Source organism: Mixophyes fleayi, chromosome 2 (assembly GCF_038048845.1).
Source record: "Mixophyes fleayi isolate aMixFle1 chromosome 2, aMixFle1.hap1, whole genome shotgun sequence".
NCBI classification, from domain to species: Eukaryota; Metazoa; Chordata; class Amphibia; order Anura; family Limnodynastidae; genus Mixophyes; species Mixophyes fleayi.
The window spans coordinates 254985874-255057962 of record NC_134403.1 but is presented as its reverse complement, the minus strand read 5'-3'; the positions used below and the strand labels follow the sequence as shown (position 1 = coordinate 255057962).

Here is a 72089-nt window from a genome sequence, read left to right as displayed (position 1 = left end):
TCTCCATAATGTAAATCAGTTTGCTTGAAAAAAATCATATAAAATAAACTATTTCCATTTTCTCATACTTGCTTCTTTATGCCTTTCAGTATTTATTTTAGAGATCTGAGCAGACCATTGTATTTTGGTTTTGGTTCTAAAAGCATATTTTTGTTTTGGCTTTAGCTTTGGTTCTAAAACTATTTTCTTGTTTTGGTTTTGCTTTTTCCCAACAATTCTCATGTGTTCTGAATTTGGTTTTGGATTTAATTATAAATTTTGTGGAAAAATAGGTAAAATAATCCATTTGTTGAACTGGAGAATAAATAGGAATTTAAAAAATGTACTAATGGGCTTTTGGCTAACAGTGGCCATCTATCTCACTGGTGACAATGCCATTAGCCTCATTATCATCCTCATCCCAGATGTCTAGATCAATTAATTTGTCATTTTAGAAACGAAGATAGACCAAGTAGGACAGCAATGGCAGTAATTAGATGGAAAGTGACATCACTACTGTGCATCAGTAGACATTTTACACTAGATGATAGATCAAGGTTATAATCATCATCATCATCATCATCATTTATTTATATAGCGCCACTAATTTGTAAAATAGTGCAAGAGGGCATTGTCCTTGGGCCCTCCCACCTGGGTGTGATACATATGTTTAACAGTTACATGATTGACATTTATATGATAGACACCCCAATAAAGTCAGGGTTGGAAAGTCGACAATAATGATTTTGACAGTATTATTAGGTAGAAAGTTCAAATGTCGACAGCATTATTAGGTTGACAATAGTATCCCTAACCCAATAATACTGTTGACATTTGAATTGTCAACCTATTAATACTGTAGACCCCTTAATTGTCGACCTAATATTTTTGATTCTGAAAATCGACCAAATGAATGCTTAGCTGTTGACAGCGTAGCATTTAACACAAGATGATAAAGCAAAGCAACAATGTAAAATAGAGCACAATGGAATTGTCCTTGGGCCTAAGCACCCTCCCACCCATATGTTAAAAAGGACTTGCATAGTATAACAAAACAAGTGCTTCAGCGACAGGGAATGCCAGTTTTTTGGCTGAAGTGCTTGATTTGTTTGAGCCCCACAAAAGAGAACATATTGGTTGTTGGTTGCTGAACTGAAGACTAGATAGGGATTTTAACAATTTACTAATGGGCATTTTCCTAACTGTGGTCAACATCTTGTATTTTGACAATGTTATCACTCTCATCATCATCCTCATCAATAATGTTGGAAAGAAAGACATTACATATGGCTTAAACCTAGGACCAAACACGGTTTCCAAAATGTAGTGATCCAATTTCAAGATTCAGCAAACCCTTGGGTCCTGGTGAAGTGAATAAATAACTTTATTTACAAATTTAAAAATCTAGGCATAATTGCTAAATTTCATCTTCTCCTTTACCTTCTCTAGCTGTTTATCCAGTAGTTTAATTAGGGGTATGACTTGACTCAGGCTTGCAGTGTGTAAATTCGCTTCATGTGTTACAATTATAAATGGTTTGAGTAGCTTGCATAAAACAGAAAAGATTCTCCAGTTTCCTGGAGTAAGGTAACATGTCCCTTCTCTCCTTACTTCATGACTTGAAGTGTAGGTCAGTATGACTAGTTTCTGTTCCTCTAGGCCAGTGTTTCCCAATCCTGGTCCCCAGGGAACCCTAACAGTTCTTGTTTTCTATACCTCTTTGCTGGAGCGCAGGTGTATTCATTACTGACTGATACGCTTTAAGAGATGTACAGGTGGTACTAATTATTCTATTTGTGACCTGGAAAACATGCAATGTTAGGTATCCCTAAAGACTGGGTTTGGGAAGCACTGCTCTAAACGCTGAAGCATATAAAGTTTGGAACTCCACTTTGATACTACCTCTTGCTTCAGGTGGTGGCAAGGAAGATGTTATTTTTTTGCAGCTCTGCAATGTTCTACATGCAGTCTCTGAATGTCAAAAATGCCCAAAATGTTTTACATGACAAGGACAGCATCTCCTGCACTAACCTCTCATTTTTGTATGAAACTCTGCACTATCAAGTTTATTGTGTGTGCAAACCCTGGTATGTGTTGAAACTCACTTAGTCGTAGTGTACACACAATGTTCGTTCTGCTATCGGCAATGAGGTCCTAAGGAGAGTCCTAGCAGGGTGAGCCATTTTACTATGACATTCCTGAGCTCTTACAACACCAGTAGGTTTCTTTGTGAAAACAACAATACATAGATTAGCTGGCCTGTGAATGACCTGGCATTGTGTGGTATCACTGATATGCTGATGGGGGTGCCTAGATGATCAACTCTCCTACCTCTACTTATTGTGGTATCACAAATGCTACAGATGTCTACAAATGTTTTCTGGGTTGGGATAAAAATGTTTCCAATAACAAGAGGTGATGTTTTGGTCTTATGCCCTTGGGCATGATGGGGTAACACTGGTGGCTGCTTTACTTCAACACAATCATCCTCCTTCTCATTATCTTGTTCAAGTACAACACATTCACTTTCAGATCCACAATTATCTCCTCACTTTATGGGGGGTATTCAATTGTTCGGCTTGACGGCCGAAAAGCTTGCGCTCTAAAACTATTATCATTAATACGGTAAAATTGCGCTTAAAAACCGTTCATACGGTAATTTACTCGCTGAATTTCAGATCCCAGCTCAGGGAGCTGCGAGCTGAAATTCAGCGAGTAATTACCGTATTAACGGTAATAGTTTTAGGGCGCGAGTATTTCGGCCGGCAATCTGAACAATTGAATACCCCCCTATAAGTTTAAATCACCATCATTACTACTCATCCTCACATTTCCAAATGGTTGAGGAATTTAGAAAGGAGGCAGCTCTATTACAGTGTCATAATTACAGTGTCAGAATCTGAAACATCAGACTCTCATGTAGCATAGACCCCCTTAGACTCTTCTCAGGATTCTTTGAGTGTCCCAGTTGCTCTGCAGCCTTAGTGTTCTTCTCGTGCACTGATGTGGCTGTGTTGGAGGTGACAGACCTAAACTCTGAGAGAGAAGGTGGGGCATGAGAAGTTAAGGAAGATGCATGTCCATTTTGGATGCTCTTGGATATATGGACATTCTAGCACGTGTACCAGCAGTAGATGGAGCCAGACTAGCAAAAAGTGGGAATGGTCTTAGCCTTTTCTTGTCTCTTGTCACTTTGGATGGTGTATCTGGAATGTTACCTATTTTCATTTTTTGGACAAATCACCACATTTATCAGAAACTACCCTCCTGATTCCTTACATCAAGAATTGATGTTTTCTTTTAGATTGAAAAAGAGTGTCTGGATTTTGAACACGCTACAATTATTCTGACACTGCTCCACAATATATTTCAAATGTAAACAATTGGTTCTTTAAAAACCTATTTTTTTATGGGGCAGGGGGACTGCTGCTCAGAGTCGAAGAACACTCTATTTTTTTGTCCACTTACTAAATTTTCAGTGATAGTGCCTCTCACACAATTGCATTTCGATTGGAACATATGGAAATGTAAAAGCAAGAAATATATTGGGGGTTTTTTGGGTGGGGTGCTGCTCAGAGTCAAAGAACACCCTGTTTTTTGGCCTCTTACTACAGATGTTACTGATACTGCCCCTCACACAATTGCATTTAGATTAAAATACTTGGGATGTTAAAAGCAAGAAATATATATTTTGTTTGTCGGGAGGCTTGCCTCTTAACAACAGCAGGTGGATTAGGCAGCAAGCCTCCCGAAAATGCTGAGGCGGAGGAAAGTGAAAGTATTTTCACTTCCATTGGCTAAAAAAACAAAATGGAGCATTGTGCACATGTGAGCAGGCATCCGCTACCACTGGTAGGTGTTCACGAATTGCGTGTACAGGCACCCGCGAATCACGTGCACTTTAGGTCACGTGGGCACATCAGAGCACTACTGATCAGATTTTTCAGAAGCTCACTGTTGGCAAACCAGTCCTTGAAAGGAAAAGTGTAAAATAAAGAAAAAAGGTAACCCTTGAGCCTGACAGTTCTAACACCTTTAAATTGTGGATAAAGACCAAAGAACACATATGTTCTTAACCATGAAACAACAATTTATTTGAACTTTAACTGATTTATGGTAAAAGTTTATATGCTGCTGTTAGAACTAGAAGAGTGAGAGGCTGGAAAAATAACTTTGTCACCTAAATTTAGGAAAGAATTGTGATGCCGGGTAATAGATTACTTCTGTTCCTTTTTGGTGGCAGCCTGAGGCTTCTTTTGGTCTCTTGCTGCACCTAGAGCAGTGTTGGCTAACCTGTGACACTCCAGGTGTTGTGAAACTACAAGTCCCAGCATACCCTTCCAGCAATAAGCTGCTATATATTGGCAAAACATGCTGGGACTTGTAGTTTCACAACACCTGGAGTGTCACAGGTTAGCCAACACTGACCTAGAGGGATGATAGTAGGAAAGATTATTAATACCCAAAGTCTTCAGTGGAAGCAACAGTCCTAGCAAAAAAGGAGAAAGGGTGGGTAGGGTGGGAGATTTTGTTAGTTTGCAATCATTTTCCCTAGAACAAATCCAGTTTGCAAAACCATAGATTCCTGCAAAGTGGTGTTTTGTTCTTCGGGAGGCTTGTCACCCAGCTACAGCAGGTGGGCGGACTACCACATACCTGGTGGTTGCTCTGAGAAACTTGATCTTTTGTAGATCGGTTGGTCTCCAATAATGCTCAGCAAAGGTGCGAGCTGAGGACCATGTAGCTGCTAGGGGTGCGATACGTTTCATCATCATTTATACACTGACACAGACAAAACCTACATAAAAACAAACAGTATGGCAGCGACATAAGCAAAATATAGACTTACCAAGTAATAGCCAGAGAAGATTTTTTCTGAAACGCCTTTTACTCGTCTTCTATGACCTGCGACTAAAGAAATTTCCTGCACTTCAAATTTACACCAGTTAAATATACTTTCACTTCCCTCTACCTCAGCATATTCAGGAGGCTTTCTGCCTAACCCACCTGCTGTTGATCGGTGGCAATCCTTTTCCCTAGAACAAATCCAGGTTGCAGGTCATAGATTTTTTGGATGTGTGTTCTGCTAAGAGTCAAAGAACAGCCTGTTTTTAGTCCACTAATTCAGATGTCACTAATACTGCCTCTCAAACAGTTGCTCTTAGATTAAAACATTTAGGATGTTAATAGCTGTTTCATTTTTTTGGGATGTGCTGCTCAGAGTCAAAGAGCACCCTGTTTTTTGGCTGCTTTCTAAAGATGTCACCGATACTGCTCCTCATACAATTGCATTCATATTGAAACACTTGGGATTTTAAAGCAATTTTTAATAGCTTTTGGGATATACTGCTCAGCTACAAAGAACACCCCAGGCCTGATTCATCAAGGCATGTATCTGGCGATTTTGACCGCATCGTTTGCAAAATCACACTGTGCATGTCCAGAAAAGAGAGCTATGGCTGTGAACGCAGCCCTGTTCCGTGCACCTGGGAGCGCTTAGAGAGCTTACAACACTTAGTAAGGAGTAAATGGGAATGTGAAAGGGGAGGAGACCGGAAAGAAATGTGCAATGATGGCATTTACCTGCAAATATGTGTGAGTTGTACTCTAGCACACGCAGAAATTCACATATCATCAGACGTAAAGCATGCGCCACCTCAGGGTCTAGTTTACAGTTTTGGAGCTCTCCCAATTCTAAGAGGTATATTTATATTATGTTTTATATATGTTTGTCATGCACTGCATACTAATATAAATGGTGCAAATTGCTACAAGCAGTATGTGTTATCCACCTACTTTTAATGTAAGTAATTGTTACAATCTTGTATAAATGTCATTACACAAGATTGGATAAAAAAGAGACTCGATTTTGAGCATCATCAAACAAGTGTATTAATCAAACAAACATCAAAAAACAAAACCAGAGTAAAAACATGCTTGTGCCCGGTATATCTAATATTATATATGGTAGAAGCACCATGGCAATAAGCCCGCGCTCAGTATATCCCATATTGTATATTGTATATACCCAAATGTGCCTTAAATAGGCTTGATCTACAGTTGCTACTTGATGCTGGGATGCAGGCTTAAATGTTTTGATCAAAATATGAACTAATACCTCATGTTTTCATTTTGCTAGATACACACAGATATGCAGTGTTAACCACAAGCACTGACAATTGTCTTTTTTGTTTTATAAACATCAAAAAACACATGTCATCCAAAAAAAAAATAATATATATATATTTTGTTTCCACACCGCCTGGCCCTTGGATGCATGGTAGTGGGTTTATGGACCTAGCTTACGGTTACCAGTGATGTGAAAGACAACAGTGTAGAAGAAGCAGAGGTCATTGAGGCAGCAGAGAGTGAGGGTGTGAGACACAATGTAGGTGCAGAGGTGGCTGGGGTGTGTACTGAAGTGGCTGGGGGGTGTGCTGAAATCGCTGGCGGATAGGCAGAAGTTGCTGGGGGGTAGGCAGAAGGGGCTTGGGAGAATGGAATTGGGTTACAAAACTGCAAGTACATTTTTGGGAAAAGAAATATTGACCAAACTAAATTAATACATCTTTCATGAGATCATTTTAGCCCAAAAGAAGACTTAGATACAAAAAAAGGCTAATGTTCTAAACTCTCCTATCTTTTGAAAAGTGTGTTTAATACAATTTTGGTAAAAAAAAACGAAAACATTCCTGAGTTACTGCAACTCTTAACAGATTCAATATGAAAACATAAATCAACTCAATGCAGCTTCAATTTATATACAATCTTATATGTTCTGCAAAAGTCACTTTGAGTTGTTCATTGATAATTTTAATATTTAAAGGTAACGCAAAAATATAATACTATACACAGTAACTACAACTCTTAACAGATTGTAGCAGAAAATATAAAAGAAGTCCCCCTCACGTTGTAAACATTTTTTTTGCAGAGTTAGTAGAACTGCAATCATATTATTGATGACAATAGAGGGAGTTATCAAAGGCTGTGAATTGTGAAGAAGTAATATAAATTGGTGTCAGAGTCATGGTAATAAAATGGCATAGTAGTGTGATCATTATTTATTATTTTGTACCCTTGTAGAAATAAGAAAAACTTGATTTGGTTTGAAAAATCTTACATTACAGTGTAATGTTTTTCATTTTTACAACAGACAAATTAGTGTTTCAAAACATATTTGTCAACATAAAAAGCAGTACACCAGCCAGTGGGTATGGTAGTTATTATAGGTTAAGAACACACATGAAGTTTGGTGTGAAAAAACAAGTACAGTCCTGGAATAGACTGCTCTGGATAGGGTATGTTTTTATTTTTAAATTTAACAAAAAAGCCTCTCAAATATGAATGTCCAGTGTACTGCAGTAAACATTTATTTTGTAACCAGACCCCAGAGTGCTTTGTATATGTTAATCATTTTAATCTAAATAGGTAATTGTTTAAAAAATAAAGATAAAGTTTTGGATGTACACATTGCAGGCATTTTCTTGTGTAACATAAGTATGTAGCCATGCTCCTCTTTGCAGAATTACATTCAACATCATAAGAATGGTTGAAAGAGGCTGCTTTTATTGCTAGAAATAAAAATATCACCTACTTTCTCCAACTGTTGTCCTTTATTTTGTGAAACTATTAATCAATAGATTTCTAAATAAATGTGATAGTGTGATTGACATAATAAAACTGGAACAGTTTTGTGTATAAGTTGTTATTGACATTGTCTACCATGAATACTCTTTTCACCTGTACATATTTTAACCATTTAAATCCAGAACTACATTGCTGAACAGGCTATCTTACTCTTATGTTTATGGATATGTAAATAATTTAATTATTTACTACAGTTATTGTGCAAGTACTGAAAGGTTGCTTTTGTTACAGCAGATTACTGTTAAAAAAGCATCAACCTTTTTTTTAGATTTAACCAAACAGCTATAGTAATATGAATTAATGATAGCGATTACACCCAAACTGATTTAGGGTTAGGGTTAGGTTTATATTTAAATTTCTAAATAATACAATTTTACTTAAGAAAGGACAAAATAATAATACATAATAATACTTAAGAAAGGACAAATATATGTATTCATTTAACCTGAAAGAAAAACTTGCAAGACCCAGTTTCTTTAGTATTACTTTCTTCACAAACAGCCTTCTTTCTCTTCTGACACCGGGTTGATGGTTTCCTCTTCTGCCTCTTCTTACAGCAATCTCCTTTTTGCTCCCTCAGGTATTCTTAATTAAACCACAGGGGTGTTCAGTTCCACTGACGTCCTCTGCTGTGGTGTTGGGGGAACCAGTCCAGAAAGGTTCCAATCGGGAAAAGAGAGTGAAACATTCCCTGAGCCTCGCCGCCCCATCAGCTCTTCCAAAATTGATTGAAGATGCATTGACATGACTTGCAAATGCACTGTTTGTTGCTGTTGTTGAACATTCATCTGTGCCATGGATTGATTCATTTGATAATGGAGTGCTGTTTTCTGCTCCATTGACAGTGCCATCCGCGCTTGAATGGTGTTATTCAAGCGCAGAGTTGCTGCAATATCCTCTTGGACTGAGACCAATCACTCAAATAATGAATTTGTATCATTATGGCCGCTTTGTACCTCTTCCACAACAGACGTCAAACGGTCTACTAAATCATCAATTCTCTGGACTCTGCCTTCCATATTTCACCAAGCTGTTTCCTGTCTTCTTTTCATCTGTCTAGCAAAGTTTGTGATGGAATCAAACTGAGTGCTTTCTTCTTGTAGACCATGCACCACTTGTGTTGGAAGACGGGTGCCTGTGGAGGGTACCTTTGCTTGAGATGGACCTTCACCTGCGGTGGCTGGAACTTGAAGGTTGGTGAAGATTTCTTGTAGCAACTCAAATCTTGTTGCAGCACCTTCGTGGACTGAACTTGCAGCTGGCGAAAAATTATAATGACTCAGTATCATGGTCAATTTCTTCTGTAAAGAAAAAAACTAATAAAAAATAAACTATTAAACAATTAAATACTGTTTAAAATTATATCATTTACAGTCACATGTATTTATTAGACCATTTCAATAATTCAACTTATATTCACCCATTTCTACATATTAACATAGTAACATAGTTGATGAGGTTGAAAAAAGACACCAGTTCATCAAGTTCAACCTATTTTGGATCTCCTGCGATCCTGCACTTATATTTGAAATTAATCCAGAGTAAGCAACTGCCAATCTGTTTCAATTGTGAAAAATCCCCCCAGACTCAATATTGCAGTCCTATTTTTACCCTATATCCACTACTATCCTTCTTTTTAATTAACGGTCGTATCCCTGGATACACCTTTCCGCTAAAAATTTGTCTAACTCTTTCTTAAACATATCTATTGAATCTGCCATCACAACCTTCCCTGGCAATGAATTCCACATCTTGACTGCCCTTACTGTAAAGAACCCTTTCCTTTGCTGGTTGTGAAATTTTCTCTCCTCTAACCTTGGGGGATGACCACGTGTCCTGTGTAAGGTCCTTGGGGTAAAAAGTTCCCATGAAAGCTCTCTGTATTGACCCCTAATGTATTTGTACATAGTAATCATATCTCCCCTTAGACGCCTCTTTTCTAAAGTAAACATGCCTAAACTGGCTAACCTTTCCTCATAACTTAATGACTCCATACCCTTTATAAATTTTGTCTCCCTTCTCTGAACCCTTTCTAGTTCCAAATTATCTTTTTTATAGAGTGGTGCCCAGAACTGTACTGCATATTCAAGATGAGGTCTTACCAATGATTTATACAGTGGCAAAATTACACTGTCTTCCATTGCATCTATGCCCCTTTTTATGCATGCCAATACTTTGTTTGCCCTTGCAGCTGCTGCTTGACATTGAGCACTATTGCTAAGTCTACTGTCTACTAGAGATGAGCGCACTCGGATTTATGAAATCCGAGCCCACCCGAACGTTGCCGATCCGAGTCGGATCCGAGACATCCGGGTATTGGCGCCAAATTCAAATCTGAAACTGAGGCTCTGACTCATAATCACGTTGTCGGATCTCGCGATACTCGGCTCCTATAAATTCCCCGCTAGTCGCCGCCATCTTCCCTTGGGCATTGATCAGGGTAGAGGGAGGGTGTGTTAGGTGGTCCTCTGTCCTGCTATATCTCGTGCTGTTCAGTTCAGTTCTGTGCTGTGCTGTGCTCAGTCCAGTGGTGCTGTGTCCTGAGCTCTGTCCTTCTGAGGTCAGTGGTGCTGCTGGGTCCTGTGCTGTGTCCTGTTCAGTCAAGTGGTGCTGTGTCCTGTGCTCTGTGCTTCTAAGGGCATAGTTATTTCCCCATTATTCCCAAGTTTTTATAAAATAAAAAAAAAGTTATAAAAAAAATAAAAATAAAGAAAAAATAAATAAAATAATTATAACCAAATTTGCAAAACCAATCCAGCAGTAAAAGCCCATCGGTACTGCAATATTACCAAGTTCACACATTCACCAGTAAAAGTCCAGTGAAACTGCAATATTACAAAGTTCACACATTCTGCAGTATCAGTCCAGTGGTGCTGTGTCCTGTGCTCTGTCCTGCTGAGTTCAGTAGTGCTGCTGGGTCCTGTGCTGTGTCCTGTTCAGTCCAGTGGTGCTGTGTCCTGTGCTCTGTGCTTCTAAGGGCATAGTTATTTCCCCATTATTCCCAAGTTTTTAAAAAATAAAAAAAAAGTTAGAAAAAAAAATTAAAATAAAAAATGAAAAAAAAAAATAATTATAACCAAATTTGCAAAACCAATCCAGCAGTATAAGTCCATTGGTACTGCAATATTACCAAGTTCACACATTCTACAGTATCTTGTGCTACATATAATGGAGACCAACAATTTGGAGGATAAAGTAGGGAAAGATCAAGACCCACTTCCTCCTAATGCTGAAGCTGCTGCCACTAGTCATGACATAGACGATGAAATGCCATCAACGTCGTCTTCCAAGCCCGATGCCCAATCTCGTAGTACCGGGCATGTAAAATCCAAAAAGCCCAAGTTAAGAAAAAGTAGCAAAAAGAGAAACTTAAAATCATCTGAGGAGAAACGTAAAGTTGCCAATATGCCATTTACGACACGGAGTGGCAAGGAACGGCTTAGGCCCTGGCCCGTGTTCATGACTAGTGGTTCAGCTTCACCCACGGATCTTAGCCCTCCTCCTCCTCCCCCCCCCTACAAAAAATTGAAGAGAGTTATGCTGTCAGCAACAAAACAGCAAACAACTCTGCCTTCTAAAGAGAAATTATCACAAATCCACAAGGCGAGTCCAAGGATGTTGGTGGTTGTCAAGCCTGACCTTCCCATCACTGTACGGGAAGAGGTGGCTCGGGAGGAGGCTATTGATGATGTAGCTGGCGCTGTGGAGGAACTTGATGATGAGGATGGTGATGTGGTTATTGTAAATGAGGCACCAGGGGGGGAAACAGCTGATGTCCATGGGATGAAAAAGCCCATCGTCATGCCTGGTCAGAAGACCAAAAAATGCACCTCTTCGGTCTGGAGTTATTTTTATCCAAATCCAGACAACCAATGTATGGCCATATGTAGCTTATGTAAAGCTCAAATAAGCAGGGGTAAGGATCTTGCCCACCTAGGAACATCCTCCCTTATACGTCACCTGAATAACCTTCATAGTTCAGTGGTTAGTTCAGAAACTGGGGCTAGGACCCTCATCGGTACAGGGTCACCTAAATCCCGTGGTCCAGTTGGATACACACCAGCAACACCCTCCTCGTCAACTTCCTCCACAATCTCCATCAGATTCAGTCCTGCAGCCCAAGTCAGCAGCCAGACTGAGTCCACCTCAATACGGGATTCATCCGAGGAATCCTGCAGCAGTACGCCTACTACTGCCACTGCTGCTGTTGCTGCTGTTAGTCGGTCATCTTCCCAGAGGGGAAGTCGTAAGACCGCTAAGTCTTTCACAAAACAATTGACCGTCCAACAGTCGTTTGCCATGACCACAAAATACGATAGTAGTCACCCTATTGCAAAGCGTATAACTGCGGCTGTAACTGCAATGTTGGTGTTAGACGTGCGCCCGGTGTCCGCCATCAGTGGAGTGGGATTTAGAGGGTTGATGGAGGTATTGTGTCCAGGGTACCAAATCCCCTCGAGATTCCACTTCACTAGGCAGGCGATACCAAAAATGTACAGAGAAGTACGATCAAGTGTCCTCAGTGCTCTTAAAAATGGGGTTGTACCCACTGTCCACTTAACCACGGACATGTGGACAAGTGGTTCTGGGCAAACGAAGGACTATATGACTGTGACAGCCCACTGGGTAGATGCATCCCCTTCCGCAGCAACAGCAACAGCTGCATCAGTAGCAGCATCTACAAAATGGCTGCTCATGCAAAGGCAGGCAACATTGTGTATTACAGGCTTTAATAAGAGGCACAACGCTGACAACATATTAGAGAAAATGAGGGAAATTTATTTCCCAGTGGCTTACCCCACTTAGACTCTCATGGGGATTTGTGGTGTCAGACAATGCCAGTAACATTGTGCGGGCATTAAATATGGGCAATTTCCAGCACGTCCCATGTTTTGCCCACACCATTAATTTGGTGGTGCAGCATTACCTCAAGAGTGACAGGGGTGTGCAGGAGATGCTTGCAGTGGCGCGCAAAATTGCTGGACACTTTCGGCATTCAGCCAGTGCCTACCGCAGACTAGAGGCACATCAAAAAAGCATGAACCTGCCCTGCCATCACCTCAAACAAGAGGTTGTGACGCACTGGAACTCCTCCCTCTATATGCTGCAGAGGAAGGAGGAGCAGCAAAAGGCCATTCAGGCCTACACAGCCACCTACGACATAGGCAAAGGAGTGGGGATGCGCCTCAGTCAAGCGCAGTGGAGACTGATTTCCGTGTTGTGCAAGGTTATGCAGCCATTTGAACTTGCAACACGAGAAGTCAGTTCCGACACTGCCAGCTTGAGTCAGGTCATTCCCCTGATCAGGCTGTTGCAGAAGCAGCTGAAGAAAGTGAGGGAGGAGCTGGTAAGCCATTGCGATTACACCAAGCATGTAGCTCTTGTGGATGTAGCCCTTCGTACGCTTTGCCAGGATCCGAGGGTGGTCACTCTTTTAAAGTCAGAGGAATACATTCTGGCCACCGTGCTCGATCCTCGGTGTAAAGCGTATGTTGTGTCAATGTTTCTGGCGGACACAAGTCTACAGAGGTTCAAAGACCTGCTGGTCAGGAGATTGTCCTCTGAAGAGGACCGTGACATGCCAACAGCTCCACCCTCATTTTCTTCCACATCTATGGCTGCGAGGAAAAAGCTCAGTTTTCCTAAAAGAGGCGCTGGCGGGGATGCTGATAACATCTGGTCCGGACTGAAGGACCTGCCAACCATTGCAGACATGTCTACTCTCGCTGCATTGGATGCTGTCACAATAGAAAAAATTGTGGATGATTACTTTGCTGACACCATCCAAGTAGACATGTCAGACAGTCCATATTGTTACTGGCAGGAAAAAAAGGCAGTTTGGAAGCCCCTGTACAAACTGGCTCTATTTTACCTGAGTTGTCCCCCCTCCAGTGTGTACTCGGAAAGAGTTTTTAGTGCAGCGGGGAACCTGGTCAGTGAGCGGCGAAGGAGGTTGCTTCTTCATAACGTTGAAAAAATGATGTTTATAAAAATGAATAATCAATTCCTCAATGAAGTACAGCACTGCCCTCCAGATAGTACAGAGGGACCTGTGGTTGTGGAGTCCAGCGGGGACGAATTGATAATGTGTGATGAGGAGGAAGTACACACTGTAGGGGGAGAGGAATCAGAGGTTGAGGATGAGGACGACAGCTTGCCTCAGTAGAGCCTGTTTAGTCTGTACAGGGAGAGATGAATAGCTTTTTTGGTGTGGGGGCCCAAACAAACTAATCATTTCAGCCAAAGTTGTTTGGTAGGCCCTGTCGCTGAAATGATTGGTTTGTTAAAGTGTGCATGTCCTATTTCAAAAGTAAAACCAAATTTAAACAAATTCAAGAAATTAAACCAAAAGTAAAATGCCCTGTCATAATTTAAAACAAGAGGTATTGACGTGCTCTAAAACTACTGTATTGTTGTTTATATATATTTTATAAACACTACACTTGAAAGCTTGAGTCTTTCAATGAAAAAGTAACTCTCCATTGCACGAATATTTGCAACAGGGACAATTTTAGGGTTAAGAAAGTCAACTAATAACACTTCGACGCTGTCTGTCTTTATAAACACTACACTTGGAAATTGGAGGAGGTATTGTGGCCCCGGCACCAAATTTACTACCGGGGCCACTCCACTGTGCAGTCCATATTTAGGTGTATCAGATATTAAACAACGGTGACAGTTGATGCCCAATTTTTTAATTATATTGTTGGCGCTGTAAAAAATTGTGTTCCGGGCACACCACACTACGCAGTTCATACCCTTTTTTGGTGGAATTCTGACCCGTGGAGGGATTTTTAATTATATTGTGGCCTCGGTACCAAATTGTGTACCGGGGCCACCACACTACGCAGTCAAGAAAGATAGATGCATATCATAGATAAAGTACATTCAGTGTTGTGGGGCAAATTAAAAAATATTCACTGACATTATCAAAAACAAGAGGTTTTCACACGCTGAAACTCCAACATGTATATGATGGAGAGGATGGAGGAGCAGCCGTATGTGTAGTGTAATGCAGACCTGTTGAAGGTTTTTTATATATTTTATTGTGGTGGCCAGTGGCCAGTCCTCTACGCAGTCCAGATACTATTTTTGGGTGTAATTCAGACCTGTTGAAGGTTTTATATATATTATATTGTGGTGGCCAGTGGCCAGTCCTCTACGCAGTCCAGATACTATTTTTGGGTGTAATGCAGACCTGTTGAAGGTTTTCTATATATTTTATTGTAGTGCCCAGTGCCCACTACTCTACGCAGTCCAGATATTATTTTTGGGTGTAATGCAGACCTGTTGAAGGTTTTCTATATATTTTATTGTGGTGCCCAGTGCCCACTACTCTACGCAGTCCAGATACTATTTTTGGGTGTAATTCAGACCTGTTGAAGGTTTTCTATATATTATATTGTGGTGGCCAGTGGCCAGACCTCTACGCAGTCCAGATACTTTTTTTGGGTGTAATTCAGACCTGTTGAAGGTTTTCTATATATTATATTGTGGTGGCCAGTGGCCAGACCTCTACGCAGTCCAGATACTATTTTTGGGTGTAATTCAGACCTGTTGAAGGTTCTCTATATATTTTATTGTGGTGCCCAGTGCCCACTACTCTACGCAGTCCAGATACTATTTTTGGGTGTAATGCAGACCTGTTGAAGGTTTTCTATATATTTTATTGTGGTGCCCAGTGCCAACTACTCTACGCAGTCCAGATACAACTTTTGGGTGTAATTCCGACCTGTTAAAGGTTTTCTATATATTTTATTGTGGTGCCCAGTGCCCACTACTCTACGCAGTCCAGATACTATTTTTGGGTGTAATTCAGACCTGTTGAAGGTTTTCTATATATTATATTGTGGTGGCCAGTGGCCAGTCCTCTACGCAGTCCAGATACTATTTTTGGGTGTAATTCAGACCTGTTGAAGGTTTACTATATATTTTTTATTGTGGTGCCCAGTGCCCACTACTCTACGCAGTCCAGATACTATTTTTGGGTGTAATGTAGACCTGTTGAAGGTTTTCTATATATTTTATTGTGGTGCCCAGTGCCCACTACTCTACGCAGTCCAGATACTACTTTTGGGTGTAATTCAGACCTGTTGAAGGTTTTCTATATATTTTATTGTGGTGCCCAGTGCCCACTACTCTACGCAGTCCAGATACTATTTTTGGGTGTAATTCAGAACTGTTGAAGGTTTTCTATATATTATATTGTGGTGGCCAGTGGCCAGACCTCTACGCAGTCCAGATACTATTTTTGGGTGTAATTCAGACCTGTTGAAGGTTTTCTATATATTTTTTATTGTGGTGCCCAGTGCCCACTACTCTACAAAGTCCAGATACTATTTTTGGGTGTAATTCAGACCTGTTGAAGGTTTTCTATATATTTTTTATTGTGGTGCCCAGTGCCCACTACTCCACGCAGTCCAGATACTATTTTTGGGTGTAATGTAGACCTTTTGAAGGTTTTCTAAAAATGTTATTGTGGTGCCCAGTGCCCACTACTCTACGCAGTCCAGATACTATTTTTGGGTGTAATTCAGACCTGTTGAAGGTTTTCTATATATTATATTGTGGTGGCCAGTGGCCAGTCCTCTACGCAGTCCAGATACTATTTTTGGGTGTAATTCAGACCTGTTGAAGGTTTTCTATATATTTTTTATTGTGGTGCCCAGTGCCCACTACTCTACGCAGTCCAGATACTATTTTTGGGTGTAATGCAGACCTGTTGAAGGTTTTCTATATATTTTATTGTGGTGCCCAGTGCCCACTACTCTACGCAGTCCAGATACTATTTTTGGGTGTAATTCAGACCTGTTGAAGGTTTTCTATATATTATATTGTGGTGCCCATTGCCCACTACTCTACGCAGTCCAGATACTATTTTTGGGTGTAATTCAGACCTGTTGAAGGTTTTCTATATATTATATTGTGGTGGCCAGTGCCCACTATTCTACGCAGTCCAGATACTATTTTTGGGTGTAATGCAGACCTGTTGAAGGTTTTCTATATATTTTATTGTGGTGCCCAGTGCCCACTACTCTACGCAGTCCAGATACTATTTTTGGGTGTAATTCAGACCTTTTGAAGGTTTTCTATATATTTTATTGTGGTGCCCAGTGCCCACTACTCTACGCAGTCCAGATACTATTTTTGGGTGTAATTCTAACCTGTTGAAGGTTTTCTATATATTATATTGTGGTGGCCAGTGGCCAGTCCTCTACGCAGTCCAGATACTATTTTTGGGTGTAATTCAGACCTGTTGAAGGTTTTCTATTTATTTTTTATTGTGGTGCCCAGTGCCCACTACTCTACGCAGTCCAGATATTATTTTTGGGTGTAATTCAGACCTGTTGAACGTTTTCTTTATATTCTTTTATTGTGGTGCCCAGTGCCTACTACTCTACGCAGTCCAGATACTATTTTTGGGTGTAATGCAGACCTTTTGAAGGTTTTCTATATATTTTATTGTGGTGCCTAGTGCCCACTACTCTACGCAGTCCAGATACTATTTTGGGGTGTAATGCAGACCTGTTGAAGGTTTTCTATATATTTTATTGTGGTGCCCAGTGCCCACTACTCTACGCAGTCCAGATACTATTTTTGGGTGTAACTCAGACCTGTTGAAGGTTTTCTATATATTTTTATTGTGGTGCCCAGTGCCCACTACTCTACGAAGTCCAGATACTATTTTTGGGTGTAATTCAGACCTGTTGAAGGTTTTCTATATATTTTTTATTGTGGTGTCCAGTGCCCACTACTCTACGCAGTCCAGATACTATTTTTGGGTGTAATGCAGACCTTTTAAAGGTTTTCTAAAAATTTTATTGTGGTGCCCAGTGTCCACTACTCTACGCAGTCCAGATACTACTTTTGGGTGTAATTCAGACCTGTTGAAGGTTTTCTATATATTTTATTGTGGTGCTCAGTGCACACTACTCTACGCAGTCCAGATACTATTTTTGGGTGTAATTCAGACCTGTTGAAGGTTTTCTATATATTATATTGTGGTGGCCAGTGGCCAGTCCTCTATGCAGTCCAGATACTATTTTTGGGTGTAATTCAGACCTGTTGAAGGTTTTCTATATATTATATTGTGGTGGCCAGTGGCCAGTCCTCTACGCAGTCCAGATACTATTTTTGGGTGTAATGCAGACCTGTTGAAGGTTTTCTATATATTTTATTGTGGTGCCCAGTGCCCACTACTCTACGCAGTCCAGATACTATTTTTGGGTGTAATGCAGACCTGTTGAAGGTTTTCTATATATTTTATTGTGGTGCCCAGTGCCACTATTCTACGCAGTCCAGATACTACTTTTGGGTGTAATTAAGACCTGTTGAAGGTTTTCTATATATTTTATTGTGGTGCCAAGTGTCCACTACTCTACGCAGTGCAGATACTATTTTTGGGTGTAATTCAGACCTGTTGAAGGTTTTCTATATATTATATTGTGGTGGCCAGTGGCCAGTCCTCTACGCAGTCCAGATACTATTTTTGGGTGTAATTCAGACCTGTTGAAGGTTTTCTATATATTTTTTATTGTGGTGCCCAGTGCCCACTACTCTACGCAGTCCAGATACTATTTTTGGGTGTAATTCAGACCTGTTGAAGGTTTTCTATATATTTTTTATTGTGGTGCCCAGTGCCCACTACTCTACGCAGTCCAGATACTATTTTTGGGTGTAATGCAGACCTGTTGAAGGTTTTCTATATATTTAATTGTGGTGCCCAGTGCCCACTACTCTACGCAGTCCAGATACTATTTGTGGGTGTAATGCAGACCTGTTGAAGGTTTTCTATATATTTTATTGTGGTGCCCAGTGCCCACTACTCTATGCAGTCCAGATACTATTTTTGGGTGTAATTCAGACCTGTTGAAGGTTTTCTATATATTATATTGTGGTGGCCAGTGGCCAGTCCTCTACGCAGTCCAGATACTATTTTTGGGTGTAATGCAGACCTGTTGAAGGTTTTCTATATATTTTATTGTGGTGCCCAGTGCCCACTACTCTACGCAGTCCAGATACTATTTTTGGGTGTAATGCAGACCTGTTGAAGGTTTTCTATATATTTTATTGTGGTGCCCAGTGCCGACTACTCTACGCAGTCCAGATACTACTTTTGGGTGTAATTAAGACCTGTTGAAGGTTTTCTATATATTTTATTGTGGTGCCCAGTGTCCACTACTCTACGCAGTGCAGATACTATTTTTGGGTGTAATTCAGACCTGTTGAAGGTTTTCTATATATTATATTGTGGTGGCCAGTGGCCAGTCCTCTACGCAGTCCAGATACTATTTTTGGGTGTAATTCAGACCTGTTGAAGGTTTTCTATATATTTTTTATTGTGGTGCCCAGTGCCCACTACTCTACGCAGTCCAGATACTATTTTTGGGTGTAATTCAGACCTGTTGAAGGTTTTCTATATATTTTTTATTGTGGTGCCCAGTGCCCACTACTCTACGCAGTCCAGATACTATTTTTGGGTGTAATGCAGACCTGTTGAAGGTTTTCTATATATTTAATTGTGGTGCCCAGTGCCCACTACTCTACGCAGTCCAGATACTATTTGTGGGTGTAATGCAGACCTGTTGAAGGTTTTCTATATATTTTATTGTGGTGCCCAGTGCCCACTACTCTATGCAGTCCAGATACTATTTTTGGGTGTAATTCAGACCTGTTGAAGGTTTTCTATTTATTATATTGTGGTGGCCAGTGGCCAGTCCTCTACGCAGTCCAGATACTATTTTTGGGTGTAATTCAGACCTGTTGAAGGTTTTCTATATATTTTTTATTGTGGTGCCCAGTGCCCACTACTCTACGCAGTCCAGATACTATTTTTGGGTGTATTGCAGACCTGTTGAAGGTTTTCTATATATTTTATTGTGGTGCCCAGTGCCCACTACTTTACGCAGTCCAGATACTATTTTTGGGTGTAATGCAGACCTGTTGAAGGTTTTCTATATATTTTATTGTGGTGCCCAGTGCCCACTACTCTAAGCAGTCCAGATACTACTTTTGGGTGTAATTCAGACCTGTTGAAGGTTTTCTATATATTTTATTGTGGTGCCCAGTGCCCACTACTCTACGCAGTCCAGATACTATTTTTGGGTGTAATTCAGACCTGTTGAAGGTTTTCTATATATTTTATTGTGGTGCCCATTGCCCACTACTCTACGCAGTCCAGATACTATTTTTGGGTGTAATTCAGACCTGTTGAAGGTTTTCTATATATTTTATTGTGGTGGCCAGTGGCCAGTCCTCTACGCAGTCCAGATACTATTTTTGGTTGTAATGCAGACCTGTTGAAGGTTTTCTATATATTTTTTATTGTGGTGCCCAGTGCCCACTTCTCTACGCAGTCCAGATACTATTTTTGGGTGTAATTCAGACCTGTTGAAGGTTTTCTATATATTATATTGTGGTGGCCAGTGGCCAGTCCTCTACGCAGTCCAGATACCATTTTTGGGTGTAATGCAGACCTGTTGAAGGTTTTCTATATATTTTTTATTGTGGTGCCGAGTGCCCACTACTCTACGCAGTCCAGATAATATTTTTGGGTGTAATTCAGACCTGTTGAAGGTTTTCTATATATTTTTTATTGTGGTGTCCAGTGCCCACTACTCTACGCAGTCCAGATACTATTTTTGGGTGTAATTTATACCTGTTGAAGGTTTTCTATATATTTTTTATTGTGGTGCCCAGTGCCCACTACTCTACGCAGTCCAGATACTATTTTTGGGTGTAATGCAGACCTTTTAAAGGTTTTCTAAAAATTTTATTGTGGTTCCCAGTGCCCACTACTCTACGCAGTCCAGATACTACTTTTGGGTGTAATTCAGACCTGTTGAAGGTTTTCTATATATTATATTGTGGTGGCCAATGGCCAGTCCTCTACGCAGTCCAGATACTATTTTTGGGTGTAATGCAGACCTGTTGAAGGTTTACTATATATTTTTTATTATGGTGCCCAGTGCCCACTTCTCTACGCAGTCCAGATACTATTTTTGGGTGTAATTCATACCTGTTGAAGGTTTTCTATATATTTTTTATTGTGGTGCCCAGTGCCCACTACTCTACGCAGTCCAGATACTACTTTTGGGTGTAATTCAGACCTGTTGAAGTTTTCTATATATTTTATTGTGGTGCCCAGTGCCCACTACTCTACGCAGTGTAGATACTATTTTTGGGTGTAATTCAGACCTGTTGAAGGTTTTCTATATATTTTATTGTGGTGCCCAGTGCCCACTACTCTACACAGTCCAGATACTATTTTTGGGTGTAATTCAGACCTGTTGAAGGTTTTCTATATATTATATTGTGGTGGCCAGTGGCCAGTCCTCTATGCAGTCCAGATACTATTTTTGGGTGTAATTCAGACCTGTTGAAGGTTTTCTATATATTATATTGTGGTGGCCAGTGACCAGTCCTCTACGCAGTCCAGATACTATTTTTGGGTGTAATGCAGACCTGTTGTAGGTTTTCTATATATTTTATTGTGGTGCCCAGTGCCCACTACTCTACGCAGTCCAGATACTATTTTTGGGTGTAATGCAGACCTGTTGAAGGTTTTCTATATATTTTATTGTGGTGCCCAGTGCCCACTACTCTACGCAATCCAGATACTACTTTTGGGTGTAATTAAGACCTGTTGAAGGTTTTCTATTTATTTGATTGTGGTGCCCAGTGCCCACTACTCTACGCAGTCCAGATACTATTTTTGGGTGTAATTCAGACCTGTTGAAGGTTTTCTATTTATTATATTGTGGTGGCCAGTGGCCAGTCCTCTACGCAGTCCAGATCTTATTTTAGGGTGTAATTCAGACCTGTTGAAGGTTTTCTATATATTTTTTATTGTGGTGCCCAGTGCCCACTACTCTACGAAGTCCAGATACTATTTTTGGGTGTAATGCAGACCTGTGGAAGGTTTTCTATATATTTTATTGTGGTGCCCAGTGCCCACTACTCTACGCAGTCCAGATACTACTTTTGGGTGTAATTCAGACCTGTTGAAGGTTTTCTATATATTTTATTCTGGTGCCCAGTGCCCACTACTCTACGCAGTCCAGATACAATTTTTGGGTGTAATTCAGACCTGTTGAAGGTTTTCTATATATTATATTGTGGTGGCCAGTGGCCAGTCCTCTACGCAGTCCAGATACTATTTTTGGGTGTAATTCAGACCTGTTGAAGGTTTTCTATATATTTTTTATTGTGGTGCCCAGTGCCCACTACTCTACGCAGTCCAGATACTATTTTTGGGTGTAATGCAGACCTGTTGAAGGTTTTCTATATATTTTTTATTGTGGTGCCCAGTGCCCACTACTCTACGCAGTCCAGATACTACTTTTGGGTGTAATTCAGACCTGTTGAAGGTTTTCTATATATTTTATTGTGGTGCCCAGTGCCCACTACTCTACGCAGTGTAGATACTATTTTTGGGTGTAATTCAGACCTGTTGAAGGTTTTCTATATATTTTATTGTGGTGCCCAGTGCCCACTACTCTACACAGTCCAGATACTATTTTTGGGTGTAATTCAGACCTGTTGAAGGTTTTCTATATATTATATTGTGGTGGCCAGTGGCCAGTCCTCTATGCAGTCCAGATACTATTTTTGGGTGTAATTCAGACCTGTTGAAGGTTTTCTATATATTATATTGTGGTGGCCAGTGACCAGTCCTCTACGCAGTCCAGATACTATTTTTGGGTGTAATGCAGACCTGTTGTAGGTTTTCTATATATTTTATTGTGGTGCCCAGTGCCCACTACTCTACGCAGTCCAGATACTATTTTTGGGTGTAATGCAGACCTGTTGAAGGTTTTCTATATATTTTATTGTGGTGCCCAGTGCCCACTACTCTACGCAATCCAGATACTACTTTTGGGTGTAATTAAGACCTGTTGAAGGTTTTCTATTTATTTGATTGTGGTGCCCAGTGCCCACTACTCTACGCAGTCCAGATACTATTTTTGGGTGTAATTCAGACCTGTTGAAGGTTTTCTATATATTATATTGTGGTGGCCAGTGGCCAGTCCTCTACGCAGTCCAGATCTTATTTTAGGGTGTAATTCAGACCTGTTGAAGGTTTTCTATATATTTTTTATTGTGGTGCCCAGTGCCCACTACTCTACGAAGTCCAGATACTATTTTTGGGTGTAATGCAGACCTGTGGAAGGTTTTCTATATATTTTATTGTGGTGCCCAGTGCCCACTACTCTACGCAGTCCAGATACTACTTTTGGGTGTAATTCAGACCTGTTGAAGGTTTTCTATATATTTTATTCTGGTGCCCAGTGCCCACTACTCTACGCAGTCCAGATACTATTTTTGGGTGTAATTCAGACCTGTTGAAGGTTTTCTATATATTATATTGTGGTGGCCAGTGGCCAGTCCTCTACGCAGTCCAGATACTATTTTTGGGTGTAATTCAGACCTGTTGAAGGTTTTCTATATATTTTTTATTGTGGTGCCCAGTGCCCACTACTCTACGCAGTCCAGATACTATTTTTGGGTGTAATGCAGACCTGTTGAAGGTTTTCTATATATTTTATTGAGGTGCCCGGTGTCCCTAATCTACGCAGTCCAGATACTATTTTTGGGTGTAATTCAGACCTGTTGAAGGTTTTCTATATATTTTATTGTGGTGCCCAGTGCCCACTACTCTACGCAGTCCAGATACTACTTTTGGGTGTAATTCAGACCTGTTGAAGGTTTTCTATATATTTTATTGTGGTGCCCAGTGCCCACTACTCTACGCAATCCAGATACTACTTTTGGGTGTAATTAAGACCTGTTGAAGGTTTTCTATTTATTTTATTGTGGTGCCCTGTGCCCACTACTCTACGCAGTCCAGATACTATTTTTGGGTGTAATTCAGACCTGTTGAAGGTTTTCTATATATTATATTGTTGTGGCCAGTGGCCAGTCCTCTACGCAGTCCAGATACTATTTTTGGGTGTAATTCAGACCTGTTGAAGGTTTTCTATATATTTTTTATTGTGGTGCCCAGTGCCCACTACTCTACGCAGTCCAGATACTATTTTTGGGTGTAATGCAGACCTGTGGAAGGTTTTCTATATATTTTATTGTGGTGCCCAGTGCCCACTACTCTACGCAGTCCAGATACTACTTTTGGGTGTAATTCAGACCTGTTGAAGGTTTTCTATATATTTTATTCTGGTGCCCAGTGCCCACTACTCTACGCAGTCCAGATACTATTTTTGGGTGTAATTCAGACCTGTTGAAGGTTTTCTATATATTATATTGTGGTGGCCAGTGGCCAGTCCTCTACGCAGTCCAGATACTATTTTTGGGTGTAATTCAGACCTGTTGAAGGTTTTCTATATATTTTTTATTGTGGTGCCCAGTGCCCACTACTCTACGCAGTCCAGAAACTATTTTTGGGTGTTATGCAGACCTGTTGAAGGTTTTCTATATATTTTATTGAGGTGCCCTGTGTCCATACTCTACGCAGTCCAGATACTATTTTTGGGTGTAATTCAGACCTGTTGAAGTTTTTCTATATATTTTATTGTGGTGCCCAGTGCCCACTACTCTACGCAGTCCAGATACTACTTTTGGGTGTAATTCAGACCTGTTGAAGGTTTTCTATATATTTTATTCTGGTGCCCAGTGCCCACTACTCTACGCAGTCCAGATACTATTTTTGGGTGTAATTCAGACCTGTTGAAGGTTTCTATATATTATATTGTGGTGGCCAGTGGCCAGTCCTCTACGCAGTCCAGATACTATTTTTGGGTGTAATTCAGACCTGTTGAAGGTTTTCTATATATTTTTTATTGTGGTGCCCAGTGCCCACTACTCTACGCAGTCCAGATACTATTTTTGGGTGTAATGCAGACCTGTTGAAGGTTTTCTATATATTTTATTCTGGTGCCCGGTGTCCCTACTCTACGCAGTCCAGATACTATTTTTGGGTGTAATTCAGACCTGTTGAAGGTTTTCTATATATTTTATTGTGGTGCCCAGTGCCCACTACTCTACGCAGTCCAGATACTACTTTTGGGTGTAATTCAGACCTGTTGAAGGTTTTCTATATATTTTATTGTGGTGCCCAGTGCCCACTACTCTACGCAGTCCAGATACTATTTTTGGGTGTAATTCAGACCTGTTGAAGGTTTTCTATATATTATATTGTGGTGGCCAGTGGCCAGTCCTCTACGCAGTCCAGATACTATTTTTGGGTGTAATTCAGACCTGTTGAAGGTTTTCTATATATTTTTTATTGTGGTGCCCAGTGCCCACTACTCTACGCAGTCCAGATACTATTTTTGGGTGTAATGCAGACCTGTTGAAGGTTTTCTATATATTTTATTGAGGTGCCCGGTGTCCCTACTCTACGCAGTCCAGATACTATTTTTGGGTGTAATTCAGACCTGTTGAAGGTTTTCTATATATTTTATTGTGGTGCCCAGTGCCCACTACTCTACGCAGTCCAGATACTACTTTTGGGTGTAATTCAGACCTGTTGAAGGTTTTCTATATATTTTATTGTGGTGCCCAGTGCCCACTACTCTACGCAGTCCAGATACTATTTTTGGGTGTAATTCAGACCTGTTGAAGGTTTTCTATATATTATATTGTGGTGGCCAGTGGCCAGTCCTCTACGCAGTCCAGATACTATTTTTGGGTGTAATTGAGACCTGTTGAAGGTTTTCTATATATTTTTTATTGTGGTGCCCAGTGCCCACTACTCTACGCAGTCCAGATACTATTTTTGGGTGTAATGCAGACCTGTTGAAGGTTTTCTATATATTTTATTGTGGTGGCCAGTGCCCACTACTCTACGCAGTCCAGATACTACTTTTAGGTGTAATTCAAACCTGTTGAAGGTTTTCTATATATTTTATTGTGGTGCCCAGTGCCCACTACTCTACGCAGTCCAGATACTACTTTTGGGTGTAATTCAGACCTGTTGAAGGTTTTCTATATATTTTATTCTGGTGCCCAGTGCCCACTACTCTACGCAGTCCAGATACTATTTTTGGGTGTAATTCAGACCTGTTGAAGGTTTTCTATATATTATATTGTGGTGGACAGTGGCCAGTCCTCTACGCAGTCCAGATACTATTTTTGGGTGTAATTCAGACCTGTTGAAGGTTTTCTATATATTTTTTATTGTGGTGCCCAGTGCCCACTACTCTACGCAGTCCAGATACTATTTTTGGGTGTAATGCAGACCTGTTGAAGGTTTTCTATATATTTTATTGAGGTGCCCGGTGTCCCTACTCTACGCAGTCCAGATACTATTTTTGGGTGTAATTCAGACCTGTTGAAGGTTTTCTATATATTTTATTGTGGTGCCCAGTGCCCACTACTCTACGCAGTCCAGATACTATTTTTGGGTGTAATTCAGACCTGTTGAAGGTTTTCTATATATTATATTGTGGTGGCCAGTGGCCAGTCCTCTACGCAGTCCAGATACTATTTTTGGGTGTAATTCAGACCTGTTGAAGGTTTTCTATATATTTTTTATTGTGGTGCCCAGTGCCCACTACTCTACGCAGTCCAGATACTATTTTTGGGTGTAATGCAGACCTGTTGAAGGTTTTCTATATATTTTATTGAGGTGCCCGGTGTCCCTACTCTACGCAGTCCAGATACTATTTTTGGGTGTAATTCAGACCTGTTGAAGGTTTTCTATATATTTTATTGTGGTGCCCAGTGCCCACTACTCTACGCAGTCCAGATACTATTTTTGGGTGTAATTCAGACCTGTTGAAGGTTTTCTATATATTATATTGTGGTGGCCAGTGGCCAGTCCTCTACGCAGTCCAGATACTATTTTTGGGTGTAATTCAGACCTGTTGAAGGTTTTCTATATATTTTTTATTGTGGTGCCCAGTGCCCACTACTCTACGCAGTCCAGATACTATTTTTGGGTGTAATTCAGACCTGTTGAAGGTTTTCTATATATTTTATTGAGGTGCCCGGTGTCCCTACTCTACGCAGTCCAGATACTATTTTTGGGTGTAATTCAGACCTGTTGAAGGTTTTCTATATATTTTATTGTGGTGCCCAGTGCCCACTACTCTACGCAGTCCAGATACTACTTTTGGGTGTAATTCAGACCTGTTGAAGGTTTTCTATATATTTTATTGTGGTGCCCAGTGCCCACTACTCTACGCAGTCCAGATACTATTTTTGGGTGTAATTCAGACCTGTTGAAGGTTTTCTATATATTATATTGTGGTGGCCAGTGGCCAGTCCTCTACGCAGTCCAGATACTATTTTTGGGTGTAATTCAGACCTGTTGAAGGTTTTCTATATATTTTTTATTGTGGTGCCCAGTGCCCACTACTCTACGCAGTCCAGATACTATTTTTGGGTGTAATGCAGACCTGTTGAAGGTTTTCTATATATTTTATTGTGGTGCCCAGTGCCCACTACTCTACGCAGTCCAGATACTACTTTTAGGTGTAATTCAGACCTGTTGAAGGTTTTCTATATATTTTATTGTGGTGCCCAGTGCCCACTACTCTACGCAGTCCAGATACTATTTTTGGGTGTAATTCAGACCTGTTGAAGGTTTTCTATATATTATATTGTGGTGGCCAGTGGCCAGTCCTCTACGCAGTCCAGATACTATTTTTGGGTGTAATTCAGACCTGTTGAAGGTTTTCTATATATTTTATTGTGGTGCCCAGTGCCCACTACTCTACGCAGTCCAGATACTATTTTTGGGTGTAATTCAGACCTGTTGAAGGTTTTCTATATATTTTTTATTGTGGTGCCCAGTGCCCACTACTCTACGCAGTCCAGATACTATTTTTGGGTGTAATGCAGACCTGTTGAAGGTTTTCTATATATTTTATTGTGGTGCCCAGTGCCCACTACTCTACGCAGTCCAGATACTACTTTTGGGTGTAACTCAGACCTGTTAAAGGTTTTCTATATATTTTATTCTGGTGCCCAGTGCCCACTACTCTACGCAGTCCAGATAATATTTTTGGGTGTAATTCAGACCTGTTGAAGGTTTTCTATATATTATATTGTGGTGGCCAGTGGCCAGTCCTCTACGCAGTCCAGATACTATTTTTGGGTGTAATTCAGACCTGTTGAAGGTTTTCTATATATTTTTTATTGTGGTGCCCAGTGCCCACTACTCTACGCAGTCCAGATACTATTTTTGGGTGTAATGCAGACCTGTTGAAGGTTTTCTATATATTTTATTGAGGTGCCCGGTGTCCCTACTCTACGCAGTCCAGATACTATTTTTGGGTGTAATTCAGACCTGTTGAAGGTTTTCTATATATTTTATTGTGGTGCCCAGTGCCCACTACTCTACGCAGTCCAGATACTACTTTTGGGTGTAATTCAGACCTGTTGAAGGTTTTCTATATATTTTATTGTGGTGCCCAGTGCCCACTACTCTACGCAGTCCAGATACTATTTTTGGGTGTAATTCAGACCTGTTGAAGGTTTTCTATATATTATATTGTGGTGGCCAGTGGCCAGTCCTCTACGCAGTCCAGATACTATTTTTGGGTGTAATTCAGACCTGTTGAAGGTTTTCTATATATTTTTTATTGTGGTGCCCAGTGCCCACTACTCTACGCAGTCCAGATACTATTTTTGGGTGTAATGCAGACCTGTTGAAGGTTTTCTATATATTTTATTGTAGTGCCCAGTGCCCACTACTCTACGCAGTCCAGATACTACTTTTAGGTGTAATTCAGACCTGTTGAAGGTTTTCTATATATTTTATTGTGGTGCCCAGTGCCCACTACTCTACGCAGTCCAGATACTATTTTTGGGTGTAATTCAGACCTGTTGAAGGTTTTCTATATATTATATTGTGGTGGCCAGTGGCCAGTCCTCTACGCAGTCCAGATACTATTTTTGGGTGTAATTCAGACCTGTTGAAGGTTTTCTATATATTTTTTATTGTGGTGCCCAGTGCCCACTACTCTACGCAGTCCAGATACTATTTTTGGGTGTAATTCAGACCTGTTGAAGGTTTTCTATATATTTTTTATTGTGGTGCCCAGTGCCCACTACTCTACGCAGTCCAGATACTATTTTTGGGTGTAATTCATACCTGTTGAAGGTTTTCTATATATTTTTTATTGTGGTGCCCAGTGCCCACTACTCTACGCAGTGTAGATACTATTTTTGGGTGTAATTCAGACCTGTTGAAGGTTTTCTATATATTTTATTGTGGTGCCCAGTGCCCACTACTCTACGCAGTCCAGATACTACTTTTGGGTGTAATTCAGACCTGTTGAAGGTTTTCTATATATTTTATTGTGGTGCCCAGTGCCCACTACTCTACGCAGTGTAGATACTATTTTTGGGTGTAATTCAGACCTGTTGAAGGTTTTCTATATATTTTATTGTGGTGCCCAGTGCCCACTACTCTACGCAGTCCAGATACTATTTTTGGGTGTAATTCAGACCTGTTGAAGGTTTTCTATTTATTATATTGTGGTGGCCAGTGGCCAGTCCTCTACGCAGTCCAGATACTATTTTTGGGTGTAATTCAGACCTGTTGAAGGTTTTCTATATATTTTATTGTGGTGCCCAGTGCCCACTACTCTACGCAGTCCAGATACTATTTTTGGGTGTAATGCAAACCTGTTGAAGGTTTTCTATATATTTTATTGTGGTGCCCAGTGCCCACTACTCTACGCAGTCCAGATACTATTTTTGGGTGTAAATTAGACCTGTTGAAGGTTTTCTATATATTTTATTGTGGTGCCCAGTGCCCACTACTCTACGCAGTCCAGATACTATTTTTGGGTGTAATTCAGACCTGTTGAAGGTTTTCTATATATTATATTGCCGTGGCCAGTGGCCAGTCCTCTACGCAGTCCAGATACTATTTTTGGGTGTAATTCAGACCTGTTGAAGGTTTTCTATATATTTTTTATTGTGGTGCCCAGTGCCCACTACTCTACGCAGTCCAGATACTATTTTTGGGTGTAATGCAAACCTGTTGAAGGTTTTCTATATATTTTATTGTGGTGCCCAGTGCCCACTACTCTACGCAGTCCAGATACTACTTTTGGGTGTAATTCAGACCTGTTGAAGGTTTTCTATATATTTTATTGTGGTGCCCAGTGCCCACTACTCTACGCAGTCCAGATACTATTTTTGGGTGTAATTCAGACCTGTTGAAGGTTTTCTATATATTATATTGTGGTGGCCAGTGGCCAGTCCTCTACGCAGTCCAGATACTATTTTTGTGTGTAATTCAGACCTGTTGAAGGTTTTCTATATATTTTTTATTGTGGTGCCCAGTGCCCACTACTCTATGCAGTCCAGATACTATTTTTGGGTGTAATTCAGACCTGTTGAAGGTTTTCTATATATTTTTTATTGTGGTGCCCAGTGCCCACTACTCTACGCAGTCCAGATACTATTTTTGGGTGTAATTCATACCTGTTGAAGGTTTTCTATATATTTTTTATTGTGGTGCCCAGTGCCCACTACTCTACGCAGTCCAGATACTATTTTTGGGTGTAATGCAGACCTTTTGAAGGTTTTCTAAAAATGTTATTGTAGTTCCCAGTGCCCACTACTCTACGCAGTCCAGATACTACTTTTGGGTGTAATTCAGACCTGTTGAAGGTTTTCTATATATTTTATTGTGGTGCCCAGTGCCCACTACTCTACGCAGTGTAGATACTATTTTTGGGTGTAATTCAGACCTGTTGAAGGTTTTCTATATATTTTATTCTGGTGCCCAGTGCCCACTACTCTACGCAGTCCAGATACTATTTTTGGGTGTAATTCAGACCTGTTGAAGGTTTTCTGTATATTATATTGTGGTGGCCAGTGGCCAGTCCTCTATGCAGTCCAGATACTATTTTTGGGTGTAATTCAGACCTGTTGAAGGTTTTCTATATATTATATTGTGGTGGCCAGTGACCAGTCCTCCTCGCAGTCCAGATACTATTTTTGGGTGTAATGCAGACCTGTTGAAGGTTTTCTATATATTTTATTGTGGTGCCCAGTGCCCACTACTCTAAGCAGTCCAGATACTATTTTTGGGTGTAATGCAGACCTGTTGAAGGTTTTCTATATATTTTATTGTGGTGCCCAGTGCCCCCTACTCTACGCAGTCCAGATACTACTTTTGGGTGTAATTCAGACCTGTTGAAGGTTTTCTATATATTTTATTGTGGTGCCCAGTGCCCACTACTCTACGCAGTCCAGATAATATTTTTGGGTGTAATTCAGACCTGTTGAAGGTTTTCTATATATTATATTGTCGTGGCCAGTGGCCAGTCCTCTACGCAGTCCAGATACTATTTTTGGGTGTAATTCAGACCTGTTGAAGGTTTTTTATGTATTTTTTATTGTGGTGCCCAGTGCCCACTACTCTACGCAGTCCAGATACTATTTTTGGGTGTAATTCAGACCTGTTGAAGGTTTTCTATATATTTTTTATTGTGGTGCCCAGTGCCCACTACTCTACGCAGTCCAGATACTATTTTTGGGTGTAATGCAGACCTTTTGAAGGTTTTCTGTATATTATATTGTGGTGCCCAGTGCCCACTACTCTACGCAGTCCAGATACTATTTTCGGGTGTAATTCAGACCTGTTGAAAGTTTTCTATATATTATATTGTGGTGGCCAGTGGCCAGTCCTGTACGCACTCCAGATACTATTTTTGGGTGTAATTCAGACCTGTTGAAGGTTTTCTATATATTATATTGTGGTGGCCAGTGACCAGTCCTACTCGCAGTCCAGATACTATTTTTGGGTGTAATGCAGACCTGTTGAAGGTTTTCTATATATTTTATTGTGGTGCCCAGTGCCCACTACTCTAAGCAGTCCAGATACTATTTTTGGGTGTAATGCAGACCTGTTGAAGGTTTTCTATATATTTTATTGTGGTGCCCAGTGCCCACTACTCTACGCAGTCCAGATACTATTTTTGGGTGTAATTCAGACCTGTTGAAGGTTTTCTGTATATTATATTGTGGTGGCCAGTGGCCAGTCCTCTATGCAGTCCAGATACTATTTTTGGGTGTAATTCAGACCTGTTGAAGGTTTTCTATATATTATATTGTGGTGGCCAGTGACCAGTCCTCCTCGCAGTCCAGATACTATTTTTGGGTGTAATGCAGACCTGTTGAAGGTTTTCTATATATTTTATTGTGGTGCCCAGTGCCCACTACTCTAAGCAGTCCAGATACTATTTTTGGGTGTAATGCAGACCTGTTGAAGGTTTTCTATATATTTTATTGTGGTGCCCAGTGCCCACTACTCTACGCAGTCCAGATACTACTTTTGGGTGTAATTCAGACCTGTTGATGGTTTTCTATTTATTTTATTGTGGTGCCCAGTGCCCACTACTCTACGCAGTCCAGATACTATTTTTGGGTGTAATTCAGACCTGTTGAAGGTTTTCTATATATTATATTGTGGTGGCCAGTGGCCAGTCCTCTACGCAGTCCAGATACTATTTTTGGGTGTAATTCAGACCTGTTGAAGGTTTGCTATATATTTTTTATTGTGGTGCCCAGTGCCCACTACTCTACGCAGCCCAGATACTATTTTTGGGTGTAATGCAGACCTGTTGAAGGTTTTCTATATATTTTATTGTGGTGCCCAGTGCCCCCTACTCTACGCAGTCCAGATACTACTTTTGGGTGTAATTCAGACCTGTTGAAGGTTTTCTATATATTTTATTGTGGTGCCCAGTGCCCACTACTCTACGCAGTCCAGATAATATTTTTGGGTGTAATTCAGACCTGTTGAAGGTTTTCTATATATTATATTGTCGTGGCCAGTGGCCAGTCCTCTACGCAGTCCAGATACTATTTTTGGGTGTAATTCAGACCTGTTGAAGGTTTTTTATGTATTTTTTATTGTGGTGCCCAGTGCCCACTACTCTACGCAGTCCAGATACTATTTTTGGGCGTAATTCAGACCTGTTGAAGGTTTTCTATATATTTTTTATTGTGGTGCCCAGTGCCCACTACTCTACGCAGTCCAGATACTATTTTTGGGTGTAATGCAGACCTTTTGAAGGTTTTCTGTATATTATATTGTGGTGCCCAGTGCCCACTACTCTACGCAGTCCAGATACTATTTTCGGGTGTAATTCAGACCTGTTGAAAGTTTTCTATATATTATATTGTGGTGGCCAGTGGCCAGTCCTGTACGCACTCCAGATACTATTTTTGGGTGTAATTCAGACCTGTTGAAGGTTTTCTATATATTTTTTATTGTTGTGCCCAGTGCCCACTACTCTACCCAGTCCAGATACTATTTTTGGGTGTAATTCAGACCTGTTGAAGGTTTTCTATATATTTTTTATTGTGGTGCCCAGTGCCCACTACTCTACGCAGTCCAGATACTGTTTTATGGTGTAATTACGACCTGTTGAAGGTTTTCTATTTATTATATTGTGGTGGCCAGTGGCCAGTCCTCTATGCAGTCCAGATACTATTTTTGGGTGTAATTCAGACCTGTTGAAGGTTTTCTATATATTATATTGTGGTGGCCAGTGGCCAGTCCTCTACGCAGTCCAGATACTATTTTTGGGTGTAATTTAGACCTGTTCAAGGTTTTCTATATATTTTTTATTGTGGTGCCCAGTGCTCACTACTCTACTTAGTCCAGATACTATTTTTGGGTGTAATGCAGACCTTTTGAAGGTTTTCTATATATTTTATTGTGGTGTCCAGTGCCCACTACTCTACGCAGTCCAGATACTATTTTCGGGTGTAATTCAGACCTGTTGAAGGTTTTCTATATATTATATTGTGGTGGCCAGTGGCCAGTCCTCTACGCAGTCCAGATACTATTTTTGGGTGTAATTCAGACCTGTTGAAGGTTTTCTATATATTTTTTATTGTGGTGCCCAGTGCCCACTACTCTACCCAGTCCAGATACTATTTTTGGGTGTAATTCAGACCTGTTGAAGGTTTTCTATATATTTTTTATTGTGGTGCCCAGTGCCCACTTCTCTACGCAGTCCAGATACTATTTTTGGGTGTAATGCAGACCTGTTGAAGGTTTTCTATATATTTTATTGTGGTGCCCAGTGCCCACTACTCTACGCAGTCCAGATACTACTTTTGGGTGTACTTCAGACCTGTTGAAGGTTTTCTATATTTTTTATTGTGGTGCCCAGTGCCCACTTCTCTACGCAGTCCAGATACTATTTTTGGGTGTAATTCAGACCTGTTGAAGGTTTTCTATATATTATATTGTGGTGGACAGTGGCCAGTCCTCTACGCAGTCCAGATACTATTTTTGGGTGTAATTGAGACCTGTTGAAGGTTTTCTATATATTTTTTATTGTGGTGCCCAGTGCCCACTACTCTACGCAGTCCAGATACTATTTTTGGGTGTAATTCAGACCTGTTGAAGGTTTTCTATATATTATATTGTGGTGGCCAGTGGCCAGTCCTCTACGCAGTCCAGATACTATTTTTGGGTGTAATTCAGACCTGTTGAAGGTTTTCTATATATTATATTGTGGTGGCCAGTGGCCAGTCCTCTACGCAGTCCAGATACTATTTTTGGGTGTAATTCAGACCAGTTGATGGGTTTTTAATTATATTGTGGGGAACACTCCTCTACGCAGTCCAGAAAGATACCTCGTTGCAACGTTTTGTACAAAAAAAATATTGTGAGGTGGTAGGTGTTTAGAATAGCCTTTAAATTAGTGGAAATTATTGTTATTGAATGTTATTGAGGTTAATAATAGCGTAGGAGTGAAAATAAGCCCAAAAACTTGATTTTTACACTTTTTAGTTTTTTTTCAACAAAAATCCGAATCCAAAACCTTAAATCCGAACCAAAACCTTTCGGCAGGTGTTTTGCGAAACAAATCCGGACCCAAAACATCGAGAAAATCCGGATCCAAAACACAAAACACGAGACCTCAAAAGTCGCCGGTGCACATCCCTACTGTCTACAAGTACTCCCAAATCCTTTTCCATTATAGTTTCTCCTAAATTAATTCCATTTAATTTATAGATTGCGCTCTTGTTTTTGATCCCTGAATGCATAACCTTACATTTATCTGTGTTAAACCTCATATTCCATTTGGCCGCCCAATCCTCCAGTTTATTTAAGTTCCTCTGTAGAGAAGCTACATCTTGCTCTGAATTTATTACCTTACAGAGTTTAGTGTCATCTGCAAAAATAGAAACTTTACTCTCTAAACCATCACCAAGGTCATTAATAAATATATTAAAAAGGAGTGGCCCCAGCACGGAACCTTGAGGTACTCCACTTAAGACTTTTGACCAATTAGAAAATGTTCCATTTATCACAACTCTCTGTTCCCTATTCTCTAACCAGTTTTTGATCCAAGTACAAATTTTGATTCCTAGACCCAGTTCCCTTATTTTGTAAACCAACCTCTTGTGTGGCACTGTATCAAAGGCCTTTGCAAAATCTAAGTAGACCCCATCCCACTAACTTCCTCGTAGAAACTAATTAGATTAGTTTGACATGACCTATCCCTCACAAATCCATGTTCATTCCCATTAATAATTTTATTGCGTACCAAGTAATCCTGAATACTGTCCCTTAAAATACCTTCCAGTAGTTTCCCCACTATTGATGTCAGGCTTACAGGTCTATAATTCTCTGGTTGTGATCTCGTCCTCTTTTTAAACAATGGCACCACATCTGCTATTCGCCAATCCCTTGGTACTGAGCCTGATAAGATTGAATCTCTGAAAATTAAGAATAGCGGTCTAACTATTTCCGAGTTTAACTCCATAAGGACCCTTGGGTGTATGCCATCTGGACCTGGAGCTTTATTTATCTTAATATTCAGTCGCCTTTGGACTTCTTCCTCTGACAACCAAGTATTAATTAATGGCATAGTTTCATTTCCATTTTTATGTATTACTTCTGCCATTTGTTCCTCTCTGGTAAATATTGAAGAAAAGAAAGTGTTTAATACCTCTGCTTTTTCCTTAGTATCATTTATCAATTCACCCATCTCACTTCTTAGGGGTCCTATATTATCTTTTTTAATCCTTTTGCCATTTATATACTTAAAAAACTTTTTGGGGTTTGTCTTACTTTCTTTCGCAACGTGCCTTTCATTTTCTAATTTAGCCAAACTAATTTCCTTTTTGTATGTTTTATTACATTCCTTGTATCTACGGAAGGACTCCTCTGACCCTTCAGACTTAAACAATTTAAATGCACGCTTCTTCTTTTGCATTTCTTCCCTTACCTTTTTATTTAGCCACATTGGTTTAGACTTAATTCTTTTACATTTATTTCCCATAGGAATGAACTTATACGTGTATGTTTCCAACAACATTTTAAAGACAGCCCACTTTTCTTCCGTATTTTTTCCTTCAAAGGCTTTGTCCCAGTCTATGCTCTTTATAGACTCCTTTAGCATATTCAAATTTGCCTTTCTAAAGTTTAAAGTCCTAGTTGATCCCTTATACCGTTGTTTCTGGAAACTAATTTCAAATGAGACCATATTATGATCACTGTTTCCCAAGTGCTCTTTTACTTGAATATTTGATATTACGTCTACATTGTTTGTTATTACTAGGTCCAGTATAGTCCGGTTCCTAGTTGGTTCCTCTACTAATTGGGACATGTAATGGTCTTTTAGCATGCTCAGAAACCTATTTCCCCTAGCTGTACCGCAGGTCTCAGTACTCCAATCAATGTCCGGATAATTAAAATCCCCCATAATTAAAATTTGACCTAGTTGTGTAGCCTTTTCAATTTGCTGTAGAAGTTGGGCTTCCTCAATCGTACTAATATCTGGCGGTTTATAGCATATCCCTATCAGCAACTTCTCTGAACTTTTTTCATCCGCTGGATATTTCCACCCACAAAGCCTCTATATTATCACCAATATTCTCGTATATAACTTCCTGAATACTTGGTTTTAATTCTGGCTTAATATAAAGACATACTTCTCCTCCCTTTTATTTACCCTATCCCTCCTGAAGGGAGAATAGCCTTCCAAGTTGACTGCCCAGTCATGTGTATCATCCCACCAGGTCTCCGTAATACCTATAATATCATACTGCTCATTCATTGCTACTAGTTCTAACTCCCTCATTTTACCTGTCAGGCTTCTTGCATTTGCAAGCATACACTTAAGTCTATTGCCTCCCTTAGGTATTTCTTGTTGCTTTAAAAAGTGCCTCTCTGTCACGGACACTAGGAGTTTATACCTGAGTTTCACCTGACATTATAACTGACAGAGGGGCGGTGTTGACCACGGACCTCAGGGCAGTTAGGTGAATGGTTGGAATGATGATAACAGCAGGAAAGTAGAGAATGTCTTATGAAGTCAATGACTTGCAGCTGTTGATGGTGGAAGGTCAGCGACTTGGAACTGTAGAGAAGAAGCGATATAGCTTCAGACGAGATGAGAGGATGTGAGTAGGTGAAGGTAGCTCGTGGAGGAGTCAGTGGTCTGCGTACAGCAAGTTGTACCACTGTAGTGATGAGGAGGTTGTCCTGGTGCAGGTAGGTAGTAGGGTAGTCGGTGGTCTGCGTATAGCAAGTTGTACCACCGCTGTGATGGGAAGAGTAGTACTGGTGCAGGTAGGTAGCGGGGTAGTCGGTGGTCTGCGTATAGCAAGTTATACCACCGCTGTGATGAGGAATGTCCAGGTGTAGGTAGGGAGCAGGAGAGTCAGTGGTCTGCGTATAGCAAGTTGTACCACTGCTGTGATAGGAGGACTTGTCCAGGTGCTGGTAGGTAGCAGGGAAGTCAGTGGTCTGCGTGTAGCAAGTTGTACCACTGCTGTGAGGAAGAATGAGGACTTGTCCAGGTGCAGGAGAGTGGTGTGGAAACGGCAAACTGTAGCTGTGTGGAAACAGCGCGAGTAGAAAGGAGTTTTGTACAACACAAGTAGGTAAGTACAATGAATAGTCTGTCAATATAGTAGCTGGCTCTGCAGTGTGGAGAAGCGGGTCAGCGCGGATATGCAAGTAACAGCAAAGTCAATATGATGAGAGCATACCGCAGCTGAGTGAGAAGTTTTCCGGGTAAACAGGCAATGTAGCATAGACAGTCTATCATAGGTAACTGTACCTTTGTGCAGTAGTCACGTATAGTTCAATAGGTATGCAAGTAAACAATAATAGTCAATAGTGGTTATGCATACCAAGTAGAGCAGGAATCAGCTGGGAAGCTGAAGAAGCGATCAGCTGAGTAGACTCGCTGTAGCGGGTATGGGAACCGCCGTTGAGTAGAGCAGGGAACAGCTTGGAAACTGCAGACGATCAGCTGAGCAGACACGCTGTAGCGGGTATGGGAACCGCCGATGAGTAGAGCTGGAAGCAGCTTGGAAACTGCAGACACGAGTAGAGCTGGAAGCAGCTTGGAAACTGCAGACACGAGTAGAGCTGGAAGCAGTTTGGAAACTGCAGACACGAGTAGAGCTGGAAGCAGCTTGGAAACTGCAGACACGAGTAGAGCTGGAAGCAGCTTGGAAACTGCAGACACCTATAGAGAATCACTGGGAATGAGACTCCAAGATCAGGCCACTACCTAAGGCTGCAGGTGCCTTAAGTAGGGTGAGGTGATTGATCCATCAATCACATTAGTGGTCAGGTGTAGTTGTTAAAGGGACCTGCGCATGCGCAGTGCGACAGGATGGCAGACGCAGCGGTTCAACACAGATGTGAGCGGGAAAGATGGAGAACCACGTACCAGAGTGGAGGCACTCACACTCCGGTGAGTGACACTCTCCTTATCGGCTATGCTTCCCTTTCCCCCCTCTCCACCCCCTTGACTCTTGTTAAGTTCCTCCTTACTACTCTCAATGTCTATCCCATAAATACTTGGTTGCCTCTCCCCCCCGGAGCCTAGTTTAAAATCTCCTCCAACCTTCTAACCATCCTCTCCCCTAGCACTGCAGCCCCCTCCTCATTCAGGTGCAATCCATCACGACAATAAAGATGGCAACTGACCGAGAAATCAGCCCAGTGCTCTAAGAATCCAAAACCCTCCTGCCTACACCAATCTTTAGCCATGCATTAACCTCCCTAATCTTCCGCTGCCTCCCTGGACTAGCGCGTGGCACAGGTAGTATTTCCAAAAATACTGCCTTGGATGTCCTTGCCTTAAATTTGCGACCTATGTCCATGAAATCATTCTTTAGGACCCCCCTTCTTCCTCTAACTCGTTAATTGGTGCCAACATGCACCAAAACCGCTGGGTCATTCCCAACAATCTGTCCACCCGATCCGCAATATGCCGAGCCCGAGCACTCGGGAGACAACACACTGTTTGGCACGCACGGTCCCGGTAACAGATTGCCCTATCTACCTTCCTAATAATTGAATCCCCTACCACCACAATCTGCCTGGGTCCCTGAGTAACTTTGGTCCCCTCTATGCTGGAAAGACCATTCCCCTGGTTGTTAGAGGAAGCAGTCTCACCCAACTCTACCAATTCTGAACTGCCTTCCACAGTATATTCATCCAATCTGGCAAATCTGCTGGGATTCCTTAGCTCAGAACTGGCCTGCCTCTTCCTTCCTCTGCTACCCCTAGTAACTGTTACCCAGCTGCCTACCTGTGCATCATCCTCTGTCTCAGCTCCACCCTGCTCAGCTAACGCATCAACGGTGAGCTGTAAACTCTGCTCCAGGTTGGCAATGTCTCTCAATGTTGCAATGGTCTGCTTTAGATCAGTTACCTGGGCTTCAAAAGAGACCAATTGCTCACATTTCTCACAGAGGTATAAACCTATGAACACTTGCTCCAAGTGTGCATACATATGATAAGATATGCATTGAGTGAGATCATCAAGCCTGCTACCACTCATCTTATTAGGGCTAACCTAACTTTTTATAGCCTACAATGAACTCGAGAGTACTAACCTTCGCTAGCCACTTACCAGATTAAACCGCTTCCTGGATTCAACTCCTTACTGGATCTAACTCCACACTTTAAACAAAACAGCACTTGAAATAAAAAAAGCAGTGAAATCACAAGCTTAATTAAATCGCTTTCTGCCTCCTCTTAAATAGAGCTTGCATTAACCAGCTGTATCAACTATGCAATTAAACCACACCCACTAGCTCTAACAGAGAGAAGAAAAAAAAGAGAAAAGAAAAAGAAAAAAGGGACACTTAATAACACACAGAAAAACTAATCCCGTTAAATAAACACACAAAATAATTCCCCAAACTATATCACTCTCTCAGCAAAGCACAGCAATCCTTACTGGATCTAACTCCACACTTTAAACAAAAAAGTACTTGAAATCAAAAAAGCAGTGAAATCACAAGCTGAGACAACAGATGCTATTTCTTCCATGGCATCAGACAACTGATACGTGGTGAGCGGTGTTACAACACGTTCTGGAGGAATTAATTCTAAAACCCAAAAATAAAAATAATTCCTACATATATTTTTTGTCTATGTATACATAATGTATATCTAATATATAAATGCTTAGTGGCGTCTGTCTGTGTGTGTGTGTGGGAGAAAAAAAACAAGTTGCAGCGCCACCTGCTGGGCAGAGTTATACACTGACCTACTAAATTCTTAGGGGCATATTCAATTAGCTTTTAGATTCGCGGTAACGCGCCGGAACAGCCGCGAAACGTAATACACGGTACCGCAATAACGTGGATTTTCGTTCGCAGCCCATAGGGTTGCGAACGAAAATCCGCGTTAATGCGGTACCGTAATAACCGCAAGAACGCGCACTTTTCGTGGCAACGCGCGTTACCGCGAATCAAAAAGCTAATTGAATATGCCCCCAAGTGTGTGTGGGAAAAAAAAATCAAAAAGGGCTGAAATTTGGTAGGGCTCAAACTCATTTTCGTGAGGTAATTTTACCTCATAAACACACATGTGTAGAGGCGTGCGTTAGTGTGTGTGTGTGTGTGTGTGTGTGGAAAAAACTATTTTCTCAGAAAGGGCTCATCCAATTGACCTGAAATTTGGTATACTGACATTATTTGACAAAAAAAATAGAATAGTGAAGTCAGTTTCCATCATCCCCCCTTCTCCCCGTGGGAGGGGTAGTAAAGGCTAAATTTACGAGTTGAGGGCTCAAACTCATTTTCGTGAGGTAATTTTACCTCATGAACACAAATTAAAAAGGGCGCTTGCGTCGGGAAGTAACGCTCTTCCCCTGAGGAGGCCTGGGCTAGGACCAAATGCATGACAAGAACCTTTTTAAGGCCTTAAGTAGCTTGATTTGACTAGAATGCATGAGTATCATGCACGGGTTAACTTGTATATATATATATATATATATATATATATACATAAATATATGTGTGTATATACAGTCAAGTACATAAATATTGTTGCATCGACACAATTCTCATATTTTGGGCTCTATACACCACCACAATGGATTTGGAATGAAATTAACAAAATGTGCTTTAACTGCAGACTTTCAGCTTTAATTTGAGGGTATTTACATCCCAATCAGGTGAACGGTGTAGGAATTACAACAGTTTCTATATGTGCCTCCCCCTTTTTAAGGGACCAAAAGTATTGGGACAATCGACTCAAAACCTATTTCATGGACATGTGTGGGCTATTCCCTCATTATTTCATCATCAATTAAGCAGGTAAAAGGTCTGGTGTTGATTCTAGGTGTGACATTTGCATTTGGAATTTGTTGCTGTCGACTCTCAATATGAGATCCAAAGAGTCGTCACTATCAGTGAAGCAAGCCATCATTAGGCTGAAAAATCAAAACAAACCCATCAGAGACATAGCAAAAACATAAGGTGTGGCCAAATCAACTGCTTGGAACATTCTTAAAAAGAAAGAATGCAGCTCAGCAACATCAAAAGACCCGGAAGACCACAGAAAACAACTGTGGTGGATGACAGAAGAATTTTTTCCCTGGTGAAGAAAAACCACTTCACAACAGTTGGCCAAATCAAGAACACTCTCCAGGAGGTAGGTGTATATGTGTCAAAGTCAACAATCAAGAGAAGACTTCACAAGAGTGAATATAGAGGGTTCACCACAAGATGTAAACCATTTGTGAGCCACAAAAACAGGAAGACCAGATTAGAGTTTGGCAAACAACATCTAAAAAAGCCATTACAGTTCTGGAACAACATCCTATGGACATGTCGAAGTCAGCAAATTGGATAAAGTCATTTCAATTAAAATCGAGCAAACTTGGTTGTCTTTGTCTGAAAAGATGCGTAGAGCACGCTATGGCGTGGAAGGGCGTGCCCAGCCGCAAAACACGTGGCAACAACAGCATTTACGCTTTTACATACATTCGCACAAACACGCACATTTGTATAATAGTACACATTAATCGTAGTTGCAACACATAGTTATTTATGTAGAAATATAGTAGTGTAATGTTTGTCACCCGCCGGGGTATCGGGCAGCTCACCCAACCCCCGGCAAACTTACCTGCGGTCCGCTCCGTCCCGGGCGCCGCCATCTTGGATTCGGGTCTCCGCAACTTATGAAGATTATGGCTGCTCTCCTATTGGCCAGGCAATCCTGGCGCCTAATACAAAAAAGCACTTCCTGTAAACCTTCAGTACCTGTTCCTCATTTGCCTTTTGGGTAACTTAGACGTAGCTACTCTGTTCTCCTTGTCTGCAAAGCTGACACTCTACTCACGTACCTGCTACTAGTCGTCTGCATAGCTGACACTCCGTTCAGGTACCAACCATCTATTCTACTCGTCTGCAGAGCTGACACACGATTCACGTACCTGCTACTATACTCGTCTGCAAAGCTGACACTCCATTCAGGTACCAACTATCTATTCTACTTGTCTGCAAAGCTGACACTCTACTCCCGTACCTGCTACTACTCGTCTGCAAAGCTGACACTCCATTCAGGTACCAACTATCTGTTCTACTTGTTTGCAAAGCTGACACTCTACTCACGTAACTGCTACTACTCATCTGCAAGCTGACACTCCATTCAGGTACCAACTATCTCTTCTACTTGTCTGCAAAGCTGACACTCTACTCACGTACCTGCTACTACTCGTCTGCATAGCTGACACTCCATTGAGGTACCAACTATCTATTCTACTTGTCTGCAAAGCTGACACTTTACTCACGTACCTGCTACCCTACTCCTCTGCAAGGCTGACATTCTATTCTAATACCTGCTATCCTACCTGCTGGGTTCCAAACTTCCCAAGAGGGCCTCGCGCAGTACTCTAGTAGGGGCCGCGACCTGCGAACAAGACGCAGCTAAGACCATACTGCTTTGCGGCAGTTCCTGGTGAACACCGTCTGCTCGTTAGACTCCGCGCCCTGTTGGTGTAGCGCTAAACTGTACAGACCCTAGGATTCGCATCGTAAAGACCTGCTATCGCTTGAGACCGTGACAATGTTATAAGTTATATGCATATTAGTGATACATATGGTTCAGGTTCAAAGAAATGTGTCATGTCTAATATCATATTAATCCCCTTTACATCAGCAGCTGTTCGGTGCATTTGGCGAAGAGATCGCACATTGCATACTCTAGTTATTGATGTTAGGAAATAAACCTTTAATATGATATTAACTGTCAAATGCTAATGGACTGATTGTAATTGGAGTGTGGCGGGAAGAACAGAGCAGTTTGGCGGGAAGAACAGAGCTCATCCCCTGGAGAGACCCCCGCGTTTGGGATTCCTTCAGATTAAATCAGCCTATGATGTGTAACCCCCTGGACCCTCCTGATGCCTGGACCAATAGAAGCAAGCTATACCATCTGCATTGTTTCACTGTATCCCTGTTTGCATATAAGCAGTAGCTCTCATGTAGTGTTCAGTCACCTTGACCACAGACTTCAGGACTGAAAGACTGTTCACTGGATCCAGAGCGCCTGCGATAAGTAACGGCTGTACTTACTATTATTTTGCTTGATTATTCTGCTACTTTTTGAGAATAAATATTTGTGCGTTGAAAACACAAATCGAGATTCGACAATTGTTATTGAATAGCGACAAAACGCAAAATTTGGGGCTCGCAGCAGAGGTTTCGTTGCCCGACGATACGCAAGACCAACGGATTTCGGTTCCTCAACAAAGGGTGGAGACGCGTCATATACGGGTAAGAATGCAATGTGTTCAAAACCTGAATTTTACTCTGTGTTGTGAAACCGAATGTCCGTTTTGCATTATCTAAGGTACGCTAACTGAATCTAGGGACAAAAGAGAAAACTGTTTCTTTTTCTGTCATATTGCGTTTTGATATATTGTATCGCATAGCGTATGTGTAATTCCTGCTTAGCATATGTGAACTTCCGTTAAGATTTGCCACGTGGTTAAACAATTGTTTTGATATTTATTATATGTGCATAGTATAATTACTTGTGAAAACCTCTGGGACATTATTACTATTGTTGGGAACTTTGATTTTCTGCGCAGAAAAGGTGTATGTCATGTGATTTGTTGACTTTAAATACACTAAGGTTTGATCTATTGTTGAATAGAGTGTCAGTTGCTGTCTGACGAGGCAGGTGCCCAACTGGTGTACGGTATACAAGGCAGGTATACCGGGGGCGGAAACTAAGCGAGTTTTCGCGACGTGCACCCAAGGGTAATCGCATCACTTACTGATAAGCTTTAAGCGTTGCGATTGCACCACACGGCAAGGAAAGCCGTGATTGCGACTTGGGGGTAACGGGGAGGAATTACGTTGGTAAGGCTGGTAATTGACTTTACTGGATGCTACCAGGCATAATAAAATCAACAGATTTTGTTGGAGAGTCAGGGGTAATCGAGGAGCTGATAACCCTTTAGTCCGCATTGATATTTCTGTATTAGGGGTCCTCGTTCAATACGAGAGGAAGCGAGTGGACGCGGCTTGTAGCAAATACGTTCACGGGCCAGTAAAATATCTCTAGCGGTAGATTGCGAGTAGCAGAGTGTTGAAATTAGTGGCAGGATATTGTGATATTTCTGGAACCCTATTTTTGTGGCAGGATATTGTGATATTACTGGGACCCTATTGTTCAACATGGGTGCTAAGCAGACGCTAGAGATGGCCGAGGTGCTGCCTAAGGAAGGGCCTATTGGTTCAGCGAGATTTTTCATGTGTAACAAGTATGGTGCATACGCAACTGCGTATTGCGACACGTGGGTCAAGATGACCAAAGATTGTGTTAGGTCTTTCCCAACAATAGGGAGTTTTAATGCAGAGGTACTAAATACTGTAAAGGATAAAGTATGGTTGATTAAGTCAACGAAAGTGAGGAATAAACATAATGATTGTTTGAAATTGTGGCAAATGGAAGGTAGCACGTGGCAGAGCATCGAATGCACAGCGGAAGTAGGCATGGCAAAAAGCGCGCGCACGGCGGAAGTAGCTGTTGAGAAGCGTGGAGAACTCAGCGCAAGCGCGCCCCTGCCACACTATGTGGCGGGGAGGGGGGGGGGGTAAGTACAGCCGTTATTAAAAATGAAAAAAAGGAAATTGCTAAGTTATATCCTGTTTTAAGTCAGTTTAAAGCAAGTGTTTCTGAAGAAGAGGATGATCCCACTGTAATTTCAGCCATTGCCCATGCTGTTAATATGTTAGAGGTTCAGCGTAAGTATGGAAAGGGGGCAATGGCTGAGATAGGTGAGAGTAGTGTGACCACTAGGAGAGATAATATACAAAGTACTGAAGTAGCTAACCCTGAAGATAGTGAACCGGAGGGTACGTATCCAGTCCGCACAATATCATTTCCCAATGGGAAGGCGGATAAGGATGGTGTAGTTCCTTTAAGAAATGTTACAATGCATTGTCCCTGGACTAGATCAGAATTACGTTCCATTAATTCCCAGATCCTAGAAAAGAGTTGGCTAAGTGTCAGAAGTTTGTTAAAGACTTGGGAAATGCACACGAACCAACCGATAAGGATTGGCGTGTAGTGTTGAGGGCGTGTCTTCCTCCCAATACTAACGTACAACAATTTATTAAAGATTGTTCGTTGGAGGAAGACGACACCTTGACAGATGAGATTAATCAAGAAAATATAGAACAGATTGTCAAACATTTAGCCATCTATTTTCCAGTAGTAGCGAACTGGAGTAAGATTTTCACCATAAAACAAAAAGATAGTGAAACAGCATCAGATTACTTTAGTAGAGCTATAGCAGCGATAACACGGTTCACTGGGATATCAAACATAGGTAAGGACCCACATCACAGGGAAGTAGCTGTAGGAGTACTAATGTATGGTCTTAGGGAAAATTTAAAAACCAAAGTACAAACTTCATTACCTAATTGGAGAGGCATCACGGTAGATTCCCTTAGGGAGTCTGCTGTGGAGCATTATAAAAATATCTTTAGGAAAAGAGAAGAAAAGAGTAACAAGTTGATGACGATGAGTATACAAGCATTAGAGGGAATGCATACACGACCACCAGCCTATACCCCACATAACAGGAAATGCAGAATGTTGAGATGTTACAATTGCAAAGAAGAAGGACATATGAGGAAAGATTGTACTAAGGGAAGATATAATCCTAATGAAGGGTCGCATAGATATCCTCCAAGGAGGGATTCACATAGACTAGAAGACTCACACCTGCCCGCGCATATTACAGCAGAAAATGCTACGCGGGAAAGCAATAGTCAGCGCTAGGGGTCAGGTCATACCTGTAGTCTACAGCCAGTGAGGTTAACTGAGAGTCTGAGAGAAGAACCAACAATGATAGTTGACATAGCTGGTAGGAAGCAAACTTTTCTTGTAGATACAGGGGCGGCCAGATCTGTGATAACCTGTCCTTTTATTCTACAGGTGACCAGTAAAACTATTCCAGCTATTGGGGTAATGGGAGGATTGTTACATTATCCTCTAACTAAACCCGCTGAAGTTACTATCGGACCCCTGCATACTAAGCATTCGTTTCTCTTGCCGTCCCTGCGTCTCATCCTCCGCACAGGAACAGGCGCTCTCCTCCGATATCAGACAGCCGGTTGTTAGGCAACCGGTCGTCACTTCCGGGTCCCGGCAGCCGCGCGTTCTGTTGCTTAGCAACGGGACGCGATCCACAGTATCCAGCGGTGGTGTTCAGCATCACCACCACCGTAGGCAGCCCTGCCCCTGTCTCCCCCTATAAAAGGCTGACTCTGACACATGATGGGTGCCAGAGTATTAGGTCCCATCCTTGCTCCAGTGTTCCTGTTGTTTGCTATCTGCTTCTCCAGTGTATTACCCGGCTTGTCCTGACCATTCCTTCTCTGTGCTCCCTGTGAATTGACCTCGGCTTGTTATTGACCATTCTCCTGCGCTTTTGATACCTGACCCGGCTAGATCCTGACTACAAATATTGGACTCTCCCCGTGGCATCTATTGACATCTTTGTTCTGACCCGGCCCGCCTGACACCGCTTCCATCCTTGCTTCACTGGTTGCTCCCTCTGAGGACCGCGACCTGCGTGTTTCCGCAGCTAAGACCATACTTCCTTGCGGGGGTTCCTGGTGAAGACCTGGAACACGTTAGACTCCGCGCCTCTTTGGTGAGTAGTGCCAAAACCAGTAACAAATACTCTTGAATCGTGACAGTATACTCTGGCCATGACATTAGATGGAGCAGGTGAGCCCTCAGCTCGAGATCTCCTTATCCATCTGGGCCGCCGAGTGGAACAACAGGAGGCGGACCAAGCTCGTTTACTCCAGTGTGTCCAAGGAATTATGTCATGGCTGGACACCTTACAGGCGGTCCAACTCCCCCCGGCTGAACCCCCCGCTGTGCCCTCTGCTGCGGCCACAGTAGCTCCATCTCCTTCCCTGACTTCGTCTACCGGGCTTAGAATTCCTGCTCCGGAGATGTACGACGAAGATCCGAAGAGGTGCAGAGGGTTCCTCAACCAGTGCGCCATCCACTTTGAGTGCAACTCTTCAGCCTTCTCCTCTGAGCGTACCAAGGTGGCTTTCATAATATCTCTTCTCAGTGGGCAAGCCTTGGCCTGGGCCTCACCGTTATGGGAGCGCAATGACCCCTATTGCCTTGTGTTCTTATTCTCTAAGCATCATATGATCCTGACTCGGCTAAGTCACGTGCCCAGGCCTTCGTGGGAACCGCCCACTAGGCCTGACATTATTCCAGTCCATAACAAGGCTAAGATGGAGAGGAAGACAATCAGGATTGTGTGTAGAATTAAGGACGGCCTACCAGGGATTAAACTGTTTTTTTGATAATTTATTAGCTTTAGAATTACCTTACTTATCCAAGAAACAGGTGGAGCACTAAATTAGGTTATTTTAGCCCCCAAAAAATTGATTTTTAAACAAAATTGCAAAACAAAACCAAAACATGCAAGGGCGGTTTTGCCAAAACCAAAACACGAAGGTAATCTAGATCCAAAACCAAAACACGGGGGTCAGTGACCATCTCTAATAGAAATACAACCTTTCGATCACAATTCACCCACACAGTTGTCAACATTCAGTTTTTAGACATTTTAACTGGGTTTGGGATTGATGGAAAAGGGAGTAAATCAGGGGAGGAGATAGACACATATGGGAATAAGGGAGGGAAGGGGGTGATTTGGGGAGACAGGAAGTTCAAGATGTTGAGTTTTCAAATGGTTCCTGGGAGAGTAGTGTTATGAAATTGGAACCAAAGGCTCTGAAAGGCAGCTAACCAATCAAATAAGTCATTAAATAAGCTATTTAAATATTCCATAGAGGAGAAATACCATCTGTGATTATCAAAGACTCTACTGGGAGGGGGGAGGGGACCGCTTTTTCTATTCTCTGGCGATTAATATATTAGCTGCATTACTTATGAGTGATGAGTCTGTCCCCATGTTTAGTATGTGAAGAAATTATTTATTTAAGAGTAGAAAGGCAGGGTCAGCAGGTATCTGGAAATCTGGTATTTGATAGATTAAATTGATAACCATCTCTCAGAATTGGGCTATCTGAGGGCATTTTCACCAGATGTCAAACAAAAATGCTGATATCCCCAAAACCTCTCCAGCAAAGGTCAGAGGACAGGGGATACATCTTCCGCAATCTACTTGGAACAAAGTACCATCCGGTATATATTTTATATGCATTTTCTTTCAGAGCTACATTAATAGAGGATTTAGCCATCCTGTGTTTGATTGCATCCCAGTCCTTTACCTCTAAAGTGGTGTTCAGATCTCTTTCCCATTTGGGTGAGTTTCCAAATTTTGTGCGTCCTGGTGAAGTACAGAGAATGAAAATGAAACCATTGAGATTTACAGTATAAATACAGGTGCACTCAATTTGAGTTTATTCTGTTAGTTTATGTGATCTTATCTGCATCTGAATAAAAATTATAATTTGTCTGTATTGGAAATACGCTGATTGCGCTAAATCATATGTCTCACATTAATCTGTAAAGTGGGGGGGGGTGCAAAATCTTTTTTAAGATATGAAGAAACCGGTTAATACCTGAAACGGGGTGCTACTGGACTAAGAACTTTTTATTCATCACCCATTTCTCACAGTTTAATGTACTTGTTAATCCTTGGCCCAGTCTAAGTATATCCACCAGAGCATCGTGTATTATTATTTCATGTTATTAGGTACATTTTGCCCTTGCTATTACCTGCAATATTGTATATATTAGAAATAGAAAGAATATTGCTCTATTGTGTGAAAATAACAGGACAGCAGAAGTCATTTTGCTTGTATTAGCTAAGGTAATTACCATTTGTCTCAGAACAATGTCTGAGTGAGTTGACATAGCTAGCTGGCAGCCCACATTAATTAGATAGCTCAACAGGTAATCTGAGAGGTAATTAGGTTATACCTTCTAGATGATATGCAGTGTGCCTCCACAGTATTACACTGGCTGAAATAACATTGGGAAATGTATTAACATTTATCAATATAAATGTTATTGTATCAAAATGTATCACAGACTCAGATTGTGTAATGTTGCAGATACAATATGTCAAATGCAATGTTGTTTCACGCAAACGTGAAGCGTTTAATATGTCCAGCTAAATGGCTAATTGAGTCAAGCCAATTCCATTGTATAATCAAGGTAACAGACACTGTATGTCTAAGTTTTAAAATGTCCACTGAGAGACCCCTGCTGCAAGGGGGAGGACTGAGACAGTGGACCCTACTCCCTGTGTATACAGCAAAGAATATAAGGAGAGCAGAATGCCAAGAGAGCTATTCTAGCTTGGAAGATCCTGGTGTACAAAACATCAGCAAAAAGGACTCTGGGCAGGCATTGAAGTGCTGCTGGAGGAAACCCTACCAGGACAGGGTCTGTGTGAGACAGCAACCCAAGCTGGGTGACATGGTAACTGTCTATCTAAACGAAAGGTGGTCACACTGCAAGAGGCTGCTGGAGGGCACATGCTATCATTTACCCTGTACCTTGTGAACATCTTGTGGTGTTGTGCTGTCGTAATAAAGCCTTATTTTGTATATACTCTGGTCTACCCGAGTGAGTTGAATCCCACAGAGTAACTGCCATCCCAGCTAAGGGTGGTATCCTCCCACCTGCTTTAAGCCATTGGTGTAAAAAGCTGATGGCCTTACCTGGGGGAAACATTGGGTGGTGCCAGATTGAGGTAAGTGGTGAAGGGTATGGTGAGAGCTTCTAGTGAGAATTAGATTTGTCCCAGACAGTCAGTGTTAATTTAGCTGTCGGATTGTCGTTAGCCGAGATCGGTCAGAGATTTCTAGTGAGTCAAGGGAGGTAGCAGAGAAACATTGGAAGAAGGTACAGCAGTCGATGCAGGACATTCATTTTTATGGCATTAATTCTGACTCCGAGAGATCAACATAGGGTGCCAGGTTTTCAAATCTCTTTCAATCGAGTCAATCAGTGGAAGATAATTTGAGTGGAATAGTTGATTAAAATGTTTAGTTATAGAGATGCTTAGGTACTGGATTGCATTAGGCCTTCAGAGAACACAAAAAGTGATCTCTAATTGTTTTTTAGTCTGGGTAGATAGGTGAAATGCCAAAACTTCTTATTTGCTATTGTTGACCTAGTAACTGGAGAGAGTGCCAAAAATGTGTGAGGGAAGTATGTGTGCTGGTAAAAGAAAGCATTACATTGTCTGCGAAAAGCGGGACTTTGTAATTGTGGTGGCCTATTTGAATCCCTTAGATATCTGGGTTGGCACGTATTCTAGCTACTAAAAACTCAATACAGAAGGCCCATATCAGTAGGGAAATGGGACATACCTGTCTTGTGCCATTTTTTATATTAAATTTTGGGGAGATTAGACTGTTGGAAGAGAACTAGGAGGAAGGATTATAATATAGTGCCTGTATAGCGTGTAGGAAAGTTCCATGAAGGACAAATGTTGTTAAGGTCTGATGTATGAAAGGCAAAGATAGACTGTTGAATGCCTTGTTGGTAGGTCTAATATTGTTTTAAGTGTACATTGTCCTAACCAAAGCGAGAGGGACACCATGTAATTTCCTGCTTTAGGCATCTCAGTGACAGGAAATGTAACAATGAAATCTTCAATCATCAAACGTTGGAAAGAGGATGTGTTGAGCTGCAGACACAGGCAAGTATATAATAACTATTAACATTTATTGACTTTTAGCCACAATCTGGTTAGTCCTCATAGAGTCTCAGATATGCCACTTTCTCTCTGTTCTTCCTTAGTAGCTTGTCTGTTATCAGCTGGAAAGGAGAATGAGAAAAACAAAGTGAAAAACTTTTAACCAAGACACAGTGTAACCAGTGTAAATTCATTGTTATAGACAACATTATTTCATTATTCACTGCCAAGCACTAGTGAACACTCCATGCTTATTATGTTTAAACACCTAAGCACACCTAAACTCTCTGGTCACGAATGTCACACCCATGCCATAACCGGAACAGAGGAGGATGGCAACAGAAAGTGGGTACCACATCACAACATGGTTACCAAGTAAGTGACCGCACAACACCAGTACCAGAGGGGTTTCACATTAATACAGTTAAACAGCAATATAATCAAGCAGTGGGAATAGTCAATAGAATACTGGGTTGCCTAGAAAAAGATACTACTAGCAGGAAGAGTGAGGTTATATTGCCAGGTTATAGGTCACTGGTAAGATATCACATCAGGTATTGTTTCCTGTTCTACAGGCTCTGTATCCAAATATAATAAAATATAAAATAAATCTAAGAAGTGCTACTAAAATGGTGCATAGGCAGCATAACAAAATTTACCAGGAAGGACATCAAGAGCTTAAAATGTGCATTTTAGAGGACTAGGGACAAATGTGATATGATAGTAACATTGAGTTATATCAAAAGTATTAATAGAGTTTTTTGAAAAATAATGGGTTTCTAGAACAAGGGCGCACACACTAAATTTGAGGGAGGAAGACTGATAGACAACATAAGAAAGAACTTTATTACAGAAAGGATGATAGATCTAAGGAATAGTATCCCAGCATTTGTGGTAGGAACTCATGTAGTAGAAGAATTCAAGAATGCATGAGGCAAACCAATAGTATTAAGATTTAGATCTAAAGTATTTAAAAATAAAGAAACATACATAAATAAAAAGAAATTAATGAAAAACACACAAAAAAGGTGCAGACCAAATTCTGTTTCTATGTACAGCTGCACTCCGCTTTACACCACAAGAATAAAGTCTTGCTATAAATCTACAATGGGGGAGCGTTAACATGTTAACATTAATTGATATCACATTGGGGCAGCCATGTTTGAAACATGTCTACTTTTATATCCTCTCATAAGCTTACAAGTCTGAACATATATTAATAATTGATTAATAGGCAACTAAACTGTGTGAAACAAATGGCAGTAGGGTACTAGTTATTAGAATGTATCCACAATTTATCAACAAAATATCAGTGGAGCAGTTGAGCGATACTCAGCTACCTGCGTGATTCTGGCCTGGAGCTGCAAAGATTAATTTACCTGTTCGCCAGGTGAGTCTGAGGGAATATGTACATTTGTGACCTGGCTGGTCAGTTCAAACATGCGCAGTGGAACTGAAAGCCTGCACCGTGTCTTTCAGTTCCACACAAAAAGAATTCATTGAAAAATAATAGAATGACATATGTAATATGGCAATAACAGGTAATATGGAAGAACATGTACTGCTGTGATGTTTGTTAAATAAGCTTTACTGTGTTGTTGCATGGGGAAGCATAACTCCAGTGAAATCCGGGGGATTTTATCACCAGTGGTGACCCCTTGATATAGGGCGAAGTCCTATGGGCGATGAAAACATTGCCATAGGGCTTTCTGCCTTTTTATAAATGTGCCCCATAACCTCAGGGCCAGTGAACCTTGATGTGTTTGTAGAGAAGTTCTTGTACAAATTAGCTGAGTATAGTTATGAAACATATTGCTGCAGTGGCAACTTATTTTATACTGGAGAAAATAGTGAATTATAATTCTTACCTCTACCCTTACAGTCCTCTTGTTAGGAGTTGCCACTGCTGCCCAGTCAGGGGATCCGAACCTCCCCGGCCAAGTTACCCTCCTACCCTGTTCTGCGTTCAGATTGTATGGTCCAGGGCTATGGAGATGTAAATTAGTATTTGTTAAAATAATATTTGGATAACAATGTTCTATTGGATATTATAAGGATATTAGGACACATTAAAGAGTTTTGTAATGAGGATGCAGTTACAGCAATTTTACAAAACACTGAGATAAAATGGTATATTATTGTTTGTCAGAACTAAAGAAAGCCTTATAACAGTGTTCCTAATACTGAAAATATTTGTGACATTTGTCTTTACGCTCATTATAATTTTTGACATCACTAATAGCCACACAGTTGTACAATAAATACAATTTATTGTACATTCTACTCATGTATAATAAATGTATGTAAGACTGGTTTGTAATAATGACAAATATACAATAAAACTTTGCTAAATTTAATTTGGAACTGATTCTCTTTTGTAAAAAAGATACTTTTTCCTTAGAATAATGTTGTTGCTTTTTTACTGATGCCCAAGAAAATATTTCTTGTTTGGGTCCTAATAGAGAGCTATGACCTAAATGTAATAACTGAGACAGCCACAGTCTATTGAGTATGTCAGTGGTAAAAAATACACTCACTAAGGAGTAATGCAGTAATAACAATATGATATTAAATTATAATAGGCAATGGGGTATACTTAGCAACAAAATGCAGAAGTGCAGTATCCTATAGTTACCAATCAACAATGGGTTTTTGAATGATCTTTTGCACATTGAGATCAAATGTCTCAATTTGCACATTTGCATTCTGCCAAATGATCCTGATTGTATTACAAGTTACTCAGCAGTTGCGGACGAGTGACACACAGCTGCATGATGTTTTCTAGTTTATTCTACATATATGTTTATAGGGGCATATTCAATTGTTGGCGAAAATGCCAAAAGTCTCGCGGTGCGCGCACTATTACCGTCATTACGGTTATAGTGCGCGTAAATACCATTATTACAGTAGTTTTCTCGTTGGATCCAGCTTACTATTACCGTAATAACGGTAATAGTTTTAATGCCGCGGGGATTCAAAAGAATTGAATATGCCCCATATAATGCTGTAAAATATATTTTAACACCTTAATAAAACTGATCACCTTAGTCTGTACTAACTGAAACAGATATTACCTGGGAGGTAGTACTGACAGCTCATTGATCTTCCGTGAGAAGCGCACAGTACTGGTGTTAAATGGAGCAATACTGGGTAATACTGTGCGCTTTTTATTACAGTCAGACTGATAATCCGCTGGACCAGCAGTAACCATCTGGAAAACACAAGTTTCACAGATAATTTGAATAAGTACAAGCATGAAATATCCAGTTGTATGCAAAAGTATTAACACCCCTGGTCAAACTGCATGTTTTACTGAATCTGTAAGTGAAAACAAGTAAACATCTGTATGGTAAAACCTCACACATGACATATTTCTACACATTAATGCAGTTTATTATTTATTTGCTAAATTTAGCAGATTGAAAAACGAATGCAATGAATGTGGAATGTGAAAAAGTGGCGACACCCTTCCAGTTGATTCATTAATACTCTAAGGGGCATATTCAATTGACTGCGGGATCGCCGAAAATACCGCGCTCCAAAAATATTACTGTTAATACGGTAATCCTGCGCGTAAAAACCATTAATACGGTAATTTACTCTCTGGATTTCAGCTCGCAGCTCAGGGAGCTGTTGAATAAATACACTTCTGTCAAGGCTTTGTGCCTACTACAAGAACACAAACATGCGCTCATATGCGCAGGGCCGCCGAGAGGGGGGGGGAGCGGGTACAGTTTACCCGGGCCCGGCCATGCCAGGGGGCCCGGGCCGGGCCCCCGCTGCTAATTAATTTTTTTTTTTTTAATTTTTCTCTCTTGCGCTTTTTTTTTTAAACTTTTTTTTTTTTTTTTTTTTCCGCGGGGGGGGGGGGGGGGGAGGGGGGGAGGGAGGGGTCTTGGGTTTCTTGGGAGCTGGGAGGAAGAATAAATTTAAAAAAAATAAATAAATAAATACTCACGTGATCGCGCGGCGCCGTGTCCCTCCTCTCCTCCATTCACACTGACTGCCGGGCGTGACGTCATCAAGTCACGCCTGTCAGTCAGTGAGGAGCGCCGCAGCCAGCAGGAAGAAAGAAGACAGAAGAGGAGACAGAAGAGCAGAAAAGAAAAGAAAGAAGTTGACAAAAGGTAAGTAAAGAAACGGAGAGGCAAGGGGAGGAAAACAGAGAGGGACAGTACTATAAAGAAAGGGGACAGAGAAACAGAGGAGGAAAAAAAGGAGAGAGCCACAGAGGAATAAAAAAAAATTGGGGAAAGAGGAACAGAGGAGGGGAAAAAAAGTGGGAGAGAGGAACAGAGGAGGGAAAAAAAGGAGAGAGCCACAGGGGAATAAAAAAAAAAGTGGGAGAGAGGAACAGAGGAGGAAAAAAAGTGGGAGAGAGGCAGAAAGTAAAAAAGAAGGGGGAAAAGCAGCATGGAGGTCGCAGTGTGAGCATAAGGGGGTACAGTGTAGTTGTGATGAAGGGGCACAGTATTGTGTGTGTAATGGCATAGGGGGCTTGTTGCAATGTAGTGTGTGTGAGGTAGGTGGCAGCTAATTAATGGGCGCTATTTTGTTTGTAGGGTGATGGTGAGGCAATTTAATAGTAGGGACTATTAATTTAAGATGGGGTGGTTTGGGGGCTATTGAATCTTGGGGTGAGTTTAGGGAGAATGAGGTCTATTTATTAAATGTGACTATGAATTATTTAATGGCAGTGATGGTTGCGGGAAATAGGTATTGCTGGGGCTGTTTGCAGGAAGGGATATAGGTTTATTTATTAAATGTGAATAGTATTATTTTAATGTTGGGGCTGGAGGAAGGCCTAATTATTAATCGTGGGTGCTATTGATTTAACGCTGGGGCTGGCTGTAATTTTCTAAATGTAGCCATTTTTTTTTCAAAATAGGTCCTTCAACATTTCTGGATCCGGACAAGCCACAACTAAAGAAAGCAGCAGCCACAGGTGAGGAAAGTGAGAAGAACAGGTAGGAGAGAGCAGCACAGTGTGTGAAATGTTGTGATTCTAGTAGGGACAATACCAATTTTTGGTGAATGTTGTGTCCAATGTAAGGTGTAGGCCAAGACTGAACTGTTTGTGTACACACTGCATTGTTTGTATACTACCCTGTGGTGGTAGATGTCCTGAAAGTCAGGAGTGCTTGAACATATGTGACCCCCGGGCGAATTGAGAGCCTAGTGGTTTTTATGTTAGCCACGCCCCAATGGCACGTTTGCCACGCCCCCAAATGCATGACCACACCTCCCAAAAATTTTGCACTGCCGTTTGGCTAGCCACGCCCCTGAATATATGACCATATACTTAATTCTTTTTGCGCCGCCGTAAGGCGGCGCACAAAAATTTTGGGGCTTACTTCACTATGAGGGGGGCCCCATGAATTTGTTGTACCCGGGCCCTGAATTCTTCTTGGCAGCCCTGCATATGCGCAGCTGACTAGGGAACGGAAACTAAGGATAAATGACTGTTACAAAGCTGGGAAATGCTAAAAACTATATCTACATGCCTCTAGCTTCCAATTCTAACTGTTAGGTTTATCATACAAAATAGAAAATTGAACTGGAACCTTTGAAGTTAAGGCAACACCTGGAGGACCCAGAAAAGTCTGATACCCATAACCGACTTATCACTAGAAAGGACCTGCAGAAGTCTTTAGAAGGCACAGAAGTAGTGCTCCACAGTATAACGTTTTACAATTTAATTGCAAAAGTCAACACTGAAGTATGCAGAACAACACTTACATAAGCTAGACACATTTTGGAATAAAGTGCTATAGGCTGATTAAACAAATACAGTTTGGCCTGTCAAGCTCTGTCAAAATTGTCCGGTTTCCACCTGTTTGTGACATTATATTCTGACATCTATATTCATCTTCTAATATAATATAATATCATATACTATAAAACACACAGTGTCAAGGGGTGGGGATTAGGGGCTCTTACCAAAGATGAAGAATTGGCAGATGAGTTATTCCATATGCTTTATTCACCCAAAGCAAGCAATTTGGCTGATACATTACAACACACAAGTTATCAGAAATACGAAGAAAACAAGTTATCAGAAATACGAAGAAAACAACAACCAAGAAGTATACAAGATACCATAATGCCTAATGCTATATGTGTGGCATATCTTTAATAAGCGTAATATGTTTGATAATGTCCAGGTTTATATGTGGATGCCTTTGTAAACAAATAAATTAAGTTACTTCCTCTGACTCACTGCTTAGCTTGGGGTTATCTTCCTTGTGTGTCATATAGAATAATATTTTAGAGACTGTCACCCTGTGGCTATATTGATATAATCTGGGACTGTTCAATAATTAGTTGAAAGTAAAACAATGTTTTGGATGTGTGGATAATTTATAGTGAAAGTAACCACATAGCTCAGAGCTACTAACAGTGACAGCTATACTGGATATATACACTACCACAGAAGTATTACCTTACTATCTGGGGGGAAGCGGGGTGCAGTCCTGGCTCCCAAACAGTACCCCTTCTTACTCAGCGGTTTCCTCTGCTGAAGGTGCTTCAGGTTGGTAAACTGGTAACACAACAAATTAATAGTTCAGTCAAGGAAGAAAAAAAACATATTACACTGGTCTCTAAGTCATCTGGTATATTAAAAAGCACCTGAAATATATAAGATGAAGGTGAAACTGTTTTGTGAATACATACACATGTTGTTGTTTTTTAAAATGGTATTATTTAAATATCACTTAGTGCAACTACTATCTAAAACAATTCAAAAGAAATGTTAAAACAACAAAGATTAATGTTATTCCATTCTTATGCTCTGTATCTTGAAAAAAGCATCATGGTAATACAAGCTTTATATATGAGGGTGCACCTTCTACAGTGATTGATTGATTGAATATTTATTGTACTAATAATCTACTTTAGACTCTATAATAATACCACTGGCCTTTTTGGGTTTACCCAGTGCGGTACACAATTATCTAGTACCCTACACAATTGTCTGTCCTAATTATGTGGATGCCTGTGGCACAATCTTATTGGTCATACAGAAATAAATATGACATTACGTCACCCAATAAGATAAAAATAAACAGAATAAAAAGGACACAAGTAGACAGCTGGATGCATAAGTACATTATAGTGGAGCAGGGGCGCACGCAGGGTTTTTAAGTGTGGGTCCCCCCCCCCCAAAAAAAAAAACCCAAAAAAGTGCAGCAGCTCCGTTTCCGCAGCTCTGTACTATCCAGCAGCCGCGGCGCTGTCAAAGAAACGTCCGCGGCGGTGCTGTTTACAATACAGCACCGCAGCGGATGCTTCTTTGACTGCGCCACGGCTGCTGTATAGTACAGGGGCACTTCTTTAGCGGAGAGGAAGGGTTTCTGGAGACCCAAAACCCCCCCCCTGCGTGCGCCACTGGGGAGTATAGTGATCTGCAAGAAGGTTCCTTTCAGTTAAAATTGCTACTCTACTCTATTATCCCAATAGTTTAGATTGACAGAAGATAGATTACAATATGTATTTTCCTGCTAATGCCTCATTTAGGTGTTTTTATGTTTCTATGTGACTTTCTGACAGTGTTTTTTATTTTCTCCAAGATCCGGGTATTTTTGCCATCCAAATGAATCCAGTATGATGTTCTAGATATTGGTAAGTATTGATGTAATTAAAATGTACTATTTCACTGATTTTAGAACTACATGTTCCAAATTCTCCAAGTCATTACTGTTTTTGAATATAATTTTTTTAAGTAGCAGAGCCCAATAGCAGATACTTGTGTAATATTCTGTACTGCATAGACTGGTGTAGTAAGTGTATTATACTGCAATCCAACCACCGGTGGGAGAGCAAACTGTTCTGATAGTCGCCTCATTCTGCATTTGGACACAATTTTTGTATGTTTCTGCGGTGGAATTTGGGCTTAAGTGTTCCCGTTCTTACCTCTACCAAGTAATACAGCAGAAACCGTCTCCCAGCCCTACATACAGACTATAAATTCAGCAAAATGCAATATAAAAAAAACAGTACAGAGGCAAACACAAAACTGGAAGACTGTATAATCGTTACTTTGCACATAGGAACATGGCCTGTTTGGTTGCAAAACGTGATTCATGTGAAACTTCTCAATAATTTCATTGATTTCTAGACCAGAGGTTAACAGATTCCTACTTTTCTAGCTTTATTAATAACTGCTGAACTGCTTACTTGCACCTTAGGTACAAACGATTATCTAGTTACGTCTGTATTTTGTTCTACGTTACTTCAGATTACTGTACTGATATTTATTGTACATCAGTCATCAAATATTTTATTTATCACTGTTACTGTGTTAAACGTTTTCATCACCACTGCTTGGAAGACCACTTAATAGTTTAGAAAATATGCTTTATAACTTCATACATTTATATTTCAACCATTCAAGCCATAGGGGCAGACATTTCATGAGAAAACGAGGGTGACAAAATATCTTGGGTTGCATTATGCAAGATGAGAGGTAGGTGAGAGACAGGATACTGGTGTTTTTGAAATGAAACCCTGCTGTAAGAAGCCCTGTCGCCTCAGGGTTGTTGTTAATACAACAACAACCCCAAAGGTTTCCTTTGGGCTAAATTTGACCTGCCAGTTTCCAATCTCACTGTGCTGTCATCATGATCTTGCTTTGATAAGAATGCAATTGCGTAAATAAAACAGCACCACTCATTTTAGTCTTTAGTCTGCTGTCATTTGTCCTGACACACGTTCTCCCCACATATAGGGAAAATTGGAAGAAAATCAGGGGCAGTGATGGGTTGGTGATCCAGACTAATTGGGGCCCAGTGAAGTGGTGCTGCCCTGGCGACCTTGTCAAAATAACAAGAAAATCCAATTAGAAGTTGTTGCTTCATGTGGTATGAAACAGCTGATCCAAGTCAGCTCGGACAGGAGCTGCAACAAAGTAAGGAGTGGAGACGGTGTGCTGGGATCGGAGGTAAGTGACTGCTGGGCACATCCATATCATCTTACTGCGCACATCATCTTACGAAGACATCATGCTGGGTATGACCAGGAAAGTTTTCTGGATATATACAGGGCATCTTTCTGGACACATACATGACATCTTGCTAAGGAAATTAGAAGTCATCTTGCTGGTAAAGTATAGGGCATCTTGCGTGTTATATTGGGACATCTTGTTGGGTTTAGGGTGGTTTATTATATCATGTTGGAAATTTTATTATTGGCCTCCATATGGTAGCATTAAGCTTTATATCATGGCCATGAAGCTGTATATTGTGGGCACTGAACTGTATATATGATGGACATTGGGATTGTAAACTAAGTATTTATTCATTCACCATATGGTGCACTGTAGAACACTAAGTATGTCCTTATATATTTTCTATATATGGTAGTATGGAAGCACAGTGGTTAACATTGCTGCCTCACATCCTGGGGTCATGGGTTTGATTCCAACTTTACAGTTGAAAAGAATGAAACCATAGGTGCATCTTTAATTACACATTTGTCACACCTTATAGGATATTTTATTTGGGACAGTTTAGTATTACTGAAGATTGCTTGAAGTGCCCAAATGTTGCACACAGCAAATCCAAATACACCTGCTAAGCTATGTCCTGAAAATGCTGACATGAAATTTATGTCCAAATAACTGCGCTACCCTGAAGATGAACCTTTTTTCCAATCTTGCAACAAGATTCAAAATTTTTAAATGTCTGTTGCTATTATAGATGGGTCTCTTGATGCACATACTTGTAATATATATCCATAATGTTATATTATACACCATTTAAAAAAAAAAACAACAACATCAGTATAAGCCTGTACTAGGACAGACAGAGGGGACTTTTAACACCAAAATGTAACAAATAAATACAATCTATACAATATATCTATAAATATCATCTGGGGAAGTTAAACACTTTTCAATATCCAAAATCTGTCTGCCCTATTTCAACCCTGCTCCAGATTTTATAAAGGATCCCCAAAATGTTTCCACTCACCTCCTCAATGTTGTAGCGCCCGGGTCCCACATTTGGAGCTCCTCTAATAGGGGCCAATTCAATACCCAGGCGGTCTGGGGCACAGGAATTAGGGAAACATTTCCTGTCCTGTCTGCTCTCAAAACAAATTCTTCGCAAATATTCTGAAGATTTTGAAAAAGAAGAATTAAGAAAACAATACTATATAATACCTACAGAAAATACTGCAAATTAAAACAGAGAAATTGTTGTTTTTTTATATAGACTGAGCACAATGTAGTATTGCAAACTAGGCTCAGTTTTTATTATAATTATAAATCAGGTCTATTATTTCGAATAATTTGCTTTAAAAAATAGCTTCTACTAATCTGTGATACAAAGAAGATCAAGGATTCAATTTTCCAGTCTCTCGTAGTATTTTAACTGATGTTAGGCTTATGCTAAGATAAAAATACAGTGCATAAGGTATAGTTATGACAGTCTTGTCTTATATTCTCCTTGGGAAATATCAGTTTCATGTCTTACCTGGTTTGCGCTCCATGCTCTTCTGTTTTGTGTACTTGAATGCTCTGGCTATGTTGTGTGATGTCACAATGCTGTCTAGTGCTCTGGGCACAACTCATGGTAGTTTTCACTGGGTCCCTCTGCTGGGTATATATCATACTGCAGCCAAATACCTCGGCTGGTCTGTAAAGAAGGAGTCTGGGAAGTAGTGTCTAAGAAATGGCAACTACTAATGTGCACATATACTATTGTTTGTTTAGGCTTTGTGGATGCAAAAAACTGCATTGTTCACTATCTATACAATCAAAACCTATGCTTTCACTGCAACAGTATTATAGTAATGTAAATGACTTCCCAGCTGCTCACAGAATGTCACTATATATATATATATATATATATATATATATATATATATATATATATATATATACACACACACACATATACACACATATAACACACAGCTAACCAATTAATTAAGCCATTAAATAAGATATTTAAATATTCCATATAGGAGAAATACAATCTGTGATTTATCAAAGCCTCTCTACTGGGAGGGGGGAGGAGACCGCTTTTTCCAATCTCTGGCGATTAAAATATTAGCTGCATTACTTATGTGATACCCCAAAACCTGAGTACCCTGGGGTGTATTTATATCTAAATATATGTGTGTACTCCTGGCTGTGTTCATATACATGCCTGTTTATATGTGGTCACATTTGTAAATTGTTATAGGTGTTTATAAAGATTTAAAAAGAAAAAAAAGATTTCTTGAGGGAGAAGTGACAGTTGAGAGTGGTTGGTGGTTGCCGGGAGTGACAGGGAGAGAGGAGTGTGATACTCAGGACCACTGAGCATAGTTGCCAATTCCGCTTATAACAAGCGGAATTGAGCTTCTTTTTTTGTGAAGTTGCAGGTTTTATTTCACTGCCGCGGGTAGTTTGTTTTTGGGCTTGGAGACGTTCTCCAAGTCCACAGGCTGCATAATCTTTTGTGGGCGGGTTGTGCAGTGAATTCCTCCAATGAAGTGGCGCTTTGTGGGTGGGCAGATCAGAGGAGGGACCTACTGAAATAAGTGCTGTGACAGACACACGATCGCTGCACTTATAGCAGGTAACACTGCTATATAACACCCTCCCCTCCCATTCAGTAAGCTGCTGGTGTCAGAAGACTGCTTTCAGAGCCCTATTTTATACTATCATGGGGCTGTGTGGTATAGACATACCAGTGTCCTAAATTACAGCATTTGCCTTTTCATTTGCCATATCAGTGTATAAATGTGTCCTCTTGTGTTTATAAAGGTTTTCTAAATGGAGATGCAGTGTAGAACTTAGTGTTATAGAAAAGGACGGTAAGTTGGGCTTTTTGGGCTTTTTAGGAGTGGTTTGGGCTTGTTTTTCATTTCAGAGTTGGCAACCCTGCCACTGAGAGAGATCCCTGTGTCTGGATAAACTGAGAGCAAAAAAAAAGGGACAGAATGAAAATCGTACAAAGTGATATATAAGCATATTAAAAGTGAAGAAAGTGTAAGAAGAGAAGAAGTGAGCAAAAGAGAGGCGTGAATAAAATGGAAAGTGCTGAAAATTACTAAGCAGAAGAGAGATCTGTAAAATCCCATTAAGAGACTGTGCTATGTACTGAGGACAGTGTGAGAGGAGAGAGACAAGTTGGTGTTGTAAAATAAGTTAAGCAGACACAGATCACTATAACTCCCACCATTACATCACTACAACTGAAAATATCAGCAGTTACTTAGACACATGTTTCTGATCCCTATATACTTCAATTGCTTACTAAAAAAGAATCCGTTTTTCAGGAAAACTACAGAAATAGTGTTTTGCCAAAATCTTTTTTTGAAGGGCTACAACCACTTAATAAAGTGACTCTTTATAAAGTCCAATGGGATAGAAAAAGAAATTTATGGCCCCAATCACGTGCACCACTTCTACAAATAGTTATTGAAATATTTGATGTAGGTCTTAAAGTTGTGTTAGAAATTAAGTTATATATTAATGTTATATATATATATATATATATATATATATATATATATATATATATATATATATGAAGGTTAATAATTTATTCTGCCAGAAACACCCATAGACAAAGAATTCCAATAAGATATCAGTGTTAGTAGTACGGCAAATTTAAAGGTTCGTCAATTGTAAATAGTTTTAAAGTAATAAGATATTGTTTAAAAGTAATTGTGCGCTTCTAAAATAAAATCAGAATAATTCTTAACAATAAAAGGAAATTAGTTTAGAATACACTTGTGTCATTTTAAATATCTGTGGATAAATCTCCTTACCTCTCTGGTGCATAGAAAATCTGAAGTGTTGAAACCTGAAAGAGAACTATCTGATACTGGTAAGGTGCAATTTCGACGTATTACTCTAAATAACACCACACAGGTTATTACACTTATATGAGTGATGAGTCTGTCCCCATGTTTAGTATGTGAAGAAATTATGTATTTCAGAGTAGAAAGACAGGGTCAGCAGGTATCTGGAAATCTGGTATTTGATAGATTAAATTAATAACCATCTCTCAGAATTGGGCTATATGGGCATTTTCACCAGATGTGAAACAAAAATGCTGATATCCCCAAAAATCTCAAAAAATCCCATTGCATAGATTACTAGGAGTCTCCCTCTATATAACTCTCATAAAGTCTCCTCTTGATAGAGATATGAGGGGTGCTATCTAATGGCAACAAAATGCGGTAACTATAAATAGAAAGATTAAAAGTTTGTGTTTGGAAAGATGCACTTCAACTTTAAAGAGTGGTAGGGAATGTTAAGCACTGTACCATATTCAAGGTTATAAAACTTTACTTTTATTGACCAAATAAATAAAATGAAAATAGCAAAATATAAAATGGTGTATAATGTGTATGAAGTATAAGTGATATAAAATGCACTGAAAGCACTTTCTATCCAGAGAATAGATCTAAAAATAAATTGGTAGAAATTCCCATATGATATTGGGTTCTATATAACAGCGTAAACTACTACAAATCCCCAGATTCTCCAATTATAGTCCTCTCAAAACAGTAACTTGGTAAAAATACCATATATATATCGTAGGAGATAACGGGTCTAATAGTAATTGAGACCAATCAAGGATTGTAGGAGATCAGAATCTGTGACACAATATATCTAAATATAATAACAGGTAAGCATCTTTCTATGCATTCTGAACATAACAGATGAACAGTGTCTGTGCTGTATAACATGTACATAAAGTATACTGAAACTGTCTATTGTTCACACCGCTTCCTAAAATAAAAGAAGTAATAACTTCTATATGACGTGTTGCCGTGAACAGGACCAGTAATACCGTCACGGACAAAGTCATAAATCCATTTTTGTAACAAATGAGCGGAGAGGGATTGAGCGAAGATTTTATAATAGCGGCCTGACAATTTTGAGGGTTTCAAACCTAGGTGTAGTTCTTCTTTCATAATGGCACTATATTACAATTTGTGCTAGCTGATTGAGTAATTTGAGGCACATTACAAGACTCTCGGAATTGTTGAGTTTGGGGTTTGACCGTTGTTGAAATCAGATGTTGTACAAAAAAAGGGAGATAGAATACTAATTGTTGGAGGAACATCTTATATACAAAACTAAGTAATTCTACCTAAAATATGAAAATAAAAGGGACTTTCTGTAAACCTATACCTCTGCCATTGGTCTTGGATATGAAATAATAGACACATACATAAAAACTAAATTTTATTGGTTTTGATTAAAATCCTTAAAAGCGAAATATTAAAGCAATGAAGGAGATGTGGAAAGTTCAGGAGTATGTAGTCACTTTCAAAAATTATAGTCTTAATGCCGTTTTCAGGATTCAATTAATAATATAAAGCTCAGTTCAGATAATGCTGATCTTGTTGTGTATATATCCTTCAGTGCAAAAGGTAACAATATTATTACAGCTGTTAATACAAATGTAACATTTATATATCCAAACTGCATGTCAGTTATGCAGCTGCAATGAGAAGCAGGGACGCCATCAGGGGGGTACAGGGGGTACTGTAGTACTTGGCCCGGTACAATAGCGCAACACAAACTTACCTGGGGGCCCGCTGTCTTGCAGTCTTCTGGTCTCCGCTACTCTGCGCTGATGTCTTCAGCCTGGCTGTCACCATGACAGCCAGGCACCAGAATGCGATTGCAGGGGTGGAGGAATCATTCCCCTGCGATCATGTGATCTGGCTGTCACAGATGGTAATGAACCATCATGATCTAAGTCAGATAGCGTGAATCCTAAATTGTTTTCTCCTGAAGTTAATTGTTCCACATCTCTAAAAACCTAATGTACGTTTCACTAAGTGATTCATCTTAGAAGCTTAGGGCCTGAGTCATTAAGGAAAGTAAGGCAAACAAAAGGAGTAAGTGTTCTTCAGGACAAACCATTTTACAATGCAAGGGGTGCAAATTAGTTTATTATTAAATACTGGCTGTTTTCTCATGTAGCACACAAATACCTGATAGCTTTATTTTTACACTGAAATTTAAAGTTGATCTAGGACATGCCCTACCCCAACTATAAATCTGTCCCCACATTTTAAATCTACCTCCCGCTCCAATACAACATGGTTTTGCCCACGTGCAAAGTTACTCCTTTTTTCTGCTTTGCTCTCCTGACCCTCTGGTCCAAGCCAACCAAGAACTAGAATCACCCAGCAGAGAAACTCTAGGCTAAAGAGCAAAAGAGCTATACATACAGAGCTATAGTCACTCAGCAAAAGAGCTTCAAACTATGAAGCAAAAGGGCTATAAACCCAGAGCTATAATCACTAAGCGAAAAGATCTCTTCTTTCAATAGAAATCTGTTTGCGAATGGTATCTATTTGCATTGGCTCAGACTCCTCAATTTGTTGTGTTGCATGAGTTCCAGAGTAATTTGATATTGCTGGTTCTGGATAATTAGGCCGAGTCCACAAGGAACCCCATCTATCTTGTTTCCTCTACATTTGACGAGCATCAATACGAATACAATGTTTAACAAAGGCTTCAAATTCAGTGGGTGCATCAGCTCTAGATAATTCATCTTTAATGAACTCAGATAACCCCTTTCGATAAACAGACAGCTTAGCTGCCGAATTCCAATCAGTGTTTAAAATCCATCTTAGGAAATCAGAGGTGTATTCAGCCACTGAACGTCTTCCCTGACACATTTTTAATAAAACTGACTCAGCAGTAGCACTTCGATTTGGATCATCAAATATCTGGTTCATTGCATCCATAAAATTAGAAAGATCTTGTAATATGGGACTTTTTGCTTCTATCAAAGGAGAAGCCCATGCCAAGGCATCATCTTTCAACAATAAAAGAATACAACGTACTTTCTGTACATCAGTCAAAAAATAAGTAGGATGTAAATCAAAATGCATATTACATTGATTAATAAAACCTCTGTATTTTTTACGATCACCTGAGAATCGAGCCGGAGGTAGTGGGAGTGTGGGCTGATGTACTGCAGCTGAAGGTGCTAAAGCATTAACTTCTTGAAGCCGCACCTGTAGTTCTGTAATAACTCCATTTTGTAGCGCTATTTGATCTTTGAGTTCATGAACATTTATTTGCAACTCAGTTACGTGTTGATCTTGCAGTTGAAAATTATTTGTACACTGGGTCTCCAGTTCTTGAAATTTTGCATGAAATTCCTGTAGTTGTCTTGAAGCAGAATGCATGTGGAAACTCAGATCTGAAAGTCGCTGTAAAGCAGATGGTTCTGACCCGGCGGGCTCCGTCATTTTGGGCACGAGTATCCTGTCACACTTCTGGTATCAGGGCCATCTTAACAACATTATGGGCCCCCGGGCAAAGCAGTGCACCAGGGCCCCTACATATATATATATATATATATATATATATATATATATATATATATATATATGTAGGGGCCCTGGTATATAGGTATATATATATATATATATATATATATATATATATATAGCTATAGACATATAGAGATAGATAGATGTACTTGCTCAGTGACCCTTGAAGGTTTTTTTTGCAGGTTTTTTCTTTTGCAGGATTATTTATTCTAATTAAGAGCCCTGCCTATGGGGCCCCCTTGCCCGTGGGACCCCCGGGCACCTGCCCATCATGCCCAATGGAAAAGGTGGCCCTGTCTGGTATCACAAACGGAACCCAATAGCCAGGTATTTTTGAATTCAACAGGATTTATTTTGGTATACAAATAAATCTCTAGTGTCCAAATAAAGTCCAAAGTCACAAAAGTATAAAGGTCTGGTGGAAGTATCAAGAACTTGTAGTCCAAATCACAAGGAGGCAAGGTTCTGTGGAAGCATCTGGTTCAGATACAAACACAATACTCGTGCAAAGGCTTCATAACAGGAAGTGCCTTTTCTAGGCCCAAACAGGAAATGGGATCCAAGATGGAATCTTCATGAGACAGTCCCGGCCATCTTGGATAAGGGCTATTGTAAGGGCAAGTTCATAACAGAGATCCAAGATGGAAACTTCATGAGGCAATCACGGCCATCTTGAATGAGGGCAAAACTAAGGGCAAGTACATAACACCAAAAGTAATCTGGAAAATTCTGCTGCTCAGGCTAAAAGATTGTATGATAAGAAAGGGTGTCCTGCTCCTCAACTTCTTCCAGGGGATAAGGTCTGCTTATCCACTAAAAATATCAGTTTAAAGGTTCCTAGTATGAAACTAGCACCCAAGTTTATCGTTTCCTACCGAATCTCCGAGATGATCAATCCAGCAGCTTTCAGATTAGAACTTCCATCCTCACTACGGATTCCCAAAGTGTTTCATGTCTCTCTGCTAAAACCGGTGGTACAAAATGAATTTTCAAATGTCACAGCTTCCCCGCCTCTGGCTACTTCTCAAGATCAAACTGCGTATGAGTTCAAAAACTATTGGACTCTCGTAGATCCAGAGGTTCACGGCAATTTCTAGTCGATTGGAAAGGCTATGGGCCTGAGGAACGTTCCTGGGCTAAAGCTTCAGACATTTATGCCATAGCCAGATTAAGGGGGGGGGGCACAGGGGGCACGTGCCCCGGGCCCCCCTCTCTCCGAGGTGGCGGCGCCGGCGGGAGGAAGGGGGGGTTCGGGGCTCCCTTCGTTGGTGGGGGGAGCCGGGTAGTAAAAAAAAAAAAAAATACACTACTCACCTCTCCCTCCTCTCTGCACTGTTGATACTGAATGACAGGTGTGACGTCATCAAGTCACGCCTGTCATTCAGTGAGGAGCAGCGCGGAGAGGACCAGGAAAGAAAAAAGAAGACAGAAGAGAGGAGAAGAATGAAGCTAACAGAAAGGTAAGTAAAAAAAAAGGGAATAACGCAGAAAGGCACAGTATGGAGGAAATAGGACAGAAGAGAGGCACAGTATGGAGGAAATAGGAAAGAAGAGAGGCACAGTATGGAGGTAAAAGGGGGAGAAGAGAGGCACAGTATGGAGGAAAAAGGAAAGAAGAGAGGCACAGTATGGAGGAAAAAGGAAAGAAGAGAGGCACAGTATGGAGGAAAAAGGAAAGAAAAGAGGCACAGTATGGAGGTAAAAGGAAAGAAGAGAGGCACAGTATGGAGGTAAAAGGAAAGAAGAGAGGCACAGTATGGAGGTAAAAGGGGAGGAGAGGCACAGTATGGAGGTAAAAGGGGGAGAAGAGAGGCACAGTATGGAGGAAAAATTGAAAGAAGAGAGGCACAGTATGGAGAAAAAAGGGGGAGAAGAGAGGCACAGTATGGAGGAAAAAGGGGGAGAAGAGAGGCACAGTATGGAGGAAAAAGGGGGAGAAGAGAGGCACAGTATGGAGGAAAAAGGGGGAGAAGAGAGGCACAGTATGGAGGAAAAAGGGGGAGAAGAGAGGCACAGTATGGAGGAAAAATTGAAAGAAGAGAGGCACAGTATGGAGAAAAAAAGGGGGAGGAGAGAGGCACAGTATGGAGGAAAAAGGGGGAGAAGAGAGGCACAGTATGGAGGAAAAAGGGGGAGAAGAGAGGCACAGTATGGAGGAAAAAGGGGGAGAAGAGAGGCACAGTATGGAGGAAAAAGGGGGAGAAGAGGCACAGTATGGAGGTAAAAGGGGGAGAAGAGGCACAGTATGGAGAAAAAAAGGGGGAGAAGAGAGGCACAGTATGGAGGAAAAAGGGGGAGAAGAGAGGCACAGTATGGAGGAAAAAGGGGGAGAAGAAAGGCACCGTATGGAGGAAAAAGGGGGAGAAGAGAGGCACACTATGGGGGAAAAAGGGGGAGAAGAGAGGCACAGTAAGGAAAAAGGGGGAGAGGCACAGCATGAGAAAAAAGGGGGGGAAAAGCACAGTATAAGAAAAAAGGGTGAGAGACACAGCATGAGGAAAAAGGGGGGGGGGAGACACAAAAAGGGTGGTTTGGGGAGAATGAGGTCCCTTTATTAAATGTGCCTATGAATTATTTAATGGCAGTGACGGTTGCGGGAAATAGGTATATTTCTGAAATGTAAATACTATTAATTTATTGCTGGGGCTGTTTGTAGGGAGGGAAATAGGTTTATTTATTAAATGTGAATACTATTATTTTAATGCTGGGGCTGGAGGAAGGCCTAATTATTAATCATGGGTGGTACTGATTTAACGCCGGGGGTGGCTGTAATTTTCTAAATGTACCCATTTTTTTTTACAAATAGGGCCCCTAACATTCCAGTATCCAGACAAGCCGCAACTAAAGAAACCTGCAGCACAGGTGGTGAAAGTGAGAAGAACAGGTAGGAGAGAGCAGCAAAGTCTGTGAAATGTTGTGATTCTAGTGGGACAATCCCAATTTTTGGTGACCGTTCAATGGTGTACACAACAATGCAGTTTTTTTGTCTGTAGGAGGGTGGCCTGGCCATGCCCAGTGATGCATTATCAATGGTATTTTAATTTGCGGTATAATTGCTAGTTTTAATGTGCATTATAAATTTTATTTTTAAAGTGCGGTATCATTGCTAGTTTTAGTGTGCGGTATCATTGCTAGTTTTAGTGTACATTATCAATGGTATTTTTAATGTGTGATATCATTGCTAGTTTTAATGTGTGGTGTCAATACCCATTTTAATGTGGTGTTTTGATGATTGTTTTAATGTACAGTATTTTAGTTTGTGGAAGCAATGATTTTTCTTATGCAGACAACCTAAGCGAGCCCTTTGGGTGAGCTGTAAGTGTCATACTGTGGGCTGTAGGTGATGTAATGCAGGATGTGTCACTATGCCCTTAATTTTAGATCTTAGGGGCCCCCCTGTCTTAAGTGCCCCGGGCCCCCCGAAGCCTTAATCCAGCTCTGATTCATGCCCCTTGTTTACTCAAACAGTTTCAGAAAAGATTCCCTAAAAAATTATCGTAGGTGTCCAGAGTCCACCCTTTAAGAGGGGGGTACTGTAACAATCCTGTCCAGGTTTGCTACTTTCCCTGTCTGCTCTGTTCTCCTGTGGATCACATGATTCACTTTTAGGGTGGGTCATTCAAACCTGCTCTATTTAAACTCAGCACTGACACCTGCTCATTGTCAGTGCAATTTGTTTGCTAGCCTGCCTCCATGTACTCCTGTGTATTCTATGACCCTTGTGCATTCCTGAACTCTCCTGTTGGATTCCCTGTGGGTGAACCTGCTTCATCAACCTTTGGGACTCTCCTGTTTGCAAGTATCTTTACGCATCATTTTACAAGACTTTGTTTATTATGCCAAATGTGCAGATTCTCATCATTGTGATATACTGAACTGCCATCTCGTCTATACTACGGTCAAGAACTTATTTGATACCTTCTGGACTGTTCCGCTGATGCTGCTATTTCTACACTCTGCGGTGATCAGACTCTTACCTTGCATATATGTTGTAGTGCTAATCTCTACTAATTACTGGACCCTTGTGGTATCCTGAAACATCGTTACTCACCATCTCTGTGTACAGAACTTTCATGTCTTGTCACAGCTAATCAACATATATGCTGCATAATGACTACTGCCAAATACAAAACCATTGCCACGCCCTGCCGTGACTAACTTAGATATTCTGACGTGCACAGAACCCTGCTAGTAGTCAGCCGTGGACTCCTTCTGTGCTCAGTGGAAGCAATACATATTCTATGTGTTTTCTTGCTACTTGCATTTATGTCCCATATATATATATATATATATATATATATATATATATATATATATATATATATAATCCTTGTGATTTGCAGTACTGCCGTGTTTAATGCTTAACCATTTTATTGTTATATATAACAATCTGCTTATCTCTAACATTTCATTACTATTTGCTGCATTGTTTATTATGTGTTGATATGTACTACGCTCATATTCATTGAAGTATTTTAAGCAGACCCATTATCAAAAAAACAGTTTAATCCCTGGTAGGCCGTCCTTAATTCTACACACAATCCTGATTGTCTTCCTCTCCATCTTAGCCTTGTTATGGACTGGAATAATATGAGGCCTAGTGGGCGGTTCCCACGAAGGCCTGGGCACGTGACTTAGCCGAGTCAGGATCATATGATGCTTAGAGAATAAGAACACAAGGCAATAGAGTTTGACTACTTTTATTGATATGTTCCGAAGAGTTTTCGATGAACCAGGTCGGGTTTCCTCTGCGGCTTCCAGTCTCCTGAA

At 40.7% G+C, this 72089-nt stretch overlaps 1 protein-coding gene across 1 annotated transcript; it reads right to left on the bottom strand.

The window, feature by feature from the left end:
* Positions 1–51042: 51042 nt before the first annotated feature.
* Positions 51043–61598, bottom strand: LOC142140349 (ciliary microtubule-associated protein 3-like). The gene is made up of 6 exons (XM_075198130.1): positions 61487–61598; positions 60983–61125; positions 57454–57552; positions 54086–54222; positions 52880–52997; positions 51043–51133 (listed from the first exon to the last, which is right to left on the bottom strand). Exons 1-6 carry the CDS (start codon positions 61500–61502, stop codon positions 51065–51067), a joined length of 582 nt encoding a protein of 193 aa, XP_075054231.1. The 5' UTR covers positions 61503–61598; the 3' UTR covers positions 51043–51064.
* Between the last annotated feature and the right edge of the window lie 10491 nt (positions 61599–72089).

What these genes read in the sequence shown, in the direction of transcription:
- LOC142140349 (XM_075198130.1), bottom strand. An exon ending in CTGTCAGTACTACCTCCCAG is followed by an intron (nt 52,998 to 54,085) that starts GTAATATCTGTT and finishes ACATCTCCATAG; the next exon opens with CCCTGGACCATACAATCTGA. An exon ending in AGAGGACTGTAAGGGTAGAG is followed by an intron (nt 51,134 to 52,879) that starts GTAAGAATTATA and finishes TCTCCTTTCCAG; the next exon opens with CTGATAACAGACAAGCTACT.